This window comes from Carya illinoinensis, chromosome 5 (assembly GCF_018687715.1).
Source record: "Carya illinoinensis cultivar Pawnee chromosome 5, C.illinoinensisPawnee_v1, whole genome shotgun sequence".
NCBI classification, from domain to species: Eukaryota; Viridiplantae; Streptophyta; class Magnoliopsida; order Fagales; family Juglandaceae; genus Carya; species Carya illinoinensis.
Genome location: NC_056756.1, coordinates 28201977 through 28274065, shown reverse-complemented (window position 1 = coordinate 28274065; position 72089 = coordinate 28201977). Strand labels below are relative to the sequence as shown.

The following is a 72089-nucleotide window of genomic DNA, read 5'->3' as shown; positions in this document are numbered from 1 at the left end:
TCATGCTATTAAGACTTTGCATTTTGCATCTCAAATTATAGAAAAAATATGATATATGATATATTCAAAGTACAAAAGGTTGTATTCTGATGACAATATCGCCTATTTTACATCAATTCAATGGTTGAAATTAGATGAGGGTGCTATTTATCAGTTTAGGTTGCAGTATAAAACCGACAATTTAAAGATACAAAGTGTATTTTTCCTTTTAACAATTAATTGTACGTTGTCTTTTGATTGGCAACATTACATATTGTCTAGTGTTTGCTCTATGAGGGAATTTATTCCTTTCTATTTAATTACTACAAATTTGTTTTTACTGATTTTGTACTTAAGAGCTCCGCAATTATATAATTAGGTATGGCATTGAGCAAGAGTATACTCTTCTTCAGAAGGATGTTAAATGGCCTCTTGGATGGCCGGTTGGCGGCTACCCTGGCCCTCAGGTACCTGTTGTTACTATCATTTATCATTGCTATTAGTACTTTTTTTCACCCAAAAAAAAAAAAAAAAAAAGAATCTTTATGTTCATTAGCATTTCATAAGATCCTATGAATCAAGCAATTTATTTCAGTTATTTGTTTATTTATTTTTTTATCTATGTAGGGTCCCTACTATTGTGGTGTAGGGGCAGACAAGGCATTAGGTCGTGATATAGTGGACTCCCACTATAAGGCATGCCTCTATGCTGGAATTAACATCAGTGGAATCAATGGGGAAGTTATGCCTGGCCAGGTGAGCTCAGTTTAAAAGGTTTTATATTCTTTTCCTTTTTTTTTCTTTTCTTTCTTTCCAATTCCATTGTCAACAGATCACAATTTGTTATTTATTTTGTTGTGATTGTGATGTTCACAACCTACTTTAAAAGATTTGATCTTCACAACCTCTTTTTGATAAATGATTGTGATGTGCTGGTGTGAAACAGTGGGAGTTTCAAGTTGGTCCTACTGTTGGCATTTCTGCTGGTGATCAGTTATGGGTTGCTCGATACATTCTTGAGGTTTGTCCAAAAGACTAGCTCATGTATAGTTGGCATGTGTTGAACGTGGCTGTATGTGTTTTCTCTCTTTCTAATCTTTTAGTCCTCTTGATGAAACAGAGGATCACAGAAATTGCAGGGGTTGTTCTTTCGTTCGACCCAAAACCCATCCAGGTTTGTTTTGCCACTGCGGTGGTGACTTCTTCTTGGTTAATGAACCTTTTTGTTTCTTTATGTTGGTCGCTTCAGCTTGAAATTTAATTATTGATGTTCTTATCGGAGATTGCTTTTGTGTGATTCAGAGTTCTTGGAATATTGCAATTTGAAACCTCATCAAACAATTTCATAGTGTCCAAATTTACTCTGTGCTGAACACACTCAATTCTCCTTAGATATACTTCTAATGAGCCAACATTTGCAATGAAGTTAGCTTATGATTTCATGAAAACATCATCCTGTTTTGTGGTGCTTGCCTATTGTAAGTTCTTTATGTATATTTTTTTTTTCCCGACCATATCAGGGTGACTGGAACGGTGCTGGTGCTCATACTAACTACAGGTGGATGCTTATACAAATTCCATTTTGAATTCCTTGCTTCTGCAATGTTGCCATTTAGTAGAAGTCAATATTATTGTAGAGCAAGTTCTGATCTTTTGGTTTGCCTTCTACTGTTAGCACCAAGTCAATGAGAAACGAAGGTGGCTTTGAGGTGATAAAAAAAGCTATTGAAAAGTTGCGTGTGCGCCACAAGGAGCACATTTCTGCCTATGGAGAAGGCAATGAGAGGAGATTGACAGGCCGCCATGAGACTGCCGACATCAACACTTTCTGTTGGGTAAGTTCAACATTTATATATTTGTATCTATGTGTGTTTGCATGTAGTTTTGTTTTCTTTGCTTGTTTAGATAATTCAATGATTCATATATGCTATGTCATTGTTTGACTAAACCTTGTTTAATCCAAAACACAGGGTGTTGCAAACAGGGGTGCATCTATCCGTGTTGGTCGTGACACTGAAAAAGAAGGAAAAGGTTTGTATTTGTTTGAGTTTCTTACAACTCCATTTGATCAGACATTTCTAAGCATGTTTCTTTTCCATGATGAGGAACCCCAATAAAAAATATTAAGAATTGAAGAAATTGCAATAAGTAAGGTTCCACTTGAAGTTGGAACGCACCACAGATTTCCTCATAGGACTGGAAACGCTACAGCACAAACTAGTTGTCTCTTATTCCCCAATTTTCTTCACACCTCCAATCTATTGAAACCGTTTACCACAAATGCTCCTATACTAAAACAAATTACCAACTACCATTATCAATAAAAACAATCCATTCATCATAAACTATCCATTATCAAATAGTAACTATTTACTAACAAAGGACCTACTACATGCATGAACTACCACATGTGTGGCCTGCTATAGAGATTAGCTTCATTTTCAAGGTTCTTGCTTGGATAATAATTATTGAGGTGTATAATGATATGCTCTTTCAAGTGGTCTGCATTTACCCGAAGAACAATACTCCACTTGATTTGTTTTGTCTTGTCGGATCCAAACGGTGTCCAAGAAGTCGTTTGGGCCCCTTACCTTTCCTAACACTCAAAAGTATCAGAGTTATATCTCCTTTCCCAACAGGGATGGCAGTTATTGAGTTAAAAAAATTGCAAAAGCTCTATTTTACTATGTTGCAGATGTCACTGTAGTTCTTATTTAGGAATAGTTCAATTCTCCACCATCTTTGTTAATAATATGAGAAGAACCCTTCCATATGGGACTGAAGGACGGTAGCTCAAGATGGCTATTGGGTCCCCGTCCCCCTGAGGATATCTTTTCTCTTAAAATGTCGTTTACCCTTTGCATCCTCTAGGTGGTAATTGGGCTTCCATTTTCAGACTGGATGCCCTTGTGCACTTCATGCATATTTGTTTTCTGAGTCTTTTCCTTGTTGTATCATAGATATGACTCTGATACCAATCTGTGGCAACCTCAATAAATAGAAATGAATTATTTTTCTTGATAGGATTCTATTGGTATTATCATTTTGGCATATCTTTCTTGTGTGTAATTGAAGGAAGCTGAGGCCTTTCCAGAGATGGGTTCATAGAATTAAATTAAAAGGAAATCATTTCTTACTAACACTGACTTGTGTTCATGATAATCTTTATCGTAATTGGTAGGTTACTTTGAGGACCGGAGGCCAGCATCTAACATGGATCCATATATTGTCACTTCCATGATTGCTGAAACCACAATTCTTGGGAAGCCTTAGAAAGTATATTGAAGATTGGGAGATAAGAGGAAGGTGGGAGGAAGAAGGCTAGTATCAAATTCATGTGAATAATTGTCATTCTCTGTCTTGGGGGGGAAAAAACTCTCTTTATGCTTGGATTGGTTCGATGCTGTTGAAACTTTGTGTGTTTTCGGGGTTTTAGTCTTGGTAAATGTTGAATTGTCTGCTCTCTGGTTTTCTTTATACTTGCTAATAAATTGGTAATTTAGTTATTTGAATCTCTCCTGTATGGTTGGTTAGCTTCAAGTTTTGACCAATCTTCCACACAGATGATTTGTTTGTTATGTGGAGTCCCCAATGAGTATGCAAGACAAGCAAACCCTCGGTACCATGGGACACCTGAGGTGTGATATCTACCATGACTGCACTGAATATTTGTTTTGGGGAGTTTCTAGTTAGACATTGATCCAAAACCATCCTGTCCTTCCCATGATTCTTGTGTTTCATCTCGTTTGATGTCATTATTACAATTTTTTTAAATTTTTATATAAAATATAACAAATAATTTTACATTTTTAAATTTAAAAAAAATAATAATATTTTAACAATATTTTATTTTAATTCATTTTATCTTAACTTACCGTCCAAACGAGAAAAACATTTTTGAAAACTAAATATTTTATGAAAAATTAAATATTACAAATTAAAGTCTTGGTTTTGGAAAAATATAGTTATAAGTATAATTGTGCACTAATCTGTGTATTAATATGATGTAATTGGTTAAAAAGTAGATTTTATTGAAAATAATATTAATTTAAATTTTAACTATGAATAAATTAATATTGGTACACAGATTAGTGTATAGATTAGTGTATAATTATGTTTGTATGTAGTAAAAGTCAAGATGGGTTGGTGGTCAACGTATTGTTGTTTTTTCACGTAGAAAAGTTACTATGTAAAGGAGATTTTGATGGGACACCCTTTGTGCTATGCACTATTTGTTCCCTTATGATTTGAATTTTTTAGTAATAAGTTAATAACTCATATCCACCGATAAAAGCCATAGATAAAAGCGATCAATAGGGTCATTGATATTTATAATTTTTTAAAAACTAATTTTTTGCATTTTTTTTAAATATAAAAAATATAATCTTAAAAATAAATAACTAGAAAAAAGAGAGATGATCGGTACAAATGATAGGTAAATCTATCATTTTTTTAATAAATAATACAAGGACTAATAAAATACCACCTCGCGTGACGTCATTTTCTTAAAATTTTCAATTAAATGTTTTCTTAAAACATAAAGAATATACCTTTCAAATAAAAAATGAATTTTATATTATACTAAAACGCCAACCGATCCAACCATTAAACACCCTCTCGTGGATACAATCATAGAACATGGCCACCCGTGACAGTTGGTTGATAATTTTTTTTTCAAGTTTTTCTAACTAATATAAAAAATAATTTTATTAAAATATATCTTCTTAAAATATGTTTAGTTAAATTTTATGAAAAAAATCATTTGATACATGACAGGTCTTTGATTGGGGCCATCTGGCCTTTTTAACGGGGATCGACAAATTTTGTAACAGAGTGAGTAATTTTAAAAGTAAATAAATATGAAACTCGAATGAAAAAAATAATAGTTATTTAATAGTGAACCAACGACTGCATGTATTATTTATCTTGTTAAAAAATCTAAACCATTAAGGAGATATTGCTTAAAAAAAAATTGAGATTTGCTCTTCATCCCCACATACTGTACATCACATTTAATTTTATTTTTAAATTTTATTTTATTTTATTTTTCCTAAATTAATTAAATTCTTTTACTTATTATCCATGCATAATATATTTGATAAGAAAAAAAAATTAAAAAAATTATACATATTATGTAATGTGAGGATGATGAATAGAATTCTTTAAAAAGATTATAGGGTCTTAAATCCAAATGAGAATAACTTATAACCGGCTAATCCTACAACGCCTCTTTATCGAGCCAATAGGTGAAAGCCACGTAAGGGAGATAGAAACAAATTTTCTCTCCGTGATGCAGGAAACGAGACCCCCTTTTCCTCACCCCCCCTCTCGACCTCTCTCTTCACGTGACACGGAAAACCATCTCTTTCCTCTTTTCTCCTTCTCTCTTTTGAACCTAGTGACTGCAAAACGCGAAAGCCATCCAGGAAGCTCTCTTCACCCTGTCTCTCCGGTTAAGCCATCCAAGCAAAACCAAAGCTTTCATTCGAACCCATCCAAGCAAAATGAAACCCACCCCCATCCAAGCAAAATGAAACCCACTCATGCTCGCATATCTCTCTTGCCACCGAAACCCATCCATGAAATCGAAACCTATACAAGAAGTTTTACCCTAACCCTCCCTCTCGATCTCCATAAAACCGAAACCCAAAAAATGCCCTCCCTCTCAATCTCCATAAAACTGAAACCCAAAAATCCCCAGCTTCTCTATCTCCATAAAACCGAAGAACAAATAGTGAAAAACATATTGAAGGCACTTTTACTATTTTTTCAGTTGTTTGTGGGTTATTTCTTGGGTTATTTTGTTTAAACATATATAATTTTAGATCTATATGGGCTGTCGTTTGTGTTCAAGTTGCTCCCTGAAGTGCAAGTTTTCACTATTTTTTTTTCCCAACTGTTGGTGGATTATTTCGGGTTGTTTTGTGGGTTATTTTGTTTGAACATATATAATTTTGGATCTATATGAGTAGCTGTATGTCGTGTTCATCAGAGGAATTCAATTTGGGTTGTATGTCAAATTCAAGCAGTGGAATTAAATTTGGGTTGTATGTTGTGTTTAGTAGACGAATTATTGTTGAGCCATGCTTTCTTGACTGTTAATAAGAAAATGCATGCCTTCTGAGTTTAATAGCTAAATTTATTTCCTTTTGATTTTGAATTTTTTTTAACTTGTATTGAAGTATAAATTAATAAATTATAGATACTGGGCAATGATTCTTAATTGTCTAAATATGTCTAGTTTTGCTTAGAATAAAGCTCTTTACTGGTTCAATCGTTGTCAAAGCTCTTTACTGCTTAAAATGAATTCAGCTTCTTGTGCCTGTTCAGCTTGTGTAATTAAGTTGAAAGTATAATATTTTTCTATCATTATATTATGATGTCTAATATTAATTAATGTGGCAAATGTAATATGCCTACGACAGCAATGTTAGTTCAAGTTCTTGGACTTCAAGAGCAAAAGATGAAGCTGCTACTTTGGAGATACCACTTTACCATTGTGGGATTCCATCAAAGTTAAAGATTTCTGCCAAACATACTAGTTTGACAGTTTTTTAATTGTCCAAACTATAAGATGAAGAAACAATGCTCATTTTTTCAATGGATTGATTTTGAAATGGAACAAAACAGTTATTTCAAAATAACATTGGAGTTTGCTCAAAAAAGGAACAACAGTATCAATCAAGAACGTGTAATGGCTAAAGAAGCAAAGTTTAAAACTATGGAAAAAAAGTATAAGGGAACAATATTCTTGTCATGGTTATGAATTATTGTACTTTATATTGTAATTATGTTGAAGTTTGAACGATAATCAGCAATATGAATGTAATCCTTAAAAATGAACTTGATGATGTAATCCTTGAAAATGAGCTTGATGTTGTTTGATTGATTGTTGTGGTCTGTAACTTAGTTTTTGGTTAAGTTGGAGATGTTTGTCAAACTGGCTCAGGAATGAAAATTGCCCAAAACAGGGGGTCATTGTTTCACAACCAAAAATCAATTTCATCCTTTCGGAATACTCTCATATGACAATGTCCATCCAAAACATACTTGATCTTTAAAATATATATTACCAATTACACGTATCATATTTTAATATTTAGTTAATGTTTAGTTAATCAACCTAGCTAGCTAGTACCAAAGCTTAGAAAAATTTGTTTTGAGTCTTTGACCGTCCAAATGTGGGAAATTTATTGTATTGATCTTTAGCTTCTGTACTAACCAAGATCTAAATTTGGCTCAAATATTATGAAGTCCCTGACCAAATGAGCAAAGAAATAGAACACCTGGGCTAAGTCGCAAAGAAACAAAGCTTAGAAACAGATCCGTGTCACTTGCTAAACAGACTTCCTTATACAAAAGCCAACCAAATAGCCAGCTGTGAAACAAAGCACCTGGGCTGAGTATGGCAACAAAGATGTTCTCACAAAAATACTTTAATTGCCACATCTAATTATGTGACGCCCCCAAATCTCCACGCCCGAACACGGGGAAATCGAGACGTCCGGATGGTGACAACCCGGGTCACCATCCTATCGACGGGTGCCAAGTGTGTGCAAAGGCAACATATGTGCACAAAGAAACATGCAGCGGATAACGAAGGTCATAACTAAGTACTAGAATTTTTCTTAACGTAATACAAGCTGTTTAAAACATACATAATTAAAATATTACAAAAACACAAATACAGTTTTAAACCAAATATAAAGCATAGCATCAGCAACCCGGCGGAGCCGCATCCTCGGGCTCAGCCTTCTCCTCTTCGTCCTCAAACTCTGCACCAAAAGCTACGGAACCAAAAATGGTACCGCAGGTAAGTAAAACCCAAACACTACTAGATAAAAGCATATAGAACTCAAACAATATGCATGAAACATGCCCAGTGCACAAAGCCCATAAAACACGATTTTTCCACACATGCCAAAAAAATCCATTTGGCCCAAAAACACATCTTTTCCAAAACCACGCCAAAAGTCACATTTGGCCTTTATCCGACTCAAACCAGAATCCATTTTATCCGTATGCACCATGACCTCCCGTAGGGGTCATCCGCACACCTTGGCTCCAGTGCCACACCGCAGAGTACCACTACGCATGTGACACCTAACGAGCAATGCCCAGTTCCACGCCCCGCGTGTTCGTAGCCAAGCATCCTCTAGCCCTCACCAGCGAAGGGCCACGGAGTCGGTGCGTAGAGCGATGCCCGGTTCCGCGCCCGGCGCGTTCGTAGCCAAGCAACCCCTAGCCCCCGCTCCCGTCGTCTAGCGACAACCCAGGGGACATCACTCAGTTTATTCCGCTCCCGAATGACCAGAGGAGCTCCACCGGGATAATACCCCATCCCGGCTTGGGGTCTTGATACACACGCACCCGTAAGACCACTTACACCGATACACAGGCTTTTCACACTATTTCACAAACACACGTGCATGCACCATGCAATTCCATAACAATGCATAATAAAATAATCCAACAACTCAAATCAAATAAACAGGCAACTCCGTTCTCCATCCATCCGACCCCCGAACTCCTCGGACTCAGTCCGGAATCAGCCAACCAACAGATAAAATAAATTGAATGAGCAATATATATTTAAATTTGAAAATAGGGTTTGAAAAATACTTACAGCGCTATATGGAAATTTTAGAAAACACGAGGCGTTGCAAACGGCGGCGAAAAAGCAACGTCACAGTGAAAATTCACTGTGGCCGTGGGTTGTGAAAAACCCACTTTTGAACGGGGACAAACTAGAGCTTGGGATTGATAGGGAATGGTCTAGGGATGGTTGTGAAGCTATTGGAAGTGGTGGTTGGCCGTGGGTGGCGGCGAAATAGCCGGAAAGAGGCCGGATTTCCCAAAAAGGAAAGCTAGCTCGTGGGAGCGGTTCCGGTGGTCGTTGGTGGCCGAAAATAGGTGGGTTAGGACGGCAAGGGACCGGTGATGAAGTGGTGAAGAAATGGTGGCTGGAGGTGGAGCGACGGCGGCGGATCGGAGCAAAAGCCATGAGGACTTTAAAGAGGTTTTCTGGCCAAACGGCCAGCCGGATGGGGGTGAGCTTCGGTGGGGAGGTGCGCTGGAGGGAGACGAACCGAACGGTACCGGCGGTGAGCCGCACGGTGGCCGGACGGCGGTAGATCGGGGGTGAGAGGCTTCCGACGTGAGGGAGAGAGAAGAGAGAGAGGCCGGGGGGGTCGAAGCGGGGAGAGAGAGGGAAAAAAAGAAAAGAAAGAAAAAAAGAAAAAGAAAGAAGGAAAAAGAGAAAAATGAAAAAGAAAAGGAAAAAGGAAAAGAGATGTAGGGAAAAGACGAGATCTAATCCTCAGTCCGGGAAAAACAACACTAAACCGCCGCGAAGATATTAAAAACTGTAAACAACTAAAAGAAATAAAACACAACATCAATTAAATTAAAAACTAACAATTTTTAAAACGCAAATAAATTAAAATAAATAACTAATATATTAATTAAAATAAAAACAACTATTTCAGCGAAAATACACTCAAAAGCGGGTCATCACATCATCCCCTCCTTAAAAACAAATTTCGTCCTCGAAATTTGCAAGATCAACCATCAACTTAAAGCAAGCCACACGAAAGCACATAAACCAACTGTGACCAAGATTAAGATACATACCTTCTCTATTCGAACAAGTACGGGTACTGCTCCCTCATGTCCGCTGCTCGCTCCCAAGAGAAGTTTTGAGCTAACGGGTCTCCTCAAGCCACTTTAACCAAAGGTATCGTCTTGGACCTCAACTGTTGCTCCTTCCAATCCAAAATCTGCGACGGAACAACTTCATAAGTGAGATCCGGTTGCAACTGAATACCCGTTGGGTTGACGAAGCATGGCTCTTGCTATCCAAAGCTCTTCTTCAGGGATGATACGTGGAAGACATCATGAACATTCCCAAAATAATCTGGCAAAGCAACTCTGTAGGCGACGGACCCTACTCTCTCCAGAATCTGAAAAGGGCCGACGTACCTCGGATCTAGCTTCCTCTTCTTACCAAAACGCTTAACACCTCTCATGGGAGAGACTTTAAGGTAAACCCAATCACCAACTTCAAACGACAACTCTCTCCTCCTGGTATCAGCGTAACTCTTCTGGCGACTCTGAGCTGCCGTCATTTTATCTCTGATGATCCGGACTTGGCTTTGCATCTCTTGAATTATTTCGGGTCCAATTATCCTACTCTCCCTAACTTCATCACAACACAAGGGCGACCTGCATTTTCTCCCATAAAGAGCTTCATAGGGAGCCATCTGAATGGTCGCATGAAAGCTGTTATTGTACGCAAACTCGATGAGCGGCAAATGATTTTTCCAACTCCCTTGGAATTCCATGACACATGCTCGCAACATGTCTTCCAGGGTCTGAATGGTGCGCTCTGACTGGCCGTCTGTCTGCGGGTGATAAGCAGTACTGAACTTCAACTTAGTACCCAAAGCTGCCTGCAAACTCTTCCAGAACTGCGATGTAAACCTCGGGTCTCGATCCGACACTATACTCTTTGGTATGCCGTGTAGCCGTACTATCTCTTTGACATACAAGCGGGTCAACTTACCCAGAGAGTCGGTGTTATTAACAGGCAGAAAATGAGCACTCTTCGTTAACCGGTCCATAATCACCCAAACAGAATTCTTCCCACTAGGCGTTCTCGGCAATCCCACTACAAAGTCCATCGTGATGTCATCCCACTTCCACTCAGGAATAGGGAGGGGTTGGAGCATACCTGCAGGTCTTTGATGCTCGGCCTTTACCTAACGGCATGTGTGACATTTCTCGACACATAAGGCAATGTCCTTCTTCATTCCATCCCACCAGTAATTTTTCTTCAAGTCCCGATACATCTTTGTACTGCCGGGATGAACTGAATAAGGGGCCGCATGAGCTTCCGCCATGATCCGTTCTTTGAAATCTGAGTCCTTTGGGACCACTCTGCGATCTCGGAACCGAAGTATCCCATCGTTATCCATGCTATAATGCAACGGCCCTCGAGATTTTCTGACTCTTTTCCTGATGTTCAGCAGCTTCGGATCCTTTCTTTGGAGAGTCTTCAATTCTTCAAAATCAGTTACCCGAATATCAAGAACTGAAGACAAAATCTCCACTTGCTGCGAACTCTCTATAAGGAGCCTTCTCATCCCACAAAGCAACGAATCCAATTCTGACGACTCGGCTTCATCTTCCAAGTGTGACTTCCTGCTCAAAGCATCAACAACTATATTAGCCTTCCCCGGGTGGTACTTGATCTCACACTGATAGTCACTGATTAGCTCCAGCCATCGCCTCTGCCTCATATTCAGATTTTTCTGGGAAAACAAATGCTTCAAGCTCTTGTGATCAGTAAATACCTCGCAAGCTTCCCCATACAAGAAGTGCCGCCAGATTTTGAGAGCAAAAACAATCGCAGCCAATTCTAGATCGTGCGTCGGATAATTCTTCTCATGGTCCTTTAGCTGACGAGATGCATAGGCTACAACTCGTCCTTCCTGCATAAGGACACAACCCAAACCAAACTTAGACGCATCACTGAAGACTACGAATGGCTTATGCGGTTCTGGGAGCGCTAACACTGGTGTCGTCGTCAACCTGTTCTTTAATTCCTGGAAGCTTCTCTCACATTTCTCTGACCAAACAAATTCTACATTCTTCCGAGTCAAAGCTGTGAGAGGTCCGGATAGGCGAGCAAAACCCTCTACAAATCTTCGGTAGTACCCGGCCAGCCCCAAGAAACTCCGAATCTCGCGCACTGTAGTCGGGCGCTGCCATGACAAAATGGCTTCTACCTTACTAGGATCAACAACCACTCCGCCCCGGGAAATTACGTGCCCAAGAAATTTAACTTCTTCCAACCAGAATTCACACTTGCTGAGCTTGATGTATAGCTGGTGTTCTCTCAATCTCTCAAGTACCAGACTAAGATGATACACATGCTCTTCAACATCTCGGGAATAAATCAGTATATCATCAATAAATACTACCACAAAGGAATCCAGATAAGGTCGAAACACTCGATTCATCAAATCCATGAAAGCTGCAGGGGCATTAGCTAACCCAAACGGCATCACCTTAAATTCATAATGCCCATACCTCGACCTGAAAGCAGTTTTAGGCACATCCTGATCTCTGATTCTCAGCTGGTAGTATCCCGACCTCAGATCAATCTTAGAGAACACGGCTGCTCCTTGAAGCTGATCAAATAAATCATCTATCCGCGGGAGAGGATATTTATTTTTGATGGTCACCTTGTTCAATTCCCGATAATCAATGCACATACGGAGGGTTCCATCTTTCTTTTTAACAAATAAAACTGGTGCACCCCACGGCGACGTACTAGGCTGAATAAATCTCTTCTCTACCAGTTCTTGCAACTGAGTCTTCAACTCTTTCAATTCAGCCTGTGCCATGCGATAAGGAGCTTTATGCACAGGAGCCGCTCCAGGTTCTAAGTCTATAACAAACTCCATCTCCCGAACAGGGGGTAGTCCGGGCAAGTCATCCACAAACACATCCGGGACTTCTTCCACAACTGGAATGTCTGCCAGAGACTTCTTCTCAGACGACGTGGACACCATCTGCACCAAGAATGCATCCGCTCCCCATGCAATCTCTCTTCTTGCCTGAATCGCCGATATAATTATCGGCTTTTCTTTTAATTTACTCCCCACAAATTCCAGACAATCACCATCTGGAAGCTGAAAGCTAATTATCCGACTTCTGCAATTAATACTCGCAGAATATCGGTATAGCCAATCCATCCCGAGGATGATGTCAAAACCCAACAGCTTGAACACCACCAAATCAGCATCCAAGAACCTTCCCTCAAAATTTAACGGGCATCCCAAAGCAACCTTGGAACACCACACCATCTCACCATCGGGTAGAGCCACTACCATAGACTTCGGCAACGGTTCCGTGACCAAATTACACACCCGAGCAAACGTGGAAGATACAAACGACTGTGAAGCACCGGAATCAAACAAAGTACAAGCATAAAACTCATACAAATGGACTCTTCCTGAACCAAACACATCAACCCATGAAATCCAAAAAGCAAAGAATAAACCACATACACCAAAAATTAAATCCAACTTAAAATTAAATTAAACCATACCTGTAATTACTCCAGCATCATGGGTCGCTGGCGCCTCATCATCCACTTCTCTGGGTGTGACAGCATAAACTCGGGCTTGCACTGCTTGTCTCGGGTTGGTTCTTCCACCGTGTCTACCTCCACGGCTTCCTTGAACTCTGACGGGGCAGTCCCGAGCGATATGTCCCACTTGGCCGCACCGGTAACACTGGGGTCCGCTACTCATCCGACACTCGCCCTCATGAGCTCTATTACACGCTCCACAAATAGGCACCCGTCCTCCCATACGAACACCTGAGGACGTTTGAGGTCGAGTTCCAGTCCGCTGAACAAACTTCTGAGGCGAACCCGAGCTGCTTCCTTCACCAGAAAAACTCCGCCGCTTATGCCCTGGAGGGGAGCCCACACTCAGATTATTTTCCCGCTCCACAAGGGTGGCCACATCCACTAATTCCTGAAAAGTGGATATCCGATGGCTGACCACCATACGGCGTATATCAGGGCGCAGTCCCTCCTGAAAACGATCAGCTCGCATCTCCTCTGTGGCGATAAGGTGAGGAGCAAATCGCTCAAGTTCTATGAACCTCCAGGCGTATTGTTCCACTGTCGCGCCCCCTTGGACCAGATTGGAGAACTCTCTTGCCTTTTGCTTTCTTACCGATGCGGGAAAGAAGCGGTCATTGAACTCCTTCTTGAAACGCTGCCAGGTCACCGCAGCGAAAGATCCTAATTCAGATTCCAGCATCACCCTCTTGGTATCCCACCAATCAGAAGTGGTACCTTGCAAGAGATAGCTGGCGTAGAGTACTTGTTGTGCCTCAGTGCATCCACACACCTCAAAAGGTTTTCTCCAGATTTTTTATCCATTTTCCAGCCTGAAGTGGATCCTCATTTCTAGTGAAGTGTGGAGTCCTATGCGCCAGGAAGCGCTCATAGGTGCATCCAGCTTGCACCATGCTACTGGACCCTCCTGGATACATCCAAGGCCCTCCCTGATATGGCCAAGGACCTCCTGGTTGTGGCCAAAACCCTCCTTGTTGTGGACAAGGCCCTCCTGGTGGTGGACAAGGCCCTCCTGATGGTGGCCAGGGACCCCCTTGTTGTGGCCAAGGCCCTGTCTGTTGAGACCTCGCACTCTGCTGCATAAATTCCGTCATCTGCCGTATTGTTTCGGCTATGGAGTCATCCCTAGAGGTATTGTCTCGTGGTTCCTGAGTAGATTTCCTTGGTCTCCCCATTTTCCTGCCACAACACCACTCTTGACCCTCCTTTAAGAAAACAAATAAAACCATCATAAAACCACAAAAACAAAACCAACACCACACAACAAGAAAAAAAAGAAACCAGCTTGCAAAAACATAACCAAATAAATACATAAAAGCAAACAAGCTCAAACAAATAAAACAAATAAAACAACTGTACTTAACATAATTTTCAAAACACAACTTTAAAAAGTATTCTGGTACTGCCTACGGGACATGTGGTTTTACCCAGAGCCAAACCGCTCTTATACCACATGTGACGCCCCCAAATCCCCACGCCCGAATACGAGAAAATCGAGACGTCCGGATGGTGACAACCCGGGTCACCATCCTATCGACGGGTGCCAAGTGTATGCAAAGGCAACATATGTGCACAAAGAAACACGCAGCGGATAACGAAGGTCATAACTAAGTACCAGAATTTTTCTTAACGTAATACAAGCTGTTTAAAACATACATAATTAAAATATTACAAAAACACAAATACAGTTTTAAACCAAATATAAAGCATAGCATCAGCAACCCGGCGGAGCTGCATCCTCGGGCTCAGCCTCCTCCTCTTCGTCCTCAAACTTTGCACCAAAAGTTACGGAACCAAAAATGGTACCGCAGGTAAGTAAAACCCAAACACTACTAGATAAAAGCATATATAACTCAAACAATATGCATGAAACATGCCCAGTGCACAAAGCCCATAAAACACGATTTTTCCACACACGCCAAAAAAACCCATTTGGCCCAAAAACACATCTTTTCCAAAACCACGCCAAAAGTCACATTTGGCCTTTATCCGACTCAAACTAGAATCCATTTTATCCGTATGCACCATGACCTCCCCTAGGGGTCATCCGTACACCCTGGCTCCAGTGCCACACCGCAGAGTACCACTACGCATGTGACACCTAACGAGCGATGCCAAGTTCCACGCCCCGCGTGTTCGTAGCCAAGCATCCTCTAGCCCTCACCAGCGAAGGGCCACGGAGTCGGTGCGTAGAGCGATGCCCGGTTCCGCGCCCGGCGCGTTCGTAGCCAAGCAACCCCTAACCCCCGCTCCCGTCGTCTAGCGACAATCCAGGGGACATCACTCAGTTTTTTCCGCTCCCGAGTGACCAGAGGAGCTCCACCGGGATAATACCCCATCCCGGCTTGGGGTCGTGATACACACGCACCCGTAAGACCACTTACGCCAATACACAGGCTTTTCACACTATTTCACAAACACACGTGCATGCACCATGCAATGCCATAACAATGCATAATAAAATAATCCAACAACTCAAATCAAATAAACAGGCAACTCCGTTCTCCATCCATCCGACCCCCGAACTCCTCAGACTCAGTCCGGAATCAGCCAACCAACAGATAAAATAAATTGAATGAGCAATATATATTTAAATTTGAAAATAGGGTTTGGAAAATACTTACAGCGCTATATGGCAATTTTAGAAAACACGAGGTGTTGCAAACGGCGGCGAAAAAGCAACGTCACAGTGAAAATTCACTGTGGCCGTGGGTTGTGAAAAACCCACTTTTGAACGGGGACAAACTAGAGCTTGGGATTGATAGGGAATGGTCTAGGGATGGTTGTGAAGCTATTGGAAGTGGTGGTTGGCCGTGGGTGGCGACAAAATCGCCGGAAAGAGGCCGGATTTTCCAAAAAGGAAAGCTAGCTCGTGGGAGCGGTTCCGGTGGTCGTTGGTGGCCGAAAATAGGTGGGTTGGGACGGCAAGGGACTGGTGATGAAGTGGTGAAGAAATGGTGGTCGGAGGTGGAGCGACGGCGGCGGATCGGAGCAAAAGCCGTGCGGACTTTAAAGAGGTTTTCCGGCCAAACGGCCGGCCGGATGGGGGTGAGCTTCGGTGGGGAGGTGCGCCGGAGGGAGACGAACCGAACGGTACCGGCGGTGAGCCGCACGGTGGCCGGACGGCGGTAGATCGGGGGTGAGAGGCTTCCGACGTGAGGGAGAGAGAAGAGAGAGAGAGGCCGGGGGGGTCGACGCGGGGAGAGAGAGGGAGAAAAGAAAAGAAAGAAAAAAAGAAAAAGAAAGGAAAAAGAAAGAAGGAAAAAAGAGAAAAAGGAAAAAGAAAAGGAAAAAGGAAAAGAGATGTAGGGAAAAGACGAGGTCTAATCCTCAGTCCGGGAAAAACAACACTAAACCGCCGCGAAGATATAAAAACTGTAAACAACTAAAAGAAATAAAACACAACATCAATTAAATTAAAAACTAACAATTTTTAAAACGCAAATAAATTAAAATAAATAACTAATATATTAATTAAAATAAAAACAACTATTTCAGCGAAAATACACTCAAAAGCGGGTCATCACAAATTACATGATCTGAGCAAGAAATTAAGTGAAGAATTTATGTGCTTGCTGAATCACAAGTAGCAAAATTTTCTACAGCTTGTCCTTGTAATTTGGAATCTCCATTCTATAATACTCTCGTATCTAACCAGCTACTAGAAGTATAACTTTAATTACCACATCTAATTACATGATTTGAGCAAGAAATTAAGTGAAGAATTTATGCCATGTTCTTTGAATCACAAGTAGCAAAATTGGTACATCCCATGCCCTGGCTGGAAATCAGATCACTTCCTCTTTTGTTTGGCTAAATACATAGGTCGAAATAAAATGTACCAAATACATAGAGGTTAAAATACATAGTACTAAGTACATAGCTCCACACATATAGTACCAAATAAATAGGTCCAAATACATTGACGCCAAAAATTCAACAGCACCATTACTTTCCATATTGAACTCCTGTTAGATTAAAACTATCAAATAAATATGCATAGTAATAAGCACAGAAATTCAACACCACCCAACTGATTCACCAAGCTCATGTGATATGTTCTTCAAAATCCACCCTTTGTGATATGTTGTCGTTTATATTTCCAAGATTCTTGGAAGACAATAAACATATAAAAAATGAACTTATTAGATTAAAACATGAGAAATTTTTTTTGATAAGTACTATATCCCAACGAAGGGCAGTTTTTCTTTGTTTGGCCCTCAATCTTGCAAATGCTACAACGTCTTTTCTTCACTGCTTAGGTTTCTTTCTGGTTCTTTACTCTCAAAGATTTTGTTTTTCCTTTCGTTGGCACCCATTGAGGATCTTGTACAGTTTGTGAAAAATTTGATATTACTTGTAATCTTAACATAGGAGAATCATTATGTGACATATCTCCGCTTTCTAAATTTTTTTTTCCAACATCTTCCATCAAAAACAACTCCTTGTAGACTTTCTCTAACGCAAGAGAAATGTGGTTCATTTTAAAATTTGATTGTGAGCCAAGTTCTGCAATATTATAAAATTACATCATCAACTTATTTTTTCGCATTATCGAATCTTCTTGTGTCATTACATGCCCCTTAGAAACAGGTATTTCAAGTATTACTCGACTCTTAGCATTGATTGTCCATCTCTCTACCACATAGTGATAAGGCAACATATCTAATTTTGATTCTTTTGTTAGGACACATAGGATATGCCTACAAACAATACCAAGAAACTCCAACATATGATATGTACATATTGCCTTTGCTTCTCCACTCTCCAAAGTCACATAATAAATACGTTTATCTTTGCCATTAAGTGCCACCTCATACATTTTATTTTCACCATCTTTCTGAACTTTGGTAGCTTTGTACCATTGGCTATTAAATAGCTCATCTTGAAAGATTTCAAAAGACTTCCTAGTATACACTTTGGCCGGCTTTTCTTCAATTGCCCAACATGTTTTCAAAACTGCCCTAGTCGATTTCGTTTTCACATCATTCTCTTTCTCCTTAAAATAGCTTGCATTTATGACTTTCTTGTACTGACACACAAAATCACTCATCATCATGCTTGAACGAACATAATACTTGAAAAATTTATTCATACTCTCACTCCTTTGCGTGGTTGACATATCAGCACAAAACGTGGTTCGCAAGTAAGCTGAAACCCACTTCTTCCGTCGATTATATAGATTTTGCATCTAATTATTACCAACTAGACCATACTTTACCATTATTAAACTCGATTCCTCCTCGAACTCATCACATGTTATTGTCCCATGAATACAATGACAGAACTCTTTTAAAAAGTCTGGAAACTTGTTATAGACATGTGCCAAATGTTATGAAAAATTTTGTAAAATATGCCACAAGCACAACCAGTGAGTTGTATTTGGGAGTATCTCTGCAATTACCTCAGCCATGACTTTGTCATCATTAGTAATAATAGTTGAAGGGGCACGTTCGAGCATTGCTTGCTGCCATATTCTCAATAATCATATATAAGATTCAGCTGTTTCATTGATTAACAGCGCACAACCAAACATTATAGTTTAGTGATGATGATTAACTCCTGAAAATGACACAAATAGCATCTTATAAATATTTGTGAGATACATCGCATCAAACGTCACAACATCTCCAAAATATTACTATGCAGACATTGATTTTGCATGTGCACAAAAACAACTTCCATACACCCTTTCTCATCAACCTACATGGAGTACACAAACCCAGGTTCTTTATATTGTTGATAAAGAAAGTATGCATACAACATTTGTGCATCTCATTCCTCAAACAATTTTCTTCTTTTATTTCTCAGATAATTCTCAACATCCTTACCAATACAACTAATGTTAAAATCACCACCTGATTCTTTGCTTAACATCGACATTATCTTATTTGTCAATACAGCGGACTCATTCAAAGTGAGAATGAGTTTTTTTTGCACACGGGTCACTCCTCTATGCCCACAGAGTAAGCTGGTATTTCTTGGTGTGAGTAGCTCATGGTTGTGTTCAGGCACGAAATTGCATACTATCTACCTTTCACCATCATTTTTTATACACATAGTAGCTTTACAATCAATTTTTATTTTAGTATGTTCGGGAATTTTTGTTTCTTTTTGTTTAAGACTTTCACGCCTAAACCCTTCCCTTGTACAAACATAGTGTACTCCTTGTAATTTTCTGTCCTCTCTCGATAATACCATATGGTTGGTCCTCATTGCAAAACATTTTCGTCTTGCATAAGCCTTATAAAATGCTTGTAATCTCATCAAATTCCTTCCCAACGAATGGTTCAAAAGTTTCACAACTGGAAGTGAAAATCAAATTGAATCCATCTCCCACATTCACTCCATCTCCATCTCCTACATTCACTTCATCTCCATCATCATCTCCCAAATTCACGATGTCTTCCATATCCAATCCATCTCTCATGCTCACATTATATTGCTTTTCCACAGTTTCATCCTCAAAGGTTTCATTTATAATGCCTTGTAGATAGTTTCTACTCGTTACTATCTCAATGTCATTACTATCCACACTCTACCCAAAATCTTTCATCCAACATAAACAATGTAATCCATAAAAATAATCCATAAAATACAAATAATATTGAATATTATATATAAACTATAGTAGTATATATTACAACCCAAGTACCCAACAAAATCAAGTAGAAAGTAAGAACTTCTACTTTGCTTAATGATTACTAAATGGGTTTGGAACTTTATTCACTCTCTCACGCACACAATTATACTACTCTTCCTCCATATTATTCCATAAAACTGGACAACATCATCTTCTTCACCACCTTTTGAAAGTATGGTTGGATATTTGAGATTCCCTGGAATTGTTAAGAGTCACAAAAATAGATATTGTAAAAATAAAATTTAGATGCTAATTATTAACGCGGTTAGATTACATGATCTTTTTGATATATAATTCGACTGCAAATAGCTAGTAGACATGACATTTAGTATATTTTTTGTTTTTTAACTACAAATTAATTAGTTCTCTTGTGAAAATAAAAACTTCTCTTCAGGTTCCTAATGCAGAGTTTTCATTCTAGATTACAACTGGAATCCAGATTCATTCAAAAGAGAACCGTGGCATAGTAAACATATTTTTCTTTATAGATTACAACAGGAAACCAGAGAATACTAAATAGATTTAATACCATGATTTTGACTGTGGGTGCGTCGGTGTTCGAACAGTGGGAAATCGAAGCCAAAACCTTATAACAAAAACAAAGGCCATTAAAAAATACACCACAAAAAAAATACCCTCCACTGACTTGCAAGCAAGACTCATTCAAAATGCAAATGTATCAAAAACAGAGAATAAAGACAACATTGATTAATATTCAAACGCATAGCCACACAATAATTCATGAAAGAAAACAAATAAACAAAGCAGCACTGGTGACACCACAATCATGAAAGTCCCTTGTATTTGAGCAGTGGGGGGGGGGGGGAGGGGGAATGCTATATATACATATATATATATATATATATATAGACTTCTTTTTTTAAACCTAATATTTTGTGAAATCCTCTCACCATTCCCATCATGTGAGTCGCAACTTGATTATACTAACGTTTCAAGAAAAATTACGATGCAGAATTGGTCTGGTCTAAATGGATTTTTCTTAGAGCATACGAATAGGCATAGTCAAACAAAAGATTAAGGGAAAATGAATACAAACTGATACGGATGAGAATAATAAAAAAATGGTCGACCTTGATGAACTTGGGGTCCCAGGAATTTGGTCCTCTCTGTGTTGCCTGCTTGCAGTACTCTATGGCAGGCCTAGAAGCTTCCGATTTAGTTGGCAACATTAGGGTTTCTGAGAGAGAGAGAGAGAGAGAGAGAGAGAGAGAGAGAGAGAGAGAGAGAGAGAGAGAGAGAGAGAGAGAGAGAGAGAGAGAGAGAGAGAGAGAGAGAGAGAGAGAGAGAGGTTTTCGATTTCGGTTCTAGACGAAAAAAAGGGAGACAGAAAGCAAGAGGGTTTTCGATTCCCAATTATCCCCTGCATCGCGCAGTAGTGGGTTTAAAATTTATCTCTTACGTGGTAAATCCTAATTGGCCTTCATTATTCTCCATTTATAGGAGTGTCTGATTTGAAACGTTTCTGAATCCAAATAGCGCCTAGCAAAGGGAGTGTCAGAGTCTCATCATAACTTTCTTTTGTAAATCACACGGAGCATTTAGGGCTTATTTTGGGAAGTGATCTCATCTCAAAATTTTTTATAATTTCTTTTTCAAACATCACACAAATATAAAAATACATATAATTTTTAATTTCAATTTTTTTATTTTTTTATTTAATTATGGCCTAATCATTACAACTTTTCTAAAATTCTAAATAAAATACAAAAAATAATATTACTTTTTCAAATTTTAAAACAAAAATTAAATTAAAAAAATTAAATTCTAATAATATTTTAATTTAATATTTTCTCTCTTATTTCTCAAAATCTAACAAAACATCTCAACTCGAACTATTTCACTATTATTTACACATTATTTTACTACTATTTACATAATTATCATCTTATCTTATTTTCCAAAAGAGCCCTTAAGCATGGCCGGAGCTGGTAGAATAAACCTTCCAACGAGTAGATATTTTCGAAGTGTAAAAAAAGGATTTAAATCTTTTTGTTTTTAAAATGTTTAGGGAATTATGAATGGCGCCAAAGGCCCATATTGATTATTGAGGGCATCCTTGGTATTTTATGACTTTTGAACTAGCCTAAATCAATGTCTTTCTCAAAGAAATTTTGGGAAAAATCAAAACTTGTAATCTTTAAACTTGATGCAATTTAAAATCAATCGATGTTAGAGTTCATAGATTATTACAAATGTTTCGTCTTGTGACTTTTTTGTTTAAACAATAACAAAATCTATATAGACAAGCTTACCCACAACCAACGTGTTAGTCTAATATCCACAAAATCAAAGTCTACCTGATTTTAAGGCTTAAATCGATTATTGTGTTTTACCCAAGACTAGATATAAAATATAAAATATTAGATATTCAATTAATTAATTTGCATGAGTTCACCAAGGCAACAATTCCAAATATTAATAACAATTATAAGTTTATAATTTCTTTCCCACGTCCATTATCAAATTGAGTAATGCTATATACAGTTATAAAGTACATAAGTGTCGTATAATTATTTTGAAAAAGAGTGAGGTCTACTATTCAAAAATTAATTTCTTTTCATGTGGATCCCTTATTTATTCACTTTTTTAAAAGTGATTGTATGGCGTTTGCACATTCACAACTGTAAGTATCATTTCTCTATTAAATTTATCATTTTTGTCATGATCTTTCTCATTGCTTTTATTAGTATTTAGTTCTTAATTTCCAAGAAAATCTTTTAAGTTCTTATGATTTTTAAAAAAATATTTAAGACTCATCATAAAAGACATTCATATTCTTCATTTGTGTTTCAATTACGTTGCAAATGGGAGTTTATGAAATAAGAATTTCTTATATTTATTTAATGATGCATTATTATATTTGCATTATTCTATTTTTAGGTTGAGTAATAATGGTAAATCTTTTTTAGGTTGATAGATGATAACCAAATTTTATTTCTATTTTATGAGGTAGAAATATGTTATATATCTTCTATATATAAAAAGTGTGTATGAAACGGAAAATCTTGTTTTAACGGTTTTTCTTGTTTTTCCGTTAAAGTTAACACCATTTGTTTTAACGGTTTGGCATATAAAATGAAGACATAAATATTGAGAGAGATAGCATTCAATGTTGTTATATGATTTATTAATCTCAATAATTATAATACTTAATAGTTTATATAATAATAAGTAATTAAAGATTAGTTATTATATTTTTCTCTTTCTTCTTAACATATACACGTGTATTAGATGCATAAGACGTGAATCCCTAAGTATAATATACGTGTATTATACGTTTCATTAACTCAGATTATTGAGTATTCCAAATTTAAAAATCTCATATAATATATAATACAAGTGTGTTTAATCAAAGTATTTTTTTTCCCCATGGTTGTAGGACGTAGCTTCCGCTAAGTCATATTCCATACGTGGGCTTGCTATGATAGGCACGTGACAAAGGCTGTGATCCTTGAGCTAATCAAGAAAGAGTAAATTCGGCCAACAATTTCAAAATATATTTTATGATTTATATATATGCTATATATAGAAAATATTATACCACAAATTTTATAAAAAGATTATGTTTTAACTTTATGTTGTCCCTGATCGACTCAACCAACAGCAAAATAAGAATTTCAATGTTGTCTCTATTGATTGTCTACAGGATGACATAAATTGATGAATTATAATACAAACATCAAACGACACATATTTTGAACTATCATTTGTGTTAGACTTTTATTAAATTTTTCATATACATCTTTGCTAAAATTATAGATGTTATAAACATGTATTGGATTATATGATACTTTGAACTAATTTTTTTTATTTTCTCCAATATGCCTTAAATTATTAAGTGACATCAATAATTTTTATAAAATATATATTATTTTTTACAAATAATCATTTCATAAAATTAGATAAACGTGCTTTGCACGTTACTCCCACCTAGTATATATATATATATTAGTAATTTCGAAACTGTACATTAGTTAGTAGTTTGTGCTAGTACTAAAGTACTCAATTTCTATACCTAAACTGAAACGGTCATCAAAATAGAATTCAAAACTTTGAAGCTATCCATGTTTATCTTCCCATGGTCCTCATACTCTCCCCAAATGACACGAGAGAACTTGTTGGAGATATTTAAAAAAAAAAAAAAAAATGATGTCCATTGATGCAAGAAAGCATGTGTATAGACATAAATGATAGAATATGTTTTAGAATTAGCTTGCCTTCAGTTAAAAGTAGCATTCATTTCCATCTCATTAACTTCTTATTAGTTTTCTACAAAACAAGAGAAGAGACAAGGAAGGATAGCACCTTGTTGTCTTAGCAAATTTGCATGCCATCGACTCAAAAGTTTTTCCCCAAGGATATATAGGAGGGAAGAGAGTGGATCTCCTTATATATTAAATTGAAACCACTTTTAGATGCAAAGAAATCTTTGTGTGTACCAATTAAACAAATGGAAAACTTAGGTGCCAAGAAGCATTGTTTAATGAATCAAATCTATTGAAGAAAGATATCCATAGTTAACTCAATCAAACACTTTTGCCATGTCTAGTGAAGATGATCTAGGAGCACGCTTGTTGCTAAAATACCCTCATTGATCACTTACTATGCTAGAGAGTGATCCGAACAACTTTTCTCCAGCATATTAGGTCGTTTGGATTGATAAACACTCTCAATCTATCTTATTTTATCATTACAACTTTATCAAATTCTCATACAAAAGATAATAAACAATTCAACTTTTTAAAATCTTAAAATAATAATAATAGTAAAAAATAATATTATAATAATATTTTATTCAACTTTAAACTTTTATTAACCAACTCATCATATCTCACTATCCAAACAACCAGTATGTTTAATGGAAACCAACAACCCCATCTCCTATAACCAAGGGCCCCATCTAACATTTCTCAAGTTTTTCTACCCTCTTTGTTGACATAATTTAAATCACTATGATTGATAAATAAACCAGATTTAGTCCTTGTTGTAGAATCTTATAGCCAAGTTCCCGACTTATACTGTATAATGAGATTTGTGAAGTATTACACACAGAATATATGTGGACTATGATAAAAGTTTGAGGAGAGCCGACCTCCTTATATGCCACGTTATTTATTAAAAATAATATATATTCAAAATAAAAAAAGAGTAAAAATGAAGCCCTAAGTCCTCTCAACCTTTTTGTTTTTGTGTTTTTAATACAAAAATTTTGAAGAGGTGGCCTTATCATTTCATGTGGCCCTTTTTGGTGATGCTACGTCAAGAAGTTCATCTAAGCAGTAAGTTTTAAATAATCAAGTAGTATTATTTTAAAAATTTATGAAAAAATCTAGTTGCAAGTATAATTATATAATAATCTAATGTGATTTGTCAAAAAGTAAATTTTATTGAAAATAGTGTTAATTTAAATTTTAAATATAAAAGAATCAGTATTGGTACGTAGATTAATACGCAACTTTGTTTATACGTAGTAAAACTCAAAATTTATAATTATTATATTCTTGAACTGGTCTGTAAAGTATACCATTTATATAACTTAAATGGTAAGATTTAATTTGGCTGGAGAATAGAGTTTTCAAAAGTTTACAAGTAATATTTATTCAATGATGTTGAAATTACTTGGAAAAAAACAAGGAAAGCATTCTTCATATGAAAAGGCCCAAAACTGCAAAAAAGAGATCAATCATAGGGCAAAGTAAGCCCGGGCCAATTACAATTTTCCTTTGGGCATTGAAGTAGACCCATCCATCCTGAAGTGAGAACCCACGACATGTCAAACCTACACTACGCATGATGTCGAGTAACCTCGTATTCTGGCATTCACCCTGCCCGGCGCTTACACTTACACTCCCACATCTTCTCTGTCTTCCTTACTAAACGTCCTTCCGCACCTTCTTTACCCCGCCTTCCGGTTTTAGCGCTCTATTTCTCTCTTATGGCCACGGACCCAATCTAGGATTTCACAGAGCCCAACAAACGAGGTATGTCCATCCTCTCTCTCTCTCTCTCTCTCTCTCTCTCTCTCTCTCATTGGGCGGTGATTTATCTGAAAACGGATTGAGTTCGTATGCTTTTGTTTCTTTTCACTTTCGTTATTACTCAAAAAGTGATGTAAGCAAAGAAAGAGGCGGAAGTTTTAAGCTTTTGTGTATTGAGGATGAGAAAGCTGAGGAACGAGGAAAAGTATTTAAAGATTCAAAATGTTTACGGTAATGCATTTGTTTTCAAACTCATTACGCAGAAAGTAGGTTTTGGGAACAATAATGGAAATTTATAGAATTCTTATAAAACTCGTTGATTAGTGTTTGTGTGTGTAAAATTCATCGTTGCGTCCTTCATCATAGAACATTAAAAAGAGGAACAAGTAAACGAGAAAACACATGGTCTGTGATTAAGAAAGTTAAGTAATGTACAAATTTAGAAGACGGATTTTCCACGAGAAACAGAAAACAAAACGTCCATTAAATGCATGTTAGCATTTTAGCATTGGATAAAAAAGAGGGGTTGAAATACTCTTAATTTTTTCCAACAAATAGATTGAAAGATAAACCTCTTGATGTTGCTAATGTTTGTTATGAGTTTCTCTTTTGGGTGGGCTAAAATGAACTCCCTTTGTGGGATCCATGCCATCGCTGAAAATAGCTGGCCATATAGCTGTTGTGGTCTTTCTTGTGGCATATTTCTTGCTTTATGTGAGGAAATTTCATTTTTTTTGGTACACGCACATTGTAAATAACGGAGTTGAGCCAATCAGATACGAACAACCTCTTTCTTACTTGAATCCATTAGGTTAATGGGGTTTTTTTGCATTTTAATCATAATTTCATGAATTAACAGTAAACTAATTGAAGTTTACGGTGTGGTACAGTTAGTTGGAAAGAAGAGGCAGAAATGTATGCAAGGAGAATAAAGTGTAGGCACCAAAGATGGGGGTTTGTGTTTCGGCCACCCAAAGATTGGAATTGGGCCAACTGCAGGGAACATGCTTATACTCTCTCTTTGAGTCATACATCTTTGACAAGAAGCCACTCTTCACATAATAGTTTGATCAAAAGACATTTGTTAGATTCTGTAACATCCAGAGGTTTTGCTGCTGGTGGTATTTATAGTGGTTTGCATGGGAGGCTTTGGATGTGTTTAAAGAGTTGTCAGTTACGTGTCTATAGTTCTGAAGGCGATGGAAGGAATGCAAGCGAGGAGAAACATATCCCCATCAAAGATGGAAATAACATTGATAAGGGAAAGATATGGCGAGAAAAATCTAGCGAAGTTGTGAGGCATTCTGATGCACATGCTCAACTTGGGGAACAAGATCAACAAGAATGGATTGCCAATGTGAAGCTTGCTATTGAGATTAAGAAGAAGGAATCACCTTTTTTGACCAGACGTGAGAAGTTCAAAAATGAGTTTTTGCGGAGGATTGTTCCATGGGAGAAGATATCAGTTTCTTGGGAGACGTTTCCTTATTACCTTCAGTATTTACTACTCGCTCATATCTCTAATAATGATCACATATAATCACTAGTTTATGATATGTTTCAGTAATTTGAAGTTTTGTTTAATATTTCCTCTTTTATAGTGAAGACAACAAAAATCTTTTGGTGGAATGTGCTGCCTCTCATTTAAAACATAAGAAGCTTGCTGCTTCTTATGGTGCTCGGTTAACGTCTTCAAGTGGGAGAATATTGCTTCAGAGCATTCCAGGTTGGTCATTGACCCTGTCTAAATTTTCAAGTAAACTTTGTTAACTTTTTCTTAATAGAAGGGAGGAACTAATATTTCCACAGGCACTGAACTTTACCAGGAGAGACTAGTGAGAGCACTTGCTCGGGATCTACAAATTCCCCTACTGGTCCTTGACAGCAATGTTCTTGCTCCTTATGTAAGATGGTGACAGTTTTGATAATTTTTTATATTCAATTTTGAACTCTTTGTTTTATCATAGATTAAGGTAGGATTTAAATATCATTTCTCTGTTTCTCTGTTTGATACTGGCTCAGGATTTTGGTGATGATTCTGCGTCTGAGTGTGAATCAGATAATGATGCAGAATCTGGGGAAGAGTGTACTTCAGAATCGGAAGCTGAGGATGAAAACAATATGAGCAATGAAGAAGAGTGGTCTAGCAGTGGTGAGGCAAATGCAGATGGTAGTGATGATGAGGAAGTTGATGTACAAGCAACTGCTGAAGCAGCTTTAAAGAAGCTTATTCCATACAGCCTTGAAGAATTTGAAAAGGTATTGCCTTTTTGGGGTATTGGGATTTGATATTGACTAGTGGCTACAGTTTCAGCTGCCCTGATTTTTTTACTTGTCAAAAAAAATATTTGGTGTAACTGAAACCGTAACATTACGTGATGGTTTAAAATTCGAGTGAGTCTCATCATTGCACAATGTGTATTTATCTAGGTGTTTTCTGTAAAAATCTTTCCCTTCCTAAGGTTTTAAGAGCTGAAAAGAGAATGGAAGATTTTGTCAATGGTGGATTTGGAGAGCTGATTTTGAGTGTCAGCAGCAGTTTGTACTTTCAGAAGAAAAAAGGATCACGATTCAAGTTTGTAGTGAATGCTTGATTCATAACTATTTGGTTTACCTTTTTTATCCTTTAAAAAAGAAGTGATAAAATGAAGAAATTCGTACTTATAAAAAAAAATGAAATTCGTGATGCTGTGTAAACTAAGAAGAAAGTTTAATGCCATGATATATCTTTAGTGCAAATATACATATCATGTGCGCTGTTAATGCCTCAGTCAGTTAGTTCAAGGCAATGATCTTATATATTCTTTTCTATGTTGTTTACTCAGGCTCTTGCATGTTCTTATAATGAATAAAGTTTTGTTTAGTGATAAAAAAAATTTTTGTTTTGTTACAAGTGGTAGCATTTATGTGTTCTTTTTCAAGGTCTTGAAATACTTGTACTATTATGTATGGAGTCTTACTTTAATTTATATGGACCACATGCCATGATCTACTAGTCATTTTGGAATTACATTTGTGGCAGAGGGTCTCTGGAGAATCTGAGAGTTGCTCAGAGTCAGAGTCCACAAAGTCTGAGGCTGCTGAATGTTCTGATAAATCTAGGCGCCCACTAAAGAAAGGTAATATATTTCAACTACCTAAGATCTTCATGCTAGAAATTTTTCCTTTTCCTAGTTAGTGAATCTCTTATACTTGTCAAAAAATAAAAAACAAGTTAAGCGAATCTCTTGTATACTTATGTGTACTGGGTGTTCCAAGGTAATATATTTCAACCACCTAAGATCTTCATGCTAGAAATTTTTCCTTTTCCTAGTTAGTGAATCTCAAAAAAAAAAAAAAAAAAAAAAGTTAAGCGAATCTCTTGTAAACTTTATGTGTACCGGGGGAACACCTTTTTTGGGCTTAATATTTTTTTATCCTATATAAAAAAACTGCTGTTTTGCTTTGTGTTTTACCCCTTACAGGGTATGGTTTTCGTTAATAGCTTGTTACATATGTGGTTGATAATTCTATGTTATTTAACACATAATATATTTATCAAAAAAAAAAATGTTATTTAACACATAATAAATATATATTCAGAGGTATGTTAAAGGTGAGTATTGTGAGAGTGCAAATCATCGTTTTGAGCATGGATGTGGGATTTGGTAATAAGACCCAAATGAAGCCAGGTTGTTATAATTGTCATCTAGCATGATAATTTAACTCTCTTTAAATTGGAACCTTTTGTATCCTAGGCTTGACCTCCTGAAATCCAATATGCTGTTGTTGCTCTTATTCCATTTGCTTGTAAATACCCACAAAGAAAAAAGAAAAGAGGGAAATTAATTATAAGGAAAGAGGGAGAGGGAGAGTACTAGGCTTAGTTTGGATAAGATTTTGTCTCTTCAATAGCCCTTAGGGTTGGCTCAAGTGGTAAGAGACTTGGTCTTGCGGGTATGCTTCTTCCAGGTTTAAGGTTCAAACAATTTCTAGGGGCCATCAGACTAGGGGAATTTCCCCTTGAATTACCCGAGGTGCACTTGCGAGAAACTCCTTGTCGGGGGCTTGTGCACCCCTCGGGGTTAGTAGGGACTTTGTTTTGGGCACCTAGAGCTAATAAAAAAGAAGATTTTATTTTTCAATGAGTGGAGAGCAGACACAAATGACGTATAACTTTTAAGTTTCTGTAAGGTCCAAATTAATTAATTTATTCGGCTAAATTACATTGTAGCTCTTTGTTGTGTCATATGGTATTTTCTTATACATATGCAAACATGGTGCTCCAACATGGGTTGACATGCCCGACCTCCAAACACTACTTCATAGTCATGGATTGGTGTTGTATGTGCAAAAAGAATGAAAGTCAGTTGACCATCTACTACTTCATTGTGAGATTGCTGGGACATTGTGGAATGAAGTTTTTGCTCTGGTGGGATTAGCGCGGGTGATGCTGAGACAAGTAGTAGACCTCCTAGCTTCTTGGAAAGCCATTCAGGGTAACTCTTAGATTGCCTCAATTTGGAAGATGGTTCCAATATGTTTATGGTGGTGTATTTGGAGTGAGAGGAATGAAAGAAGTTTTGAAGATCGAGTGTGGTTAATGGATGAGCTTAGAAATCTATATTTCAATACTTTGCTCAATTGGTTGACTGTAATTGATTTTCATGCCTTGTCGTTTCATGAATTCCTTGTATTTTTAAACGAAGCAAGCTTAGGCATTGCTCTTGTATATTTCCTGTATACTTGGGCTTTTGCCTATTCTTTTGATCAATAAAATCTTGTTTAACAATTAAAAAAAGACTAAAACCCAAAAATGTACCATAAAATAAGCTGGACAGACTCTAGATAAATCTGCCAATACACATAAAATTAATGAGAGTAACAATGGGGCCACAACTAGTTAGGTATGACTCGTGCACGTCCTGTGTACTTGGCTGTGCCTTTTATTATAAATAGAACTTCTTGATTACCTATTAAAAACTTATACTTATGTTTTGAATTATATGGTCTCTTCTCAGAATTGGTTCTAATCATTTTCTTGTTCCTCCATCTTTTTCCAGGTGATCGGGTAAAATACACTGGGCCTTCTGTATGCATTGAATCGGATAACAGGTCATAAATTGATTCTTGTCCGCATTTTCTCCATTATGTGCATTTAAGGTTTAATATGCTAACTTAAAATTGTGAGCTTTCACTTCAGAATACACTAGGTGTGTCACCTATATTTTGTACAGATAAGTTGTTTTGTCACTGAAGTACACTTCATGTTTGCTTTCTGAAACCTATTGATCATGTAAAAATAGTTGAATATTGTATGTTATTGCAAAAGTTTATTGCCTCAAGTCTTGTGTGAGTCCACAAAGTTTTGAGCTTGTCTGCTGTATCTTTCTTGATTTAAATGCCATTATGTGCAATATTAAAAACTTTTGTAAGGGTTTTTCATGGTTTAGTCTGGGCTGTTTATCTGCTATTCTATTTGTTCTGGATTAATTTTTCTATAATTAGTAAAGCTTTATTTCAAAAAATGCACAAATACTAGTACTCAGGATGTATACAAGAGGGACAACCATTCAGAAAGAGAAAAATATTTAGTAAAATGATGAAAGTTAGGCCCATTAAAGTTTATAGCTGTGCAAAGAAAGAGGATATGAGAAATCTTTAGCTCGTTCCATGTCCGTTCATGGTCCTCAAAAGTCTTATTGTTTATTTCTCTCCAAGTACAATTAATGAGGAAAGTAGGTACCTTCTTCCACACTACTGCAACTTAGGGGCTGCCCCTTACCTAGGGGTGCTACCTGCAACCCCCGGGGTGACCTTGTCCCACCCCCCACCCCCACGTGGGTGGGGAGACAGTTTGGGCCCCCGTACCCTGGCACCGCCCCATTCGGACTCTGGGGGGCGGATTGGCCCCCACGAGCATCGTCCCCACCGTCCACCCACAGTGAATAGACAATTGGAAAACACCAAAAAATCCAAAACAACCAAAAAACAACAACAAATTTGAAAAAAAAACAAAAAAAAAAAAAAGTCCAAGACAACCAAAACACAACAGATCTGAAAAATGAAAAATGGCCACGAATGACCGTGGGTCTCTTTGCAAACCCACAGCCATTCGTGGTTGTGGTTCCACGACCATTTGTGCTTCTAGAAGGAGGACACGAGGAGGAGAAGAAGAGGATGTGGTGGCGACAGGGGGATAGGGGGAAGGGGGGGTTAGGTTAAACCTAACCCCAAAACGATGTTGTTTACATCATTTAATTAAAAAATAAAATAAAATCTACAATAAAACGACATCGTTTAATTAAAGAAAATTAATATTTATATATATATATATATGGGCTGGGCTGGTGGACGGGGTGAACCTCGGACGGGCTTGGGCTCAACCTGGCCCCCCCCCCCCGGTCTGTGAACAATGACCCCCGCCCCGGCCAGGTGGATAGTTGGCGGTGCCCCGCAGCCCGGCCCTACTCCTAACTTTCTCCAAGAGTAGAAAAGTTTGCTATTCTTCTTGGCATTACCCACCCCAAACCAACGTGACTAAAAAACTTCTCAGTTAGTATATTCTTGATGCTTAGAATTGTTTTCGGGGTACATATAATTGGCTGCACATTGATCTCAGGAAATTTTACAAAACATGTGGAAATAAGAGAGTGCTATCTACTAATTGGTTGGTCTTGAATATTGTGACAAATGATAAGCATGCTTGTAGGAGGATTGTATCCGTGATCTATCTTTTGATACCCTTTGGCATTATCTCTTAACCCCTGAACTCTAACTTCTCCCTTGCTTGACATCTATGCGTATAATGCATCACAGGATAATATTGGGGAAGATACCAACTTCTGATGGTCTGAAAAATGCTTATACAAGTATTCGTGGCAGGTGGGTTGGTAAGTTTTCTAAATATATATAAGAAAAAATCCTGGATGCCCCTCTCTTCTTGGCATTTTCTTGAAACTGCTATGGTTGGTTTTTATCTTTGAGGATCTAAGCTGGTTCCTTGTCTCTTCCAAGGTCTTTAGCCCATGATGTGGAAATTCTGTCGGTTACAAATGTATTAAAAGTTCAGTGGTTCCACTGAGGTTGAATTTTGCTATAATTGTATTAGAAGTTTTAACTTTCATTCTATGTGTTTAAAAAAGGTATTGAATGGTTATATGTTCTAGAGATTTGGTTATTTTCAGCGAAGTGCCTTCCTTGGAGCCCAAAATTTATCAACTACTAATAAAAAAATGTATCGACTAATTGCCAAAAAACTTCACTGACGAAAATGGTCATTGTAATTCCTATCTTTCCCCTTCCCTCTATTGCTGATTTTAATCTCAGATTAGTCTTATAGTTTCTCTAACTTATTTTCAACTTATCAAAGAGAAAAAAGGGGTTCTTAATCCATCCAGTCTCTTCAATCAGCTTGTATTATATAATCATGTCAATGGTTTTGGCAATAGCTGTTTTGCTAGCTGAATTTCAGGGCAACAGCACCAATACAATAGAAGTGAGCAAACTAAGCATTCTTGAAGTTGCAGCTAGAAACTTTCTGAAGATTTCTGTAGTCTACTTATATAAAAAAAAAAATATTTCTGTAGTCCGTTGTAGTCAAATGGCGGCATTATAGAAACCAACTTAGAGCTAAACTGCATATTTCTGTTTTAAGAATCTAATTAATATTATGAGAAGCAGAAGCAGATATTGATTACTTTGTAGAAATTCTACTCATTACGGGTTTGTGGATACATAAAACCTAAAAAAAGGAGTGGATGTTAGGTACTGCATTTATTACACTGGCTGCCTCTTCAGTATTACGGCACCATGTTAAGGGAAGGTATATCCGCAGCATTTAGCATTGCTTTTATTGGGGATGATTCTCATGGTGTTGGTGATGGGTAACAGTAGACTTTTCATGCATATTGCCGGATGATAATGAGGTGATCCTACATATGTCATAATACATAGGAGATATGAGTGATTTGTGAATTGAGAGCTATCTTACCATTTTTATTTTCCCACTTAATCATCTTTATGGTGCTTTTTGAATCATTTTTTTTGATAAGTAAACGGTAGTATTAATAATAATAGGCATAACCCAAGTACACAAGATGGTATACAAGAGATAAGACCTATCTGGGTCGCTATAGAAGTTGCAAGGAAATCATGTACATTTAATCCATTAAAGTCTATAGCTAAAGTCCACAGAAATAAAGTACTGAAAAAATAGCAACGAAGCTCCTCTGATGTCCGCTTCTTATCTTCGAATGTTCTCTCATTGCGCTCTTGCCAAATGCACCACATAATGCAAATAGGGATCATCTTTCACACCGCTTTGATTTGTGAATCTCCGCCTGGCATTGCCCAACTAGCCAATAACTCAACCACTGACTCCGTTATTACCCAACTTAGCCCTACTCGACTGAAAACTTCATACCACAAAGCTCTAGCTGTCTCACAATGTAACAGGAGATGGTTCACTGACTCACCAGATTTCTTACACATACAACACCAATTCGTAATGATAATCCGATGCTTACGCAAGTTATCGGTAGTCAAAGTCTTTCCTAACGCTGCTGTCCAGGTGAAGAAAAGAGCTTTGGGAGGCGCCTTATTCCTTCAAAAGCTTTTCCATGGGAAATGAGGATTTGGTATAGTTGTAAGGGCCTTATAAAAAGAGCGAACCGAGATAGTACCCTTACCCACAGGTTTCCACCACAGCTTATCTCCATGCCTTCCGTTCATCTTCATAGAGTACACTAGACTGAAAAAATCTGCGAAGCTATTTACTTCCCAATCCTGTGCTGTTCTACAGAAAATGATATTCCAATGGACTTGGTCCCCAGAACGAACCAGAAGATCCGCCACTGAAGCTTCTGGGTCAGAAGCCACTCGGAATACTGACGGAAAAGAATCCTTCAAAGCCTCCTTCCCGCACCATATATCTCTCCAAAATTTTATACGTGTGCACTCCCCCACCAAAAGTTTCGTATGGTTGGCAAAAACCCCCCACCCTCTTCTTATATGCTTCCAAATCCCCACCCCACAAGACCCAGTCCCCTCTCTAGTGCACCATCCCCCCAATAGGCTGCCATGTTTGCTCTCAACAACTAATTTCCATAATGTTTCCAGTTCCATATTGTATCTCCATAACCATTTCCCGAGCAATGCCCGATTGAAAGTTCTTAGGTTCTTGAATCATGTAGTTGATTATTCGTTAGCATGTAACTATTTGGGTACAACCAAGATTTCAATGATGGATGGTGTGTTTTAACAGCGAGATTAAGGCTTGAATATTGAGTTTTAGGTGAGATTAGAGTGATTATGGGATTCCTAAAACATTTAGGCTGTATTTGGTTGCCAAAGTGAGCTCAACCATCTCAATCTAATCATTGATGGGACCCACTACTTATTCCACTTCCCATAAAAAAGTTACACCCATCTTAACCTACTTCATACATTCAAACACATATTTCAATCTATTTACATTCAAACACATCTCAATGGGACCCACAAATCACTACTATGCATAGATTAACTTAGATCATATGAGATCACCTCAACATCCAAATGTAGCCTTAGTGATAGAATCAAAAGTGTTTGCATTGTCGAAGGATGGAAGCTCCATGTTTATCACTGTGAAGAGCTGGAAGGTAGTGAAAGAGATGAGGCTGGGGATGTCCATGGTGCAACGGTTTTCCAAAATGCTGGAGAATTGCATTAAGGGCAAAAAAAAAAAAAAAAAAAAAAGGATTTTTACACCATGGCAAGGGAGGGGATAGAAGCTTCATTGCGCAAAGGTGTTCAAATGCTTGTGGTAGCTACATGGCTTTAGTGGAGTACGGTGGTGGTGGTAGACATAGCTTTATATTTATACTAGAAGAGTGGGAGGGTCAGGGATGGAGGAGGATGTTGGAGGCGTTGTGGGAGTTTGCAGAAGATTGAGGAAATAGGAGTCATCAGAGAGGTGGGGTATTTTTTAGGCTATTGGCGGTGGTGAATCAATGGCAAACTCGATCATACAGGGAGGCCTTGGTGTAGACTATGGTGTTGGTGCAGTCTCGTAGGCGGAACAAGGGTGGATAAATGGGTGTTATGGCAGCTCAGAGAGGAGACACCATAAGACACAACAATGACTATGGGATTGGAAAATTTCTTCATAGCTGATACAATAAGTACTTAGTGGAAAGGAGGTGGTGGTAGGTTCAATGTTGGTTTGGCAAAGGATGGCGTGCACTTAACACTCCTAGATGTGAAATAATATCTGATGGCATTGTAGGAGAAAGTGGACTCATTAATATGGTGCATTGAGGGAAATTATGGCATGGGCATGGGCATGGGCTTGGAGGCAAATGGTCTTAATAAGTTAAGTGTTAATCAAATGGGCTTGGAGGCAAGTGGCTCATTAGGGCCTTTGAAAGTTGACGGGTAGCTGAAGGTTGGGCAAAGAATGGGCTGCTCCCTTGGGCCTTAGCCCATGTGGCAAAACAGAGGCAAGGAAAAGATTGGATGTGCAGGGATTATTTGCAAGCTAGACATGGAAAAGGCATACGGCCATGTAAATTGGGAATTCCTCCTTTATTTATTGAAGAGATGTGGTATTGAGAGAAATGGTGTATGTGGATCAGATGGTGTATCTCAATGGCTAGATTTTTAGTTCTGATCAACGGCAACCCAGAAGGTTTCTTTAATAGTTCTCGGGGGTCAAGACAGGGAGATCCGTTGTCACCACTTCTCTTTGTTATCATTATGGAAGTACTGAGTAGGATGTTAACATCCCTAGTTAACAAAGGTTTTATGGCAGGATTTTCAGTGGGTGAATTAAATAGGGGCGTTATTTTGATTTCACACTTGCTTTTCACAGATGATACTTTAATATGCTGCGAGGCAGAGCAGGACCAACTTAGTACTCTAAAGGCGCTCCTTCTGTGCTTCGAGGCAGTATCAGGGTTGAGAGTGAACTTTGATAAGTCTGAGTTAGTACCAGTTGGTAGTATAAGTAATACTCGGCAGTTAGCGGGCATGCTTGGGTGCAAAGTTGCTTCTTTCCCAATGACTTATTTGGGCTTACCGTTGAGGGCTGTTTCAAGGGCCTTAACGATTTGAGATACAGTTATTGAGAAGATAGAATCAAGATTGGTAGGATGGAAAATATTATATTTGTCAAAAGGAGGGAGGGTGACCCTTATCAAAAGCACTCTTTCTAAGTTACCTACTTATTTTTTATCACTATTTGCTATCCCAACATGTGTGGCGGTGCTGCTTGAAAAACTATACCGCCATTTTCTATGGAGTGGGATGGGAGAAGAATTTAAGTTCCATCTAGTTGGTTGGGACAAGGTGTGTAGACCAATTCCTTCAGGTGGACTAGGGATAAAGAACTTGAGATTGTTTAATCAAGCACTCTTGGAAAAATGGCTATGGAGATACAATGTGGAACCGGTCGCTCTCTGGAAACTAGTAGTTGATTGTAAATATGGTCGGTCTTGGGGAGGTTGGTGTACTAGAGAGGGTAATGGGCCGATTTGTGTGGGGATCTGGAGGCGTACAAGACGAGGATGGAGGGCGTTTGCCAACCATACTAATTTGGTGGTGGGGGAGGGTACGCATATAAAATTCTGGAAGGATATCTGGTGTGGGGAGGTGGCACTAAAGGACTCATTTCCTTTAGCTTTTCGAGTGGCAAGCGATCAAGAAGCTGCGGTGGCGGATCTCATGATCCTTTCAGAAGATCAAGTTTAATGGAATTTGACCTTTACTATAGCAGCCCAAGATTGGGAAATAGACAATTTTGAGGCCTTTTTTCGTCTACTATATTCCAAGAAACCGAATGGACTGCACGTTGACAAATTGTGGTGGATACCAACGGGTAAGGGTATATTTTTCAGTCCGCTCTTTTTATAAGGCCCTTACAGCTTTACCGAATTCTCAATTCCCATGGAGAAGACTATGGAGGAACAAGGCGCCTCCTAAAGCACTGTTTTTCACATGGACAACAGCTCTAGGTAAAATTTTGATCACTGATAACTTGAGAAAGTGACGGATAATTATTTCATATTGGTGTTGTATGTGTAAGAAAGCCGGTGAGACAGTGGATCATCTCTTACTACACTCTGAGACAGCCAGGTTTTTGTGGTGCGAAATTTTTAGTCGTGTAGGTCTAAACTGGGTGATGTCGGCTTTAGTGGTTAAGCTTTTGGCGAGTTGGGTGATACCGGGCGGTACTTCACAAATCAAAGCTATCTGGAAGATGGTCCCTATCTGCATTATGTGGTGCTTATGGCGAGAGCATAACGAGAGGACCTTCGAAGAGAAGGAGCACACACTAGAGGAGCTTCGTGCGTTATTTTTCAGCACTTTATTTCAATGTGCTATTGCCATAGATTTCAATGTTCTAAATGTACATGGGCTATGCCCATTCTTATTAATACTACCGTTTACTTATCCAAAAAAAAAAAAAAAAGATTGGGACCAATCCCGTATGGAGAAGCAAAGTGGGTGGTGATGCAGGGCCTTCCACTAGCGGGAACTAGATAACCTCGTTGGAAAAGGCTCCAATAGACTTGTGACCGGCCGAGGAACCCTTGATGGAGGCTCCGACGGTGAAGTCGATGGTGGAGGAGTCGACGACAGCTGAACCATAAATGGTTTCTGACGTTCCCTCACCGCCGAGCATTGGATCTCCGGCACAACATGGATAGACAACGCTAATGAAGGGTTTTTAGGTGGCATCCTCGCTAGAGAAGAGTTTTTAGCAGGAGGATGGGGCTCGAGTGCTGTGTACAAAGGTTGGGAGTGATGGGGGTGCCGATGTAGGGTCCCCACAGCTGCTAGTGCCTACGCAAGGCTTCTTTTTGGAGGATTGCAGGTCTCTCTTTGCTGAGGAGGAGATTAGGGTGCCGGTGGAGTCGCAGTGGGCAAGTAGGGGCAAGATTGACATGGTCGAGGAGCCCACACCCCCTAAACTATCTGTTATTGGGTTAGCCTAGGGCTTTTGATTGGGTTTTACATAGGGTGTCAGAATTCCAAGATTGTGTGGGGTTTGAATATGAGGGTTTTGAGGAGCAATTCATGGCTTGGCTTACTACCATCAAAGTTGGATGCAATTAGATTAAGAAATCAGGAAAGAAAAAAACTAAGGGAGCCAAAGAGATTAACATGGTTTATGAACTACAAGGGCAACTCAAGCAGAGAAAGATCCAAAGGAAGGGGGCCGTTACTTTCTTTATGAAACCCATGATTGTATCTTGGAATGTCCGATGGATTAATGAGGCTAATAAGTAATAAGCGACTTCGGATAAAAAACTTACTTTGTGGGTGGAAGGCGGGCGTTGTGTGCTTGTAGGAAACTAAGTTGAAAGTAATTTCAAGAAGTATTATTCGAAGCTTATGGAGCTGTCCATATGTGGATTGGGCTTTCCTTGCATCAGTTGGGGCTTCAGGAGGAGTATAAGTTATGCGGGACAAAGGGCGGTAAAGAAAATGGAGGGTAATTCCATTCTTCTTTGTTGGAAGAATTTTTCCTAGTGAGGGAGGGTAATTCTCCTTTGTCTTCTGCTATGGAGAATTTTTCTCAGCTTATTTTTGACTTGGAATTGCTGGATTTGCCTTTGGTTGGGGGGGAATACATGTGGTCTAATCGTTGAGGCGGTTCAAGGCTGGACAGATTCCTTGTTTCTTCCTCTTGGGAGTCTCATTATCCAAGGGTAAGAAAAAAAAGAATGCCTAGGTTATGTTCTGATCATTTTCCCATTCTTCTTGATTGTGGGGGTATTATTGAGGCTAGACGTTATTTTAAATTTGAGAATATGTGGCTTCAAGTTGAGGGTTTTGTAGACCAGGTGAGAAGCTGGTGGCATTCTTATTATTTTGAGGGGACTCCTAGTTTTGTGTTGGCAAGTAAACTTAGAGCTTTGAAGGCCGACTTGAAGATGTGGAATAGGGAAGTCTTTGGGAATGTAGAGCAGCAGAAAAAATCTCTTTGGGAAGAGCTTCAAGCCTTAGAGTCTGTGAGGAATTGTGAGGAATCATTGTCAAGAAAAAACGAAGTGGTGTTAGAACTTGAGAGGGTGCTTCTGTTGGAAGAAATTTCGTGGAGGCAGTAATCGAGAGTCTTATGGCTTAAAGAGGGGGATAGATGCACTAGTTTGTTTCATAAAATGGCTAATTCTCATAGACGTAACAATGCCATTGAGTTGCTCAAAGCTGATAATACTGTTCTGTCTTCCCCTGATGAGATTCATGAGTATGCTGTACAGTTTTATAGTTCTCTTTTAACCGAGACGGTGGATTGGAGACCTAAACTCGATGGGCTGTTTTTTGATTCATTGGATTCTGTTTTAGCAAAGTGGATTGAGAGGCTGTTTGAAGAGGATGAGGTGTATCGGGTGGTTTGTGGGATGAGAAGAGACAAAGCTATGGGCCCTGATGGTTATACTATGGCTTTTTTTCAAGATTGTTGGGAGATAGTGAGGGCGGAGGTGATGCAGGTTTTCCATGAATTTTATGATTATCAAAAGTTTGAGAAGTTGTTGAATGCAACTTTTATTTCTCTTATCCCTAAGAGAGGAGTTAAAAGATTTCCGACCTATTAGTTTGGTGAGTGGAATTTATAAGATAATTTTGAAGGTTTTGGCTAATTGTATGAGCACGGTGATGGAGAAGATTATTTCAAAATCTCAAAATGCTTTTGTTAGAGGTCGACAAATTATTGATTCTGTGTTAATTGCAAATGAGTATTTAGATAGTCGACTTCGGGAAGGTGTTCTAGGGGTTCTTTGTAAGCTGGACATGGAGAAGGCTTTCAACCATGTTAGCTGGGATTTTCTGATATACATGCTTAGAAGATGTGGCTTCGGTGTCAAATGGTGTGGTTGGGTTAGACAATGTATTCCAACTGCTATGTTTTCAGTTTTAGTTAATGGTCAGCCTTGTGGTTTTTTTAAGAGTTCAAGTGGCTTGAGACAAGGAGATTTGTTGTCTCCTTTCTTATTTATTCTTGTTATGGAGGCTTTTAGTCGTATGGTGGAGGGTACTGTAGGGGGTAGATTTATTTCAGGTTTTTCAGTGGGTTGTTCTTCTAATGGCTTTCCTTCCATATTGCACTTACTTTTTGCCGATAATACTTTAATTTTTTGTGATGCTGTTGAGGATCAGATTAAAGCATTGAGGGCTGTACTGTTGTGTTTTCAAGCCATTTCTGGGTTAAAAGTGAACTTGGGTAAATCGGAGTTGGTCCCCGTAGGAGTTGTTCATAATATTAATGATTTAGCATCGTTTTTGGGTCGTAGAGTTTCTTTTCTGCCCATGAAATATCTTGGCCTCCCGTTGAGGGCATTGTTCAAGGCAAAGTATATTTGGGATGGGGTGGTTGAGAAGATTGAGAAAAGGTTGGCGGCTTGGAAAAGGATGTATTTATCTAAAGGGGGTAGAATCGCCCTTATTAAGAGTATCCTTTCGAATATTCCAACATATTTCCTTTCTTTATTCCCTTTACCAGTTGGTGTGGCTAATCGTATGAAAAAACTGTATAGAGCTTTTTGTGGGGAGGGTTGGGGGAGGAGAAAAAAGTGCCTTAGTTAATTGGAAAAAAGTATGCTGTCCTATTGATGTTGGTGGATTGGGTGTTCGTAACTTTTGTAGTTTCAATAAGGTGTTATTGGGGAAGTGGTTGTGGAGATTTAATAAGGAAGAGGGTGCGATGTGGAGACGGGTGATTGTCCAGAAGTATGCTAGTGATTGGGGGGGTTGGTGCACTAAGGAGAGCAGGGGGACTTATGGGGTAAGCTTATGGAAATTCATTAGAAAAGGTTGGGATAATTTTGTGAAGCAAGTTTATTTTGGGGCAGGTGATGGCTCAAGAATTCGTTTCTGGTTTGATGTTTTGTGTGGTGAGTCCGCTTTGTTTAGAGCTTTTCCGAATGTCTTCAGATTGGCTATTAATCAGCAGGCTTCCATTTCTGAGATGATTAGTTTTTCTAATGAAGAGGTGCATTGGAATATCTGTTTTTTCAGATCTGTTCAGGACCGGGAAATTGAGGAGATTACTGATTTTTTCAAGTTGCTGTATTCAGTGGCTATTAGAAGACATGAAAGGGATCATATTCTCTGGAAAAGTACAGAGACCAATAAGTAGATCTTTTTATAAGACGATGAATGGTCAGGAAAATTTTTCTTTTCCTTGGAAGAATATTTGGAAGGTTTGTGTTCTGTCAAAAGTTGCTTTCTTTGTTTGGACCGCGGCAATTGGAAACATTCAGACTATTGACAATTTGAGAAAGCATGGAATGATGGTTATGGAATGGTGTTTCATGTGTAAGAAAGCTGGAGAATCAGTGGATCATCTTCTTATTCACTGTGATGCGGCAAAAGGGTTATGGGAAGGGGTGTTTAGAAGAATTGGACTGTCCTGGGTTATGCCAAAATCAGTGACAGAAATACCTGCACACTGGCCTAGAATTCATTCTTGTTCTCAAGTTGCAGTGGTGTGGAAGATGATTCCTTTGTGTATTATATGGTGCATCTGGATGGAAAGGAATGAGAGGTGTTTTAATGATCGGGAACGTTCTGTAGATGATCTCTGGAAATTTTGTATGTTTTCCCAGTTTTCTTGGTTTTCAGCCACTGTTCTTAATGGTGAGGACAGTCCATGAGTTTTTGTTTTCGTGGTTTTAGTACTTGAATGTTCTTAGGTGTTTCTTTTGTATACTTCCTGTGTACATGGGCTTTGCCTATTTCATTGGTTTAATATAATTTTTACTTATCAAAAAAGAAAATGGAGGAGTACCTTGGGGAGTACATAGTGGCATGCTCCTTTAAGAGTGAAGAAGATAATTTCATGTGGGCCATTGCTGGTATCTATGGGCTGAACTTGGACAGCGATAGAAGATTGATATGGGATGTGTCAGCTGGAGTTCATACCTGGTGGGACCTACCATGGTGCAGTGGTGGCGACGTTAATGCTGTAAGATTCCTGAGTGAACAATTGGGAGAAAGTAGGTTGCAGCCAGCAATAATGGGATTCTCGGAGTCTATTTTCGATTTGGGATTGGTGGATATTCCTCTTATGGGTGGAACATACACGTGGTCTAACAACCAAATGTACTCTCGATTGGATAGATTCTTAGTCTCCTCGGAGTGGAAAATGCACTATCCAGAGCTATGTCAAAAGATACTTTCTCACCTCTGATATGATCTTTTCCATATCTTGATGGATTGTGGTGGTATTCAAGGAGGGGCTCACTATTTTAAATTTGAAAATTTGTGGCTAAAAATAGAAGGTTTTGTCAAGAGGGTTAGGCAATGGTGGTCCTCAACCAGATTCATGGCACCCCTAGTTTCATTTTTGCAGGCAAATTGAAAGTTTTCAAAGAAGATTTAAAGCTTTGGAATGCACAATCCTTTAGTGATATAGGTGAACGTATGAAGTCCGTGTTGGTGGAGCTACATGAGGTAGAGAGGGTATAGAAGGGTTGGGTTCTTTTTATGGAAGAATTCTCTCGGAAGATTGAGTTAATTTCAGAATTAGAGAGGGTTACCTTATTGGAGGAGATCTCTTGCTGCCAAAAATCACGAGTCTTGTGGTTGAAAGGAGGAGATCGAAGCACAAAGTTTTTCCATAGAGTGGCCTATTCCCATTGAAGAACTAATACCATTGAGATGCTGAACATGGATAGTGCTCTTTGCATGAAGGCCCTTGTGATTCAAGAGCATACTTCTGGTTTCTTTGAACATTTGCTTACCGAATAGGTAGGGGTGTAAAAAAAAACCGATAAACCGGTAAGCCGGATCGGACCAGACCAAATCGGTGGCATCGGTCTGGTCCCGAAGTTAGTTTGGTCTGGTACCGGTTTTATTTTTCTTAAACCAGTCAAAATCGATCCGGTTTTAATTTTTCTTTTTTTAAAACCGGACCGGACCGACATATATATATTTTAATTTTTTATATTGTATATAATATTTATATATAATATATAACTAGATATAAAATAGTTTTGTATTATATAATAAATTACTAATTAATAGAATATTAACTTTTAAAATCTTATATCATTTTGTTTATTGTATTAATAATTACATTAATATTATATAGTTTATATTAATAGTTATACTAATACTATATCACTATATATTATAATATACTATAATATATCATTATAGTCTATATTATAATATATGATTATAGTCTATAATACAATTATAATATATATTATAATATACTACAATATATTATCACTATAGTATTATATACTATAATATTATATATTATATATTATATAATATAGTACATTAAAACCAGTAAAACCGGACCAAAAATTGGTAAAATCAGAGTACCGGTTTAGGAGGGTAACCAATGCGTAATCGGTTTTGAAAAATGTAAAACTGGTATATACCGGTTCGGTCCTAAATTTTGTACAAAAACGGACTGAACTGGACTTGTTACACCCTTACGAATAGGTGGGGTGGAGGCCCAAGCTTGATGGACTAATGTTTTGAGTCCATTGAATAGCAGCATGTTTCTTGGCTAGAGAGGCCCTTCGGGGAGACGGAGGTTCATGGTGTAGTGAGGAGGATGGTCAAAGACAAAGCACCTGTTTAGATGGATTTTCTATGGGATTCTTTCAATCATGTTGGGATGTGGTGAAGGAGGACCTAATGAAGGTGTTCCGGGAATTTTTTTGGTTGGGAAATTTGAGAAAAGCCTCAATGCCACTTTTATTGCGCTTATTCCCAGGAAGATTGGGGCATTGGAGGTGAAGGACTATATGCCCATTAGTCTTGTGAATGGGGTGTATAAGATTATTTCCAAGATACTTGCAAATCGCCTTGGGGAGGCTTTGGGTGGATCATTGGGAAACCCCAAGATGTATTTGTAAGGGGTAGACAAATTTTGGACTCAGTTCTCATTACCAAGGAATGCCTAGATAGTAGATTAAAATCTAGCAACTTGGGTATCTTATGTAAGTTGGATATGGAGAGGGCCTACGATCATGTCAATTGAGATTTCCTACTTGCTTGAGAGGTGTGACTTTGGGGAGAGATGGTGCTCATGGATCAGGTGGTTCTCAATTTTGGTGAATGACAGTCCGGTGGGTCTTTTCAATAGCTCTCGTGGTTTAAGACAGGGAGATCCTTTGTCCCCACTCCTATTTGTCATTGTCTTGGAGGCACTTAGTAGAATGATCTCAGCCTTGGTTAATAGAGGTTTTGTGGCTAGTTTTTCGGTCGGTGATTCTCTTTAACTTTTCTCACTTGTTGTCTGCAGATGATACTCTAATATTTTGTGAGGCAGAACAAAGCCAAATTCGGGTATGAGGGGACTTCTACTCTGTTTTAAGGCTGTATCTGATTTGAAAGTGAATTTAGCCAAGTCAGAATTGGTTCTAGTTGGTAATGTTCACAACATCTGGCAGCTGGCTTGCACTCTTGAATGTAAGGTTTCCTCTCTTCCCATGAATTACCTTGGTCTTCCTCTGGGGGCCGCCTCAAGGGCTATACCTTTTTCGGATGCAGTAATTGAGAAGATTGAATGTAGATTGGCAAGTTGGAAGAGATTGTACTTGTTGAAAGGTGGTAGGATCACCTTAATCAAGAGCACCCTGTCAAATTTACCAACTTACTTTTTATCTTTATTCCCAATTCCAGCGAGTGCTATTGAGAAACTTCATCGTGATTTCCTTTGGAGTGGTCTAGGGGATGAATTCAAATTCCACCTGGTTAAGTGAGATAAGGTATGCTCCCTAATCTCTTCTAGTGGGTTGGGTATTAGAAACCTGAGGGTTTTCAATTGGGCCCTTCTTGGGAAATGGTTGTGGTGATGCAATAACTAACTGGAAGCTTTATGGAAGTCGGTGAGTGACTGCAAGTATGGAGGTATGTGGGGGAGGTGGAGCACTAGGGAGGTACAAGGGGCGTATGGAGTGGGAGTTTGGAGGCGTATTAGATGAGGGCAGGGGGTTTTTGCTAATCACACTAGACTTGTGCTGGGAGATGGCTCAAGAATAAAATTCTGGTATGACTTATGGTGTGGAGATAATGCCCTCAAGGACTTATTTCCTTTAGTCCTTAGGATTTTAGGTGAGAAATAAGCTTCAGTGGGTGAACTCATGGAGTTATTTGGTGACCTAGTTCAATGGAACGTGAGCTTTACCAGGGTGGCCCAAGATTGGGAAGTTGACAGTTTTGAGGATTTCTTTAGACTCTTGTACTCCTTAAAACCGGGCCCTCAAAGGTCTGACACATTGTGGTGGGTACCCGCATGTAAAGGTATATTTTCAGTTCGCTCTTTCTATAAGTTTCTCACACAATTGCCAAACAATCAGTTTCCATGGAGAAGGATTTGGAGAAAAAAGCGCCTCCCAAAGTGGCGTTCTTTGCTTGGACAGCTTCTCTAGGTAAGATTTTGATTCTGGATAACTTACAGTAATGTAGGGTGATTATAGTGGACTGATGCTCTATATATGCAAAAACAATGGTGAGATTGTGGATCATCTTCTACTGCATTGTGAGGTTGCTAGAGCGTATAGAAGATGCATTCAGACGGTTAGAGCTAGCCTGGGTTATGCCTACCCCAGTGGTTGGGATTTTGGCTAGTTGGACAAATCTAGGCGTTATTCCACAAATTACAGCTGTGGAAGATGGTACCTATTTGTATTTTGTGGTGTGTATGTCAGGAGTGAAACAGACATTTGAGGACAAGGAGCACTCATTAGAGGAGCTTAGATTATTTTTCGTTGGAACTTTGTTTTTGTGGGCCAAAGCTGTTGATTTCAATCGCCTTGATTTTCATGATTTTCTTGTTTCCATTTCTTCCTCCTAGATAGGTGTTACATCTTGTACTTAGGTTATGCCTATTCTTATTAATAGAATTGTTTACTTGTCAAAACAAAAAAATTTAATTAGTTGGAACCGGAAGATTTGCGAATCAGCATAACAGATAAATACTTTTAAGTTAGATTGTGGTTGTGTTATTTTTGTACATTCATAATAGTACTGTCTTACAGTCACTAATCAAAGTCTGGAATGTTTGCAGGCCTTTATCAAATGGTCAACGTGGGGAGGTATATGAGGTGAATGGTGATCGTGTTGCTGTCATTTTGGATATTTGTGAAAAGAACTCTAATGAAGAGGAGGAGAAACTCAAAGAAGAGCCTTCAAAACCTTCGATTTATTGGATAGACGGTATCTTTTCCAATTACTTATAAAAAAAATTATTTTTCTCTGGCTGGAACTTCTCTCTCAGTTCAATATGGATGGAGTTTATCCTTTTTTTGGAACAAACAGTCGACGACAATCCCATCTTTTAATGACAGGAATTATTATTATTATTATTTATTTATGTGGATATGGGGGCCCTGGGCTAAGCAAAGAATTTAATGGGCTTGGAGCTTATGTAATCATACATACCTAGGATGAGCTTATATTTCATACACATGAGGGTTATATACCTAGGATGGGTTGATACTTTCTAGACGTGGGGCTGGGTTTTTGCCTTACGATCAATTCCGTTTGGTCTCAGCGCACTGAGGACTGAGCTGGTCTAGTTGGTTTTGAAAAAAATAGAATAAAGAACCAAATTGAGCCAGTTAAGAACTGGCCTGTCTGGTTGGGACCATATCATTGGATAAACCTAAATCCCCCCTCTTAAATTCTTGATGCCCTTGTCAAGGGCATATATATGATGGTGCTCTAGTATCCAATGGCTGCCCTTACTAGGTGGTTTTGATACCGTATCCTAAAAAGACTAATCAATTTGGACCTAAGACCTCACTTATAAAGCCCAGTTTCACCTAGTAAGTTGTGAATGTGAGACGTACCTCCCATGGCTACCTTTATAACTTACCCACTCTATGTGAGTCATTCCTTTTCACAATGTGGGATTGGGTGTTGTGGGATTGGATCATGGAACAACATCAAAAGGGGTTGGGGGAGTTCTCACGATATACCAGATATGAGGTGGGCAATTGGTCCAAGATAAAGTTTTGGCATGATGTGTGGTATATAGAGTAGCCTTTTAAAGGGAAATTTCGAACGTATTCTGCATTGCTCGGGCGAAGGATGCATCCACACTCGATCATTTACTGATCCAAAATTTTGAAGTCGATCCTCTTGATGGGAAGTTTACTTCATCAGAGTGGCACGTAATTGGAAGATGAATCTCTTTAACTAATTTTATGCTCGATTTATAGTTTTTATTTTATTTTATAGGTAATCAAAAACCTTTATTAATTGGTAAATGAGGCGTAGCTTAAGTACACAAGATGTATATGATTTATAGTAATAAGTAATCCATAGTCTTCCCATCCCTCATACACAACTCCACTTCATTAGCATGACATATGTCCTCCGTAGGTTTTTCAATGTAACGGTCTTCCCTAGTGCAATCATCCAAGCATGGAAAGTCACTCTCGAGGGGCGTCACTCGGCCAGATGGGCTTCCATGGAAAGCCAGTACTATCACAAGGGATCAATGCACAATAGAACAACTTGACTTTAAACACCCCTCTTGGACATGGCCCTGCTCATGTTGTCTTCCCCATCCGTTGTGAGAGCTAGAACTATGTGGCATTCAGTTCTTGGTCTCTTTGGGCTAGACTGGGTGATGCCTAGGCAGGTGGCAGGTTAATTAGCATGCATGAATGGAAGATATGATATTTTTTGCAGCTGGATCTTGCGGAGAATTGTCCTAATCTATTTAATGTAGATATGGAAACAATATCTGCACAAACTCGAGGGTGCGGTGCACGGGACCGGGGTTTATTCTGCAGGGGTAGGTCCAAAGGGCCCTGCCTTGGAGAGGTTCCCCGACATCAAAAAAAAAAAATGTAGATATGGAAAGGGAAACAATTGGAGCTTTGTAGACAACACCAGTCCAATGGAGCAACTGAAAGCTTTCTTTTTCATTAAGTTGTACTATTGGATGGCTGCTTATTTATGTTCCTTCAGCTTAAGCTGCCAGGGTTTTTTTTACCCATTTTTTTCCCGCTAGTTGGAGCTTTTTGAACAAGCAGGGGAGAAAAAGATATATTTGGTTGAAGTTTTGAGGTTAACCACTCCATTGCTTGACAGAATGGTAGACCTAGCTACTTTGTATTGATAAGTGTGAATTCGTGGGCAATCTGGATATCCTTGATAGGTTATGACTTGATTCTAGCCATACTATAAACATAAAACAACATTAACAACGACGATAATAATTATGTAACAGTAATGGGGATTGACATATATACTGCAACGGTGCTCTAATTATGACATTAGGTTACAGAATTAGCTATAATTTTATTTCGTATATGATGTCAATTGATTTATTTATTTTTTTGATAGGTAATAGAAAGCTTTATTAAGATAAAGATGGGCATAGCCCAGGTACACTGGGGGTATACATGAGCATACACCTATTTAAGAACTAGAGACAGAAGCAAGAAAATCATGGAAGCTTAGGCCATTAAAGTCTAAAGCCATGGCCCACAGAAATAAAGTCTTCCATAAGAAACTCCGAAACTCTTCCGAGGAACGTTCATGATCCTCGAAAAGTCTCTCATTTCTTTCATTCCAAATACACCAACAAATACAAATTGGAGCCATCCTCCACAAAGATGCAATTTGCGGAGTCCCTGAGATTCCTAGCCAACTTGCTAAAAGCTCCACCACCCGACCTGGCATTACCCATGCTATTCCCATTCTGTTAAAGAAGTAGTTCCATATCTCACTTGCGAACTTACAGTGTAGGAGTATGTGGTCCACTGTCTCTCCATTGTTTCTACACAAACAGCACCAGTCCACAATAATAAGGCCACGTCTTCTAAGATTGTCAGTGGTCAAGATCTTCCCTAGTGCGAGAATTTCCCCTTTCTATTGCAGATAAGACCATTCCTTGATTGATGTATACTCCATGTGTACTTGGATGGTGCACTTTTTTTCTTTTTTTTATTCAGTTTTATCTTCATATAAAAAATGTTGAACTAATTGGCCCAAAAATGAGGTTTCTAATACTGGCTTATTTTTCGTAAAAGTTTTAGCAGCAGCAATGCCTTGTTGATGATAACCTTCTGATATGTGTGTCAATTTTAGCGTGTGTATATGCTCATTAGTCATTTCATCCTAAAGAAGTGACAATTTTTTTCACTTACAGTTAAGGAGATAGAGCATGATCTTGACACACAGATAGAAGATTGCTTTGTTGCAATGGAGGCTTTGTGCGAGGTATACCGTCAATATATGCTGGATATCTCTAATATGTTGTGAACAACAACAAATCAACAAAAAACTCTTATCAAATGTGATGATGCTTCGGGCAATGCCTCCTAAACGACAGAAGTTCATTTTTGATTTGTTTTTAGGTTTTGAGATCCATGGAACCCCTCATTGTCTATATTCCAGACTCTTCTGAATGGCTGTCTAGAGCAGTTCCCAAGTCAAATCTTAAGGAGTTTGTCCATAAGGTGCAGGGAATGTTTGACTCATTATCAGGTCCAGTTGTTCTAATCTGTGGGCAGAACATAGTTGAATCGGGGTCGAAGGAGAAGGATAAGTTTGTAAGCTTCACGAGTTTAAAGTTAATTGTCAACTTATATATATATATATATCTACAAATGCGCATATTGAGGGCATTATTTGTCTATTTAAACCTGTTCATAACTTGTTGATGATGCTTTCTTATTTTTTTCTCTACACGATTCTTGACAGACGATGATACTCCCAAATCTTGGGCGCCTTGCTAAGTTGGTAATGCTTGCTATCCTTAAAAACACTTTGCAATGGACATATACTCTTTAAAGAGAGAGATTGTCGACTTTTCATGTTCAACTATCACAGATCTCTGACCTATAGTGTTCATTAAATGGTTCAATTGTTGTAATAATTTATGCACATGCAGGCTTAAATTTCCATATATAATACATTTGAGGAATGCTTTGTTTATTTATCAAAAAATAATACATTTGAGGAATGTGTCTTTAACCTTACAGTGGTATTTGCTTTACACTTATATTAAAAAGTTCAATGGTTTTGATAGTACTAGGAAGTGCACTCCTGGGCATCTGTCAGGATATGCTTTGTGGGCATATTGCATGAAATGCTTTGTGGCGCACATATTATCGTGACAACTATTCCCTTTCAGCAGTCTTTTTGGAAGTTATAATAAAACTAATCTTACTTCATACAGAACAGATTTTTTTATATTATCCATGCACCTTTTCTTTGCCCATTTCTGGCAAGCTTTATAGGAGAATGGAGGCAAAGGTCAGGATAGTGGCTAAGGGTTTACTCACACATGGAACAGATTACAAGGGAGCCTTTGCAATGTAGGTGGTTGCCAAGATAAAGCCTGTCTCCAAATGTGACCAAATATGTTACTATTTGTTAGGCATAGGCAAGTTGTTTGAGAAAGGTGAAATTACACACTCTACTCCAAACCTGTAAATATATATTTTTTTGGCAAGGGTCATCCCGCACTACCACTAGTGGCACCCTCCTGATAAGATCCGTCCTTCAAGATTGTTTCCATTTCACCTATTTTTCCACTATCTTGATGATCAAATTTCAACGAGAGCATACATTGCAAATTTTTGGTATGTTGTGATTTTTTGGCAGTTTGAGAATCTTAAAATTGGTAGTTCGTGGCACACAAAGCAAATGGGGTGTTAGTTCAGGAGGGGAAAAAGATAATGTTTGGAAAACAAAGAGTACACTACTACATATAGACATTTATTCTGAGAGACAGGTTTAGGATCTCGTATTCTCTTGGCCTGTATGGTTTGAATTAAGTGGAGTACTTGGTTGGCTGCAGATTACGTTGACAGATCAAAAACTTATAACTGTTTGACTTGTAACTTTCCAGTGTACAGACACCCATGTTTCTTTTGTATAGATGGTTTATTTACACCACTTTCTTCTTAAAATACATGTTAGAAATTCTGATTATGTTCTGTGAACCGCTTATATCATTGGTACTATTGATTCCTCTTCTTGTTGTTATGGGTACCTGTCATATTATTGTTGTAATATTGAATTTGACTTACCTTTACTTTCCAGCCTCTCCCTTTAAAGCATCTTTCTGAGGGTCTTAAGGCAACGAAGAGATCTGATAAGAATGAAATATATAAGCTCTTCAATAATGTTTTCTGCATATATCCGCCCAAGGTAAATGTTTGACTTTTTGTTGAACATACTAGAGAATGAAATAGCCAGTGTAATATGCTTGTGAAGTATTATAATGATGTTTTGTTACTCGTAGCTTGCTTTTTTCTTTCTTTGCATTATGTTACTGTTGATGTGTAAGGAGTAGGTGGACACTTGATGGAGTTGAGCTTCCTTTTAGTAGAGTCAAACTTTTGGTTTTGGGATTGCTAGTCCATTGAGTGTCTACTGGGAAGGAGAGCAGGGGTTTGTTTAACACACCATTTGGGGTTTTTTGTGCTTTGATATATATTCATTTATTGCTGTAACTTTTTATCCTAACTGGTTCTTGCAAGCCACAAATTAGTTTTGACGATTTTCATAATTATTATCATCCTTGATTTTTGTAGGAGGAAGATAATCTTAGAACGTTCAATAAACAGGTTGAAGAAGACAGGAGGATTGTGATAACACGGAGCAGTTTGAATGAGTTGCATGGGGTATGGGGCTAGCTAAAGTTGTTTTGTGCAAAAGTTGGTATTTCGGATAAATATGTACTTGCTGTGACAATGACATCTTCTATTCGGAATAGTTTAAATTTTTAGTACCTACAGTTTTTTATGTTACTGAACCTATTTGACCAATGGGACTGACTGCTGAAGTTGTGAATGTAGGTTCTTGAGGACCATGAGCTGTCATGCATGGATCTATTGAATGTAAATATAGATGGCATGATGTTGACAAAAAGAAGTAAGAAACTAGAATGACTACGATTTGTAATATTTGTTTGTTAAAAACTTGCACTGTTATATTCCCTGTGCAAATATCATATTGTTGATGCCAAATGGTAAAGTTTTCTCAACAATCATGAGAATCCTCAAGTAAAACTATTAGATGTATTTGTGCTAATACAGTAAAATATAATTTAAGAGATGAATGTAAGTATGAAAATTAGATGCAAGACCATCTTAATTACAGCGAGGAAAAGTTGTCAAAAAATGGCTTGCTCATGTGTAATGAAGGAAGGTGGTCCTCATCATCGGTAGGGTTAATTGGGGAGAAAGATCTATTAGCTGATTCCACGTGGTTAGGATGCGCAAAGAAAAGAAATAGTAGTTGGGATGCAAAGATCTTGTGAAATTAGTACTTGAGATGGCCTTCAATTCTCTACCTCTTTGCCCTCAAAAGCATAAAACAAGGAATTTAAAAAATAGATGTTTATGTCTTGCGTATTTCTATCTAGCAAAAATTAGGGGATGTAGGCTTGCTTATTTTACATGCTGGATTGTCATTGCTGTCTCGCTGTCTAGGAGTAGTTTTATCTGAATATCATCATTATCAATTTTGCTTGCAGAAGCAGAGAAAGTTGCTGGCTGGGCTAAAAATCATTACTTGTCTCACTGTCAGCTTCCATCAATAAAAGGCGGAAGGTTGCACCTTCCACGTCAAAGGTGTACTTTCTTTTCATTGCTAAAGATAATATAAGTTCTTACAAAACCTTGAAGTTGATTGCTGTTTTTGTGTGTGAAGCCTTGAAATGGCAATTTTGAGGTTGAAGGAGCGAGAAGAATTATCTCGGAAGCCCTTGCAAAGTTTGAAGGCATGTTTTTTCATTTACATGGAATATGCGAGTTGAAATATTAAAGGCTTTGTATATCATGTACATTCTAACACTCAAATTATAACAGAACATTGTGAAGGATGAATACGAAAGCAACTTTATTTCTGCAGTGGTTCCACCTGGTGAGATTGGTGTCAAATTTGATGATATAGGTGCTCTAGAAGATGTAAAGAAGGCACTGAAGGAACTTGTCATTCTTCCAATGAGGAGACCAGAGCTTTTCTCTAAAGGAAATCTGTTGAGGGTATTATTTTTATGACTTTGTCACTTGTAATGCATTTTGGTCAAGGTTAGTTTGGGTTTGTGGTTTGCGGTTTGCATTCTCATTGTCTGATTTGTGGACGCTTTTGTCAGCCTTGCAAAGGAATATTGCTTTTTGGGCCTCCTGGAACTGGGAAAACCCTTCTTGCCAAGGCTCTTGCTACAGAAGCGGGGGCCAACTTTATCAGTATAACTGGTTCAACACTTACTTCGAAGGTACACAGAAAAGGAGTTGCTGATTCTATTATACTCGCTCTTTTAGGATCAAACCACTAGCCGTGTTTATTATGATCTTACAGTATTCTAGTTTTTCACTTCATCACTCTTCCATCCTTGGATGCGCTATTCCTTTTTTATTTTTTAAGTAATAATTCTTTATTGATAAGCGCAAGAGGTGCAACTCTAGGACATAGGAGATATACAAGAGACACCTATTTTGAGTTCCTCTATCGTCCGATCATATTTTTTGAAGGTCCTATTATTTCTCCCATTCCAAACACGCCAAATGAAGCAAATAGCGACCATCTTTCATATTGCTACTATATGTGGGCGGCCACCTAGTCTTCTCCAAGAATAGAAAAGCTCCTCAATACTTCTAGGCATGACTTAAACCAATCCGACTTTTCTGAAGAAGTCATTTCATAGTGCTCTTGCAACATTGCAATGAAGCAAGAGATGATCAACGGACTCACTATCCATTTCTTTAAAAATATGACCTGCTATCTTTTTAAGGAAATAAAAACTTAAAATAATTTTTTTTTAAAAATAAATAATTAATAAATCTGTATTAATTGAAGACGACCCAGGAGGTTTAACATTTACAAGAGTGAAAGGGGAATTATATGAAAATGCATGCTGGTAGTGGTATTATCTGTAGTTCTCTATCTTTTTGTCCTAAGTAATACTGTCATAGCCATAATTAGGCAGCCAATGGGTCTTCTTGCAAGTTCCTGGGCTGCACTACCAATTAAAAAGAGAATCATTGTGAATGCTCAGGTTTGTGTGTGATTATACTGAAAAAATCAAGATTCTTGATTGTTGTTTCGGAAGCGAGAAAAATAGAGAGAAACAGAAATGAGAATTCTGTAGTGAAGTGTAAACTGAATGGATGAATGAATTCATCTGTGCAAGTTGATTATTAAGAAAATTAGGAAAGATTCATAAGCTTTAATATAAACAAGCAGCATATTTGTGAACATTTTAACAAAGGTTGAAGATCTGGGAGAGCAAAGCTAAGTGCTAATGACCGAGCTAGAGACAACTCTGTTTACATTTAATTTTTTTCTGATATTATAGTTTTTGTTTGCATTTCTATTTTTATTTTTCAAATTTTTAAAAAACCGGTCCGTTTTTAGAAATAAAAATCTGGGTATCTGGGCGGATATCCACAAATCCGCCCGGATCTAAATACATTTGACATTTCCGAATCCGGATTTATACCCAGAGCTGGATATCCGCATCTGGATATATTCTGGCATCTGGGCTTCTCCAGATATCCAGATCTTGATCCAGATGCATCCTTCGGAGTCCATCTACCTCTACAAGCATCCATATTTGGAAGAGAACTGTTACAGACACAAAGAGATTACACTAAATATACTCACAAATTGATGTGGTTTCATGAATCTGTTAGATCTACTTTATAATTAAAGTAACTTTACAATCTGATATATCACATCAAGCCACATCAGTTTCTGGGTTTACTTTTATGTAATCTCTTTGTGGCTAAAGTGTTTTCCTATTTGGAATGTACTACTTCTCTCCATAGAGTCTCCTATTTTAATTTGATAATGTCAAAGCCACTTCCCAAAAGTTTCCTTGTTGAATAATTGCAGATTACGTTTTTCGAATACCCAACCTTCCCTCAGAAATTGGAGAACAAATCTTGTCCCAACTTACGAAATGAAATTTCACCTCTTTTGCTAAATTACCCCAAAGGAAATCTCTTTGTATCTTCTCAATGCACAAAGCAAGGAGTGGTACCCCAAATGGTGAAGGCCTTGGTCTTGGGGTACCACTCCCTTCGAGGTTCAAAATTCAACATCCCATGGGTGCAAACAATCATTTGGGGCTACACCTCTTGGTGAAAAGGTAGCAATTTAACCAGTTTCGTGTAAGGAAACTTTCAAGGGTGCTGTGCATGGGACCACGCTTTACTCTGCAAGGGTGAGTCCAAAGGGCTCTGCCTTGGAGAGGTTCCCCAACATAAAAAAAAAAAAAAGAAAAAAAAGAAAGAAAGAAGAAGAAGCAGAAACAATGACATGAAATATGTAGGTAGGTTAGAAAGAGTGCCCTTATTCAAAGTGATCGTACCCCCTTGGGAATTCGGATAAATGCATCCTTTTCATCTGGCCAACCACCTCTTAATCTATTCAATAATCTCATCCCCGGCTACTTTTGTCAAAAAGGTGGCTCCTAATGGAAGACCAAATACTTCATTGGTAATGATGACACCTTTTGTTTTTTCGATTGGTAATCAATAATTTTTATTTATAAAAATAGGCAAAGTCTAAGTACACAGGGAGTATACAGGAGAAGTACCTAACTAGAGTTTACAATTGACAGTAAAAAGTCATGGTTAATTTGTTACAAACAATGGCCCCCACCCATAAGAACAATGTTTTAAAGAAGAAAACTTTCAACTCCTCCATTATTCTCTCGTGGTTTTCGAAGATTCTATCAGTTCGCTCCCTCCAAATACACCAACACATACATATAGGAACAATTTTTCAAATTGCTGCAACTTGTGAATTACCTCATAGGCCTCTCTAGCTTGCTAGAAAATCCATCAATCTAAGAGGCATGACCAATGATAATCCAATTCCTGCAAAAAAATCATCCCACATGGTCCTGGCCACCTTGCAATGTAGAAGCAAATGATCTACTGATTCACTATTCTTCTTACACATGTAACACCAATCCAATACCATTACTTGATGTTTACTTAAATTATCTATGGTGAGAACTTTGTCCAATGATGCTGTCCAAACAAAAAAAAGCTGCTTTTGTAGGAACTTTTGTTTGCCAAATACTCTTCCCCGGGAATGTGGGCATGCTTGGGCTTGTTAAAACTTTGTGAAATGATCTGACAGTGAATTTACCTTTCTTGGAAGGGCTCCATATCATTGTATCTGTGGTACCCTTGGTCATGCTTACGGAATACAATATCGCATAGAACTCTGTGATAGCCTCAAACTCTCAGTCTTGGGCTGCTCTAGTGAAATCAACATTCCATTGAGGGGAGCCACTAGAAAAGGCCAAGAGGTCCGTTGTCGCTGCATCATTTGCTTGTGTAAGCTCGAATATGGCAGGGAAAGTGTCTTGAAGGCTTTGTTCACCACACCATTTGTTATACCAAAATCTGATACAAGAGTCTTCATCCACTACAATATGTGCATGTCTCCGGAAGGTCTCCCAGCCCTTTCTAATGTATTTTCACAAATGTACCCCATATGGACCGCGTACCTCATTTGAGCACCATCCACCCCAAGCCTCCCCAACTTGTGCATACATAACGGACTTCCACAGAAGGATGACACCTTGCAAATCAAATTTTCCCTCCAAGCTGTCTACGTTGGCAACCTGACCCACTAGAACCAGTTCCAACTTAACTGAATTAATCTTCAATCTGGGGACTACTTCAAAGCATAAAATTAGAGCTCGCACATACTGAAGATGATTCAGGTCATTCTCACAGAACAATAGAGTATCATCTACATAAAACGATGGGATACATTGGTTACATTAGTGTTTCTAGCCCCCACAGAGAAACATGAAATAAAACTCCCTAAAGCCAGCGCCTTTAACATTTTGCTGAGAGTTTCCATGAAAATGATAAATTGCAATGATGACAAGGGATCTTCCTGCTCCAGGCCTTGAGAAGTGCTAAAGAAACCAAAAGGGGTACCATTTATTACTACAAAGAAATGCACAGTAGAAATACATTGTGCTATATAAGCTTGCCATTTTTCCCCAAATCCATATCTCCTTAATAGATATAATGGGAAATCTCAATTTACATGATCATATGCTTTCTCAAGATCTACTTTGTAAAGCACCCCAGGCACTCTAGATCTAAGTCTAATATCCCGGCTCCCATTAGCAATAAGAACTGAGTCAAGAATTTGTCTAACTCACTGAGGTATTTTGAGTCAAGAACTTAATCCTCTATTCCTTTTGTCTTAACTGTTTTGGCTATTTAGGAGTCATTGGAATGTCTAAACACATGCAGTCCTTGACCTCATGCTAGCTATAAATTCAGATTAGAGATCCATACAAGAATCGTAGACAATGATTTTTTTCTTTAACTCCTGTGTAATTTGAAATGCAGTTTTGCATGCATATTTTGGAATGATTTGGAGAACATAACTAGGAGAACCTTGCAAATTATAAAACCTCTGCAACAATTTCACCTTGTTCCTAAATCACTTGTTTTCAGCCACATATTCTCAAACTTGAATACTCTCTATTCTGCACCTTATCGTCATAAACAAGCATCAAAGGAAAATGGTCTGGTAAGTCTTGGGAGCCTTCTGTGAGAAACTGTTGGGGATTTCAGCTTCCCAGTTTGGAGAAAGAAGAAACCTGTCAATTCAAGAACATGGTTGCAAATTGCAGTTACTAAGCAAGTAAACTTGCTTTCCACGAGAGAGATATATATTGGGCCTTGTTCAATAATGAATTCTGTAGTGCTCGACCATCGCTTGGGAATGGTGATCTCGCCTCATCTCTCACTTGGATGGCAAATGATATTAGTCTCCAGACTCTCCCCTGATACACCATGGAATATTCAACCAACTACGTAAACCCTCCAATTCATCCCAAAGAAGACTCTTAGCATCATCATAATTAGATTCACAAACTTCTGCAAAGGTCCATTCAAAATTGTCATCGATACTTTTTAACGTGCATGACGGAGAATCTGCCGCACATTCATCAGTTTTTTCTACCACCCTTCTACTCCACATGAGCAAAATCCAACCGGAAACCCCATTTAAGCCAAGATAGAACCAATCCACATGTTGGCTGCCCCACGAACTGCACACGAGAGCCCTATACATGACAACCAACTAGTCTCTTGCAATCAAAAAATCACTGCCTTCCATTCCTGATTAGATTCTTGACCTGCAATCATTTATTCTTGTTTAACCTTCTCACATTCCAAGACAAATTTCTGGCTTCATCGACCAAGTATTGCTGCTCTCCCCCTGCCTTTGCCTCTGATAGAATTACCTCCCTTGTGATCATGATTGATGGTGATGGCAAACATTGATGAAAGTAAACGCCATTAGTTTTGCCTCAAAATCCTTACTAGAGAGGCCCACAAAGCTGTAAAAGCCTCTTACCTTCCCTGAGATCCACACCATGGTGTTTTTTAAAATAATATTTGTGGTTATATTTATGGTGTTTTTTAAAATAATGTTTGGGACTTGTATCATATTTGGGGTAAAAAAAATTTCATTTGGGTAAGAAACACCAACTAGCCCAACAAAAAAGCCCAAAATCGAATCACACCTGTAAAATTGAATTGGAGCAGACCGAAACCGAAAAAACCGAAAGTTCTGGTTTCCTGGATGAATCAATCTATTTGGTTCTCAAAATTTAAATGCTAACTTAGACCGGTTTGGTTTCAAAATATGTCCAAAATGGAGAACCAATTAAACCCCTACTTGTCATTACCAATTGTTTGTCCCACTTAAGTGGGGCCATGGGAACAGTGATTGGAAATGGTAACCATCAGCTATTTATGAAGAAAGTGGCTGCTTTTAAAACTCAAACCTGTGCACTTGCTCTTCGAAGCCAATGTTTATTCTTGAATTGATTAGTTTGTAGTATTATGCATTTTTTTGATAGGTAGTTTGTAGTATTATTCATTTTTAAGAAGTATTTAGTTTTATGAATGAGTCAAACAGGTTTTGCCAATGGGCTGTAGCCCATATGGCACCTGCACTCTAGCAAGTATGGGGTGGTGGGTGAGAGGCTGCAGATTCTAACCCCACAGGTGTTTGATACAAATCCAGCAACAAAATGTTTTGGGGGTTTGACCTTTCTATTAGGCGCAAAAAATATTCTAACATTATTCTCTTTACCAATACAGTGGTTTGGAGATGCTGAAAAGCTTACCAAGGCTCTCTTTTCCTTTGCCAGCAAGCTCGCTCCTGTCATTATATTTGTTGATGAGGTGAGTTTCCATTAGGAAAAACATGCAGTAAATGATGAGGTTGGTTTCTGTGGTGAAAAGATGCAGAAAAAACAAACTGTTTATTTTGTTACATATCTAAGAATAATTTTAGAGATTTTATGTTGTTCTTTTGAATGCACCTGTGGCCAATTATATGCTAGCTCTCAATTAAAACTACGTTTAGATGGGCTGGTAAACTTCCATACTGTTTTGGATTTTCAAGTGTATTATTCCTCAACAAAAACTATGGTGGCAGGGTCTGACTAGCTTCCAAGCAACTTAACTTTTTGACTATATTTTTCTGTAGAAACACTTTGGTGTCTTTAATATGTGTCATTTTATATTCTCTGTGTTATCTTCACGTCACACTGCACTTTTTAAATTACAGAAGTTTGGATTAAGCAGCTAATTAGCAATACCTACACTTGTTTATATGAGGTATTGGTAATTTTGCTAAAAGGCAATTAGCTAAAATGCCAGGAAAAGCTTAAGAAGATATTGAAGTTTCAAAATTTGTTAATTCTACATTTCTGTAAGTAAAATTCCTTATTATATATTTGAGAAAGTTAGGATATTAGTTATTATCATTAATAAACAACTTGGTGTAGAACGAGGAAGATTCCATGAAGAAACGAGTCAAGAAAAGAATGTCAAACCACCCTCTCTAACTACTTGTGGTGGATGTACCCTATAAAATGCTTTCTGGTAGTTTTTCCAATTTATTTAAGTTTTGATTTCGCTAAACTATGACGACAAGTGGTGAAAGAATTACATGAGAAATGCTTAAATCTGTTTTAGTATTTTTTTTTTTCTAGATTCTGTGATATGAGTTTTCGGGATAATGACTCATCAATAATCCATTAATATTTTTAATTATGATTTGGGGTCCGTTTTGGGCTAAAAGGGTGCAGTCACAAAATATAAATGGACTTTTTTTCTTTTGTTGTGATACATCACTGTCTTAGTCTCACAAAATGACTCCGTGAAATATTTTATAGTTTGTCTCTGACTGTTTAGACATTGGGCTTTCTTTTATAGGTTGACAGTCTGCTTGGTGCTCGTGGTGGTGCCTCTGAGCACGAGGCAACTAGAAGAATGAGAAATGAGTTCATGGCGGCTTGGGATGGATTGAGGTCCAAAGACAGCCAAAGAATCCTCATTCTGGGTGCCACAAATCGACCTTTTGACCTTGATGATGCTGTTATACGTCGCTTACCAAGAAGGTAAAATTGATTTGTAAGAATCCTCTTGGGATTGATGGCTATATTTTGCTGGTTGTTTTGTCATTTATTGGTCAAAATCTTCCCACATTCTGCATTTGAGCCATACATGCTTTATTTGCTTGGTTATAGTTTGCAGTAATAAGCAGCAAATCATAATTAACACTGTAGCTAATGGAGTTATGTTTGGTGCAATTTAGGATATATGTAGACCTACCAGATGCTGAAAATCGTATGAAGATTTTGAAAATATTTCTTTCGCAAGAGCATCTAGAATCTGAATTTCAGTTTGACAAACTTGCTTATGCAACTGATGGATACTCTGGTAGTGATTTGAAGGTAAGAGTGACATTAAAATTTCTTAAAGGAATTTGGAAATATGGGATCTCTCATACTTGCTTTTTATTTTGTTTGTTTGTCTGTTTTTTGGTGCAGAATCTTTGTATTGCTGCAGCATATAGACCCGTCCAAGAACTTTTAGAGGAAGAAAAAGAGGTAAGGTGCCTTTAGACATTATCTTGAGTAAGTTTGTTAGATTCAATCTAAGATCTCATTTCCACCAGTGTGTGGCACAAGGCACACCTCAACAGCGTATGCAGGTATGAAACTTGCAATCAGTCATGAATGTATACTTTTATGTATTGTTACTCAAATTCATGAAGCTTGTTTTCTGTCTTCACAAGCAATTAAGGCAATTCGATTTTCACCGTAATGCACTTACCATGTAATTATCCGTTTCTGATAAGCCTTGCTTGTGGTCACCATCTGTGCCTCCATTGTATTGGAGTGAGATGGTTCTTTGTTGTTCCTTCTCACATGTGCTTTGGTCTTGTTCTCACAAAAGGTTCTTTGTAACTCCTGAATGTAAACTACCATATTGGCAATTGAGAAGCCACAATCAAACAATTCACACGTTCAAACAGTGTTGCTTACCTTATGCTACTTACTTTCTGCATTACTTCCAACATGTTTCAAATCTTTGCTCATTATATTATTATTTCGTTTTACAGGAGTGCAGAAATGATGTAGCTCCGGTCTTAAGACCACTTAGCTTGGATGATTTTATTCAGTCAAAAGCCAAGGTGGGGGAGCTTTACTAACAAGTATTTGCTGTTGTTTGGATCAAATGTTTTCTTAATTACTTTTTGTCCATGAATATTCTGAAAATGATCAACAGAGCCATTCTTATGAAATATTCGAACAATTAATTTCCTCTCTTTTTATGTATTTGTACAATTAATTTCATCCCCAGCTTGTTTGCTGTAAAAGGCAGTTATATTGCATAAACAAGAAAGTGTCTCATTCTTCTGTACAGGTCGGGCCATCGGTTGCCTATGATGCTGCAAGCATGAATGAGCTGAGAAAATGGAATGAACAGTATGGAGAAGGTGGAAGTAGGAGAAAATCACCATTTGGTTTCGGAGACTAATTTTATAGGCATATCATTGATTTATTCTTGGTAAAAAGGGCCCCATTTCTTGGTGGTGTTGTACTCCCTAGAGGAAAAAATCTCACCCTTTCATATTTTTTGAGCGGATGAAGGAGAAGGCCTTGTCTTGTATCTCATGCAATATAGTTGCTATATAGAATAGTTTTCTTTTATAAAATTGCCTATCTTAGACAAGTTTTTCCCCAACTGTACGATAGTATATTTAACAATTTTGAACAGACTCTATCCCGTATCAAAAGATTAGATTTGGTAGTATAGAGAGCTTAACTTGTTCTTAAAGTAGTTTTAATTCGAGATTTGTAAAGCACAAATCTCAAATATCATGAACTATTTCTCTTAAGAAAAGTTTCAAAATTATTTTAAAGTAGATCCAATCAGATTGCATATATGCACACATTGTGATAATTATGAATCATTTCAATTAACTTTGGTTGTCTTGAGTTCGGGCATAGAAAATGCATATTATATAAAATACACACATGAATATGATGTGAAAATGTTCAGATGTCTTGTAATTTTTAAAAGAATAATATTCTTGTAGAGGTTTTTGCATGCAAATTTTATGAAGAGTAAGGCTCCGTTTGGATATAACAAGTGTTTTGTCATCTCAAATTTATATAAAAAATATAATAAACAACTTAATTTTTTTAAATCTCAAAATAATAATAATGTTAAAAAATAATATTTTAATAATATATATATATATTTTTTTCTAATTTTAAACATTTATTTCAACTCACTATCCACACATGCACCTAAAATTCATTTTTACGGCACCTGATTCATTTTTCCGGTTAAAATGGTTGGTTTTGTGAATGTGACTAAAACTTCAAGTTTAGGTACAAGCGGTCAATTCTCCCTTTCTATATGGACAGGATATTCATTTCTAAAGAAACATGAACATATGAGAGGTTGGAGACCTCAACAAATACCCCTGATGTAGTAGATACTATGCATAATAATAAAAACTTAATTGGAGAATGGTATCATCTAATTCTTCTAGTTCTATGGTTGGCCGTCAGTTGTTGGAACTAAGGTTTTGAAAATACTATTGTATTGGTCGGAATGACTGGTATTTGTCGTGTTGGTTCATTAACGAGTATGGTAGAGGGTTGCGTTTCAAATCAGGTCAAATACTGTTCATTTCAGGGTGTTTTAGTAAATACTGGTCGGATTTTAGTGTTTCGACCGGTATATGGATTTCAACATGGTATAGAAAATAATGGGTGTTGGAGTGATGGACAATACAGTGTTGATGAGTGCGCGAAAGTGCTCTTTAAATACCTCATTATTGAATTAAAATGCTAATATGCGAGTAGAAATAATAGAAATTAATAGGTATTCTCGAATTGAGTTTCTATTTACTTTGAGATACTTCTAAGCAGATTTTTATATTTAATTTCATAATTTATAAAAAAGCAAGTTAAAACCCAGTCAAATTCAAAGGAAAACTTTCATAGGGTTTGAGAGCAATTTGGATCAAGAAAAAAAAAAGAAAAAAAATCACAAAAAGAAACTGCAAGAAGTCCAATTTCGAAATTCGCTAGGAGACAACTGGATATATTTTAGTATTTTAATATTAACTTTCACTCACATATCAGATTGATGCGTTGGAAAGTTATCTTAAAGGGCTATAAATTTGTCTGTGATAAAGATTTCCAAATTTGAACTCTTGAAGCGCGTACGTAGCTGACAAGATGAGTATTAAAATTTAGACGATTTTTTTATGCAGGAATTATGAGTACATTAGGGTTTGTTTCTTACCCTATATAAGCATATCATTAGCACAAAATGGGAAGAGAGGAGAGGCATAAGAGGCAGAAAAGAAAGAGGCTCTTCTAATTTTTGGGAGAGAGGATGCTAGGGTTTGGAAAAACTCATCTTCTAGAAAAAGAATTCTTCTTCTTTCGAATGAGAAACTAATTCCTTGGTGAGGCTAGGGATGAACTTGCACATTAGATATTATTTTTAATTTATGTATTTGATTTTCTACCACTAAAACTCTCTTGTTTTATCATTCACAATTCATTGTTGATGTTTTCTTCTCCGAATAATCATAGAATTTATCAATCATGCTTTTTCTATTGAATGAGTTAGTTCTTTGATTATGTTTGGATCAATTATTTATCTATATTGATTTAATTCTTTGTTGCAATATTGCTCCCTGAGTATATTGTCGTCATTAGATTTTCTTAATAGTGATAATAATTTACGTATTTTAAAAGTAGTGAATGATTTTTCAAAGTGTTACATTTGGTTTAATTTTGGTTTATAATTCTATACCTTCTAATTGGAAATTTTGGGAATTAAGTTCTTAGTTGAGTTATTCAATGAATTAAGTGTAATTAAAATGACGGATTTGTGTAAGGGGTTCCCGCGCTTTACTATTTGTCAAATTCGAGTATTTTTTTTTTCTGTTAGTCACTTTATTTCACTTTAATTTATATTTAAAATTAATCTTTGTTATCCATTAATCATTTAATATTTTTCTTTAGTTTTTTTTTATTCCTTCTGCTATTCTTTTAATTTGTCTCCCTGTAAAATCGACACCCCAGAGTTATACTACAACTACCATGTTATACTTTGGGTGTAATTAGGACTGTACAGCCGACCAGACCCGACTCGAATTGTCCTGTTCCGAATCGACCCGTAGTTGGTCACTTCCGAACGGAAGATTCCGAAAGTTTCCCTGTTACCCGATTACTCGAAGCCGATACTATTTCGGGCGAAATCCGGTATTCCGACACCGATTACCTAAACGGTGCCTATTACGATTCATCCTCAGCCCATGGGGTAGCTTCTTGGTACTCTTAAGTATGAAAAAACCCCAGCATTGAACCCAATTGAAGCTGTTTGCAACGAAACGGAGGCCAAAGAACTTAAAATAGAAAAAAGAAACATTACCCTTAAGATGCCAAGAACTTGAGAAACATCCTCTTTCATCAGCTTCGTTCTCAAATCCTTAAAGTACAAAAATCTCAAGGTAAACCCTGAAGTCATCAGAGTCCGTGATCTCCACGATGTACGGAGACCCCACGGGTCTTTGCGGCATCGTCCACCGCTTAGACAACTTGATCGAAAAGAACCTGCTGTGGGCCACGAGAATCTGATGATGGAGATTCACAGCGACACTGATGCCATCCTTGGAGCTCAATGTAAGCTTAATGTCACTCGAAGTCGTGCCCTTCAACTAGTTTCCAGGGCTGCAGCTAGACAGGATCTTGAAGTTTCCAGGGTTGCATTATTAGGGCTTGTTTGTCCTGGGTTGAGATTTGTGGGAGTTTGGGTTTAGGAACCAGTACGATGGCATTTTGTTTTAGGAGATGCAGTTAACAGGTAAATACCCGACTCGGTCCGTTTTAAAACAGGTAGTAAATGGAAATACCCGATTCCGACTTGTTTTGATTCAGTCTGGCTAATTTGCAATGATTCGGGTCGAAAATTTCGAATCGGGTTGGGTAGACGGTTTAATTGTTCACCCCAAGGTGTAATCAAATTTTGGCACTATTGCCAAGGTGATTATGCCCAAAGAATTTGATTACGCCGAAAGAATAACGTGGTAATTGTAGCACAGCTTTGGGGTGTCGATTCCACAGAGAGACAGATTAAAAAAATAGCAGAAGGAACAAAGAAACTAAAGAAAATATTAAATGATTAATGGAGAACAAAGATTAATTTTAAAGGAAAATTAAAGTTGTGATGACCCGCTTTTGCGTGTATTTTCACTGAAGGGTTACTTTTAATTTAATTAATATATTGGTTTATTTATTTTAAATTAATGTATTTTAATTGGTTTTTAATTTGTTTGATGTTGTGTTTAATTTATTTAGTCGTTTTACGGTTTTTAAAATCGTTTTCGGCGGATCAGTTTTGGTTTTCGGAGTGAGGACTGGACCTTATTTATTTTCCCTTATCTTTTCTTTTCTTTTCTCTTTTTTCTTTTTCTTTTTCTTTTTTCTTTTTTCTTTCTTTTTCCTTCTTTTTCTTCCTTTTTTTCTTCTTTCTTCTTCCTCCTCTCCCGCGTATGCACATCAGCCCCTTTTCTCTCCTTCCGTCGCTGCCTGTTTGTCAGCCCGGTGCGCTGCCTTCCGGCCACCGTGTAGTGCACCACCCCCACCATTCTCTTCCCCTCCCAATAGAGATCATCCCCACCAATTTTCAGAGCTATCGGACCAGCCGTTAGCCGCCACGAGCCCCTGGAAGTCACGACACCTGCTCTGTTTTTTCCCCTGTCGCCAGTTGCTTTCGCAGCCCAGAACCGCCGCTCGCCAGTGGCGTGGCCTACCCCACCCACCCAGTTTTCTTCCCCTCTCACCAGTGAACATCTCCACCAAGTTTCACCTCCATCCGAGCCACCGTTAGCCATCACGAGCTCCTCTAAGCCACACGGTTTTTCACCGATTTCGGCGCCGTCGCACCACCTCCGATCACCATCTCTTTACAGCTTCTTCCCCCACCTCTTGCCGACCTAAACCACCCATTTTCGGCCTTGATCCGTTGCCGGAGCAGCTCCCAAGAGCTCAACTCTGATTTGAGCTTTTTCCACTTCCTCCGCTGTTTCCACCACCACCCACGGCCAAAACTCGTTTCCTTTAACTTCATAAATATCTCAAGACCATTCCCTATCAATTTTGGGTCTTAGTTTGTCCCCGTTCGAAAGTGAATAATTTATTACCCACGACAATAGTGTAAATTATACTGTTACGTTGCTTTTCTTCCGCCGTTTGCAACGCCGCGAGCTTTCAAAAAATACCATATAGTGTTGTAAGTATTTTTCAAACTCTACTTTTAGATTTAAATATATTTTACTCTTACAATATTTATTTGACTTCTGGTTCGTTGATTCCGGACTGAGTCCGAGGAGTTCGGGGGTCGGATGGATTGAGGACGGAGTTGTTTGGTTGATATTGTTATTTGTTTAAGATATTTGTGCCTTGATGTTTGCTTTGTATAGTGCACGCATGTTCATGTTTAAAAAGGAAAAATCGGGTTTTTCATGTAGTTGCATGCATGTACATGTGTTTGAAAAATGAAAGCTGTGCTGGTAAGCGAGAAGTGATTTATGGTATATGTGAACGGTTGGACTGACTGGTTTGAGTTAGAGGCACGCGTAGGGATGATGGTAAGCAGGGACAGTGGTAGAATCCCGCCTGTGATTCCCGCCTACGGTGCTCGCGTAGGGACAGTGGTGAGCAGGGATGGTGGTAGAGTCCCGCCTATGATTCCCGCCTATGGTGCTCGCGTAGGGACGGTGGTGAGCAGGGATGGTGGTAGAGTCTCGCTTGTGATTCCCGCCTACGGTGATCGCTTAGGGACGGTGGTGAGCAGGGATGGTGGTAGAGTCCCGCCTGTGATTCCCGCCTACAGTGCTCTGACGGTCTGGTTTTTGGGGATAATGGTGAGGTTATATTTAAAGGATATGTTTTGGGGCAAATGAGACTTTTGACATGAGTTGGTGAGGAATACGTTTTTGGGGCCAAATGTGATTTTATGGGATGTGAGCATTTGCATTCTTTCATGCATATTGTGGAGTTTATTATGTTTTTATCTAGTGGTGTTTGGATTTTACTTACCTGCGACACCATTTTTGGTACTGTAGATTTTGGTGCAAGGATCGAAGAGGAGGAGGAGGCTGAGCCCGAGGATGCGGCTCCGCCGAAGGTCTGAGTTGAAGTTAATATCTTGTTGTTGCTTTGAATAATATTTGTATCTTGTAATATTTTAATATATAAGTTTTGAACAGCTTTGTATTAAACAAGAAAAATTCTTGTACTTAGTTATGACTTTCGTTATCCGCTACGTATTTTTTCGTGCACATTTGTTGCTTATACACACACTTGGTACTCGTCGATAGGGTGGTGACCTGTGATGTCATCACCCAGACATCTCGATTTCCCCGTGTCCGTGCGTGGGGATTTGGGGGCGTCATAGGTGGTATCAGAGCGGTTTGACACTGGGTAAAACCACATGTCCCGTAGGTAGTACCAGAATGTTTTTAAAGTTGTGTTTTAAAATTTATGTTAAGTAAAGTTGCTATTTGATTTGTTTTATTTGTTTTATTTATTTGAGCTTGTTTGCTTGTTTTTATTTATTTAGTTATGTTATTGCATGCTGGTTTCTTTTGTTTCTGGCTATGTGGTGTTGGTTTTGGTTTTTGGTTTTATGTTGTGGGTTTTTATTTGTTTTTCTTAAAGGGGGGTCAAAAGTTGTGTTGTGCGGGAAAATGGTGAGACTAAGAAAATCTACTCTAGGGCCTCGGGACGATACACTGAGAGATGATGCTATAGCCCAAGCAATACGACAGATGACGAAGTTCATGTAGTAGAATTTTAGGCCCCAACAAGGAGGGCCTTGGCCACAACAAGGGGGTCCTTGGCTACAACAAGAAGGGTCTTGGCCGCAACAAGGAGGGCTTTGGCCACAACAAGGAGGTCCTTGGCCACATCAGGGAGGGCCTTGGCTATACCCAGGAGGGCCTAGTGGCATGGTGCAAGCTGGATGTATTTATGAGCGCTTTCTGGCGCATAGAACTTCACACTTCACTGGAGAAGAGGATCTACTTCAATCTGGAAAGTGGGTCAGAGACTAGGAAAGAACTTTTGAGGTGTGTGGTTGCACTGAGGCACAACAAGTACTCTACGCTAGCTATCTATTGCAAGGCACCACTTCTGAGTGGTGGGATACTAAGAGAGTAATGTTGGAATCAGAACTAGGGTCTTTCACTGCTATGACCTGACAACGCTTCAAGAAAGAGTTTAATGATTGCTTCTTTCCCGCTTCCGTGAGGCGAAAAAAAGCAAGAGAGTTTTTAAGCTTGGTCCAAGGAAGCATGACCGTGGAACAGTACGTCCGAAGATTTATAGAACTTGGGCGATTTGCTCCCCACCTCATCGCCGCAGAGGAAATGCAAGCCGAGCGTTTCCAGGAGGGTTTACGTCCTGATATACGCCGTATGGTAGTCAGCCATCTGATATCCACTTTTCAGGATTTAGTGAATGTGGCCACTCTTGTGGAGCGAGAGAATAATTTGAGAATGGGCTCCCCTCCAGGACATAAGAGGTGGAGTTTTTTTGGTGAAGGAAGTAGTTCGGGTTCGCCTCAGAAGTTTGTTCAGCGGATCAGGATTCGACCATTAGCAGCCTTGGGAGTGTGTATGGGAGGACAAGTACCAGTTTGTGGAAGATGTAATAGAGCTCACAGAGGCGAGTGTCGTCTGGGTAGTAACCAATGTTTTGACTGCGGTCAGATGGGGCATCTTGCTCGTGAATGCCCTAGTCGAGTTCAAGAAAGCCGTGGAGCTCGTCGCAGTGGTAGAGCTAACCAGAGGCAATTGGCTCGGGCTCGAATGTACGCAATGACTCCTGGTACCATTGGAGGCGAGGTTACGGAGACTCAGAATGCTGGAGTCATGGCAGGTATGGGTCTAATTTAATCCTTCGTGATGAATGCCTTGTGTGGTTTTGTTGTCTTTTATATATGTATATTATCGAGGCTTGGAGAGAATGACATGATCTGGGTGATCTTTTAGGGAAGTAGAATACTTGAATTCTCTAGTTCTGTGGAGTTTATGAAATGATCTATAACGTAGTAGATTGTAAGTTCAACAAATTTCAAGGATAGATTTTATGAAGTTTCATTAAAGTTTTAAAGTTTGGGGCCTTATAGATTTTAGGAAAATAAGTTTATGGTAATTAAGGTGTTAGGTTCGGCAAGCTTTGGGGGGGGGGGGAATAATTAAATTTTGAGTTTTAGATTTCGTGATTTGGATGAATAATTTGGTGGCAATTGGGGCTTTAGATTTTACGAGCTTTTAAGGTGAATGTTTTGGATTAAAGCTACCAATCTTGAGAATTTCAGAAAATGATTTATTATTTAATAATGTTTTAGAATTTGAAGGATTTGAGAGTCGACTTTTCTTTTATGGGATGTAAGTTCCTTGATCTTAGAAGTTCCAGAAGATGATCCTTATTTGATTTAAGGTTTTAGAATTGCAGAATTGAAGGATTGACTTATAATAAGAATTGAGTTCTTAGTTTTACAGACTTAGTGCTGTAGCTTGATCTACTCTAGTGAGTGATTAGTTTGTAACCATTAAAATGGGGTTAATTGGAGTTGAGTTATTAATATGAAAATTTTCTAGAGTAGATTCCTTTGAGAATTGGAGGTAATGATCTAGTTCATGTATTTCTTTGAGGATTGAAGATTTAAACAGTATGGCCTGTCTTGAGATGTTTTTTTGTGAAGTGCTATTGAAGGAATTAGTTGTGCTACAACTAAAGTTTTTGAGAGTACAAGTAGGTGGGTGAGTTACCAAGAGCGATTCGATTATGTCTAGGTGAAGTCAATGGTAGTTTATGGTGAGTTAGTTATTTCAAGATTAGATGTTATTCAAAATATAGGTAATGAGCTTGAAGTGTGGGATATCGGATAGAGGTTATAGGCGCTCTCGTTGGTTGGCTGGGAAGGACTTGGGCCTTTTGGAGATGTTCTTTATTTTTAGAAGAGACAGGTGTATTTTGGGATGAGGTTATGTGTTTTCAAATTGGGGCCTGGAGGTTGATTAGTACTGGTTTCTGTCATCAATCAATGTATGTATTTTTGCAGAATGTTGGTTTTTGTTTAAGGCAGCAGTGGCCAATTGAGGAATGAATGGAGATTTGTGGGTTTTGGAGGTATATGATTTTCTATGGAAATGTGGTAAAAGTTTCTTGTGATTAGGTGTGGATTGAACTTGTTCTTCGTGATATTAATTTTTGAGGATATAGCCTTTATGTATTTTGGTGAGTTATCAGAGTGCGTGCGAAAGCATGATTTTTGGAGATTCTTAGAAGTTCAAATTTTGTGTTGATTTTGAGGAATTAGTAGTGATTTGAAATTTTAATGGGAGATTAATCTTTTGGTCGTGCAATTTGGTTTATGGATGGTTAACTTTGGAAGTGGCTATTAGGTTAACAAAACTGGAATGGGATGAAAGTTTGGAAGGTAAAGCAGAGACGTCGTTAACATTAGTAATTTATGGTGTGAAGATAATAACCTTTGGATTTGTTGGGAGTTGTCGATGATATGTATCTCTCAATTAGTTTCAGAGTTGTATCTTGTATCTTTTTGGCGTTGATGGTTGATCTTGCAAATTTCGAGAACGAAATTTGTTTTAAGGGGGGAGGATGTGATGACCCGCTTTTGCGTGTATTTTTACTGAAGGGTTGTTTTTAATTTAATTAATATATTGGTTTATTTATTTTAAATTAATGTATTTTAATTGGTTTTTAATTTGTTTGATATTGTGTTTAATTTATTTAGTCGTTTTACGGTTTTTAAAATCATTTTCGGCTGATCTGTTTTGATTTCCGGAGTGAGGACTGGACCTCATTTCTTTTCCCTTATCTTTTCTTTTCTTTTCTCTTTTTTATTTTTCTTTATTTTTCCTTCTTTTTCTTCCTTTTCTTCTTCTTTCTTCTTCCTCCTTTCCCGCATACGCACAACAGCCTCGTTTC

At 38.1% G+C, this 72089-nt stretch overlaps 2 protein-coding genes across 4 annotated transcripts in view; both read left to right on the top strand.

Annotated features, from left to right (window-relative positions):
- Positions 1 to 3491, top strand: part of LOC122310845 (glutamine synthetase nodule isozyme-like) — a 6700-nt gene extending 3209 nt beyond the window's left edge. Inside the window, exons 6-13 of the mRNA XM_043125042.1 lie at positions 359 to 446; positions 607 to 735; positions 926 to 1000; positions 1100 to 1153; positions 1500 to 1537; positions 1655 to 1814; positions 1950 to 2010; positions 3161 to 3491. Of these exons, the coding sequence (XP_042980976.1) occupies positions 359 to 446; positions 607 to 735; positions 926 to 1000; positions 1100 to 1153; positions 1500 to 1537; positions 1655 to 1814; positions 1950 to 2010; positions 3161 to 3252 (697 nt within the window). The 3' untranslated portion in view covers positions 3253 to 3491. The remainder of the gene's footprint in view (positions 1 to 358; positions 447 to 606; positions 736 to 925; positions 1001 to 1099; positions 1154 to 1499; positions 1538 to 1654; positions 1815 to 1949; positions 2011 to 3160) is intronic.
- A 22039-nt stretch (positions 3492 to 25530) lies between these two features.
- On the top strand, positions 25531 to 62781 carry LOC122309368. Of its 3 annotated transcripts, XM_043122839.1 has the most exons (26): positions 25534 to 25783; positions 26671 to 27277; positions 27382 to 27506; positions 27590 to 27684; positions 27803 to 28039; positions 28803 to 28899; positions 30823 to 30874; positions 32579 to 32644; positions 46779 to 46927; positions 49878 to 49948; positions 50086 to 50280; positions 50432 to 50470; positions 51779 to 51886; positions 52273 to 52362; positions 52537 to 52612; positions 53217 to 53313; positions 53393 to 53462; positions 53551 to 53727; positions 53838 to 53960; positions 59842 to 59925; positions 60964 to 61148; positions 61346 to 61484; positions 61581 to 61640; positions 61709 to 61744; positions 62156 to 62227; positions 62461 to 62781. In XM_043122839.1, exons 2-26 carry the CDS (start codon positions 26694 to 26696, stop codon positions 62572 to 62574), a joined length of 3141 nt encoding a protein of 1046 aa, XP_042978773.1. In that variant the 5' UTR covers positions 25534 to 25783; positions 26671 to 26693; the 3' UTR covers positions 62575 to 62781. The 3 variants fall into 3 exon arrangements, with proteins under 3 accessions (XP_042978775.1, XP_042978773.1, XP_042978774.1); XM_043122840.1 differs by lacking the exon at positions 61709 to 61744 and having other exon boundaries at positions 25535 to 25783; XM_043122841.1 differs by lacking the exons at positions 60964 to 61148; positions 61346 to 61484; positions 61581 to 61640; ... (1 more) ...; positions 62156 to 62227; positions 62461 to 62781 and adding an exon at positions 59657 to 59745 and having other exon boundaries at positions 25531 to 25783; positions 59842 to 59916.
- The last annotated feature ends 9308 nt before the right edge of the window (positions 62782 to 72089 follow it).

Excerpts from the sequence above, each read along its gene's own strand:
- LOC122309368 (XM_043122839.1), top strand. The coding sequence starts at position 26,694 with ATGTATGCAAGGAGAATAAAGTGTAGGCACCAAAGATGGGGGTTTGTG. Across the intron at positions 51,887-52,272 it reads TCTGCATATATCCGCCCAAG|GAGGAAGATAATCTTAGAAC; the intron begins GTAAATGTTTGA and ends TGATTTTTGTAG. Across the intron at positions 52,613-53,216 it reads CATGATGTTGACAAAAAGAA|AAGCAGAGAAAGTTGCTGGC; the intron begins GTAAGAAACTAG and ends TTTTGCTTGCAG.